The sequence below is a fragment of the Rana temporaria genome, chromosome 9 (genome assembly GCF_905171775.1).
Source record: "Rana temporaria chromosome 9, aRanTem1.1, whole genome shotgun sequence".
Taxonomy (NCBI): domain Eukaryota; kingdom Metazoa; phylum Chordata; class Amphibia; order Anura; family Ranidae; genus Rana; species Rana temporaria.
This window is the reverse complement of record NC_053497.1, coordinates 4,377,668-4,444,259: the sequence shown is the minus strand read 5'-3', so window position 1 is coordinate 4,444,259 and position 66,592 is coordinate 4,377,668. Positions and strand designations below refer to the sequence as shown.

At 47.5% G+C, this 66,592-nt stretch overlaps 1 protein-coding gene across 1 annotated transcript; it reads left to right on the top strand.

The window, feature by feature from the left end:
* The first annotated feature begins 15,973 nt into the window (after positions 1-15,973).
* On the top strand, positions 15,974-48,255 carry GPR173 (G protein-coupled receptor 173). The gene is made up of 2 exons (XM_040322706.1): positions 15,974-16,157; positions 46,444-48,255. Exon 2 carries the CDS (start codon positions 46,646-46,648, stop codon positions 47,762-47,764), a length of 1,119 nt encoding a protein of 372 aa, XP_040178640.1. The 5' UTR covers positions 15,974-16,157; positions 46,444-46,645; the 3' UTR covers positions 47,765-48,255.
* Positions 48,256-66,592: the final 18,337 nt, after the last annotated feature.

The following is a 66,592-nucleotide window of genomic DNA, read 5'->3' as shown; positions in this document are numbered from 1 at the left end:
TGGTGATCAGTGAGAAGAATGTTCCTTACATTGGTGATCAGTGAGAAGAATGTTCCTTACATTGGTGATCAGTGAGAAGAATGTCCCTTACATTGGTGATCAGTGAGAAGAATGTTCCTTACATTGGTGATCAGTGAGAAGAATGTCCCTTACATTGGTGATCAGTGAGAAGAATGTCCTTACATTGGTGATCAGTGAGAAGAATGTCCCTTACATTGGTGATCAGTGGGAAGAATGTCCCTTACATTGGTGATCAGTGGGAAGAATGTTCCTTACATTGGTGATCAGTGGGAAGAATGTCCTTTACATTGGTGATCAGTGGGAAGAATGTCCCTTACATTGGTGATCAGTGAGAAGAATGTTCCTTACATTGGTGATCAGTGGGAAGAATGTCCCTTACATTGGTGATCAGTGGGAAGAATGTCCCTTACATTGGTGATCAGTGAGAAGAATGTTCCTTACATTGGTGATCAGTGAGAAGAATGTCCCTTACATTGGTGATCAGTGAGAAGAATGTTCCTTACATTGGTGATCAGTGAGAAGAATGTCCCTTACATTGGTGATCAGTGGGAAGAATGTCCCTTACATTGGTGATCAGTGAGAAGAATGTTCCTTACATTGGTGATCAGTGAGAAGAATGTCCCTTACATTGGTGATCAGTGAGAAGAATGTTCCTTACATTGGTGATCAGTGGGAAGAATGTCCTTTACATTGGTGATCAGTGGGAAGAATGTCCCTTACATTGGTGATCAGTGAGAAGAATGTTCCTTACATTGGTGATCAGTGGGAAGAATGTCCCTTACATTGGTGATCAGTGGGAAGAATGTCCCTTACATTGGTGATCAGTGGGAAGAATGTCCTTTACATTGGTGATCAGTGGGAAGAATGTCCCTTACATTGGTGATCAGTGAGAAGAATGTTCCTTACATTGGTGATCAGTGGGAAGAATGTCCCTTACATTGGTGATCAGTGGGAAGAATGTCCCTTACATTGGTGATCAGTGAGAAGAATGTTCCTTACATTGGTGATCAGTGAGAAGAATGTCCCTTACATTGGTGATCAGTGAGAAGAATGTTCCTTACATTGGTGATCAGTGAGAAGAATGTCCCTTACATTGGTGATCAGTGGGAAGAATGCTCCTTACATTGGTGATCAGTGGGAAGAATGTTCCTTACATTGGTGATCAGTGGAAAGAATGCCCCTTACATTGGTGATCAGTGAGAAGAATGTTCCTTACATTGGTGATCAGTGAGAAGAATGTCCCTTACATTGGTGATCAGTGAGAAGAATGTTCCTTACATTGGTGATCAGTGAGAAGAATGTTCCTTACATTGGTGATCAGTGAGAAGAATGTCCCTTACATTGGTGATCAGTGAGAAGAATGTCCCTTACATTGGTGATCAGTGGGAAGAATGTTCCTTACATTGGTGATCAGTGAGAAGAATGTTCCTTACGTTGGTGATCAGTGGGAAGAATGTCCCTTACATTGGTGATCAGTGGGAAGAATGTTCCTTACATTGGTGATCAGTGAGAAGAATGTCCCTTACATTGGTGATCAGTGAGAAGAATGTCCCTTACATTGGTGATCAGTGGGAAGAATGTCCCTTACATTGGTGATCAGTGAGAAGAATGTTCCTTACATTGGTGATCAGTGGGAAGAATGTCCCTTACATTGGTGATCAGTGAGAAGAATGTCCCTTACATTGGTGATCAGTGAGAAGAATGTCCCTTACATTGGTGTTTGTCAAGTAGTGTTGGACCTGGAGCTAAACAACCATCGTCAGAGGGGGGGGGGGGGGGCAGCCACCCACAGCTCGGGGGAACCCTAGAGTTCCACAGAACCCAGGTTGAGAATGGCAGCTCAATCGTTTTCCCTTTTGCTCCTCCTCCGAAAGCTTTGTAAAAATGTATGGAGGAGCTGGGCCAGCACAGACAATAATTAGACACTCCCCCTCCCCCCAAATTAAAAGGAGAGGACTACAATGGACAAATAAGGAGGAGGCTGTGCTAGGGAATGACTCTTCCGGAGAGTTCACAGAAACATCGCCAATGAATATGGAAATCTGTTAATCCCCTCCCCCGTTCAATCACGCTAAGCTTTTCGTTCTAAAGCACAATTTCCTAAAACAACAATAAAAATGCGGCGAGAACACAAAGTGAATATAAAATGGGATTTAAGGCGGTAAAAGCTGCAATTAAAATACATTTGGGGGGGGAGATGGATTTTTAAGAAACTCCGACATCAAAGGCGCTCAGACGTCCTCCTGATAGGACGGGCGGAGTCTTAGCGGAGATGAAGGAGGATTCACTAATCCCCATGTGACGGGCGCGCTCACTCCAAATCTCACCCGGACCCGCCCTATCCGGGTCTTCCTCCCCCCCCCATCAATGTCATCACTTGGCAAAGAAAAATCCAACTTAAATTTAAATAAATAAAAATAAATTGAAAAAATAAAAAATGGAATTAACCACTACAGCTCGGGAAGGTTTTACCCCCCTTCATGACCAGATCGCTCCGTCGATCCCCGCTGAGCAGGCAGATGGCAGGTCTGTCTCTGCACACTGCCGCGGCTCTCCCCTATGGGGGATCGGATGACGACGGAACCGTAGAATCCGGATGTGAAAAGTAGGTTTTTCCTCCGTCACACTTTGGCGGATCGGAGCGGGTCGGAGGTCAGCGGTGACACGCGTGCCTAAAAAACTGACAGACGGACCTGAACGGTCCGCCCCTGTGAAAGGGGCCTAAGTGTATAATGATTGGTTTGCATGAAAGTTATCACATCACTTATAGATCAGTTTCAGACCAGTTTCACATCCCTTTTCAGACTAGTTTGAGATCAGTTTCAGACCAGGTTCACATCAGTTTCACATCAGTTTCAGATCATTGGTTTCACATCAGTTTCACATCAGTTTCAGACTTGTTTCACATCCCTTTTCAGACTAGTTTGAGATCATTTTATGACCAGTTTCCCATCAGTTTCAGACCAGCTTTACATCAGTTTCAGACCAGTTTCACATCAGTTTCAGACCAGTATAACATCAGGTTCAGACCAGTTTCACATCCCTTTTTAGACTAGTTTGACATCAGTTTCAGACCAGTTTTACATCAGTTTCAGACCATCAGTTTCCCATCAGTTTCACATCAGTTTCAGATCATTGGTTTCACATCAGTTTCAGACTTGTTTCACATCCCTTTTCAGACTAGTTCGAGATCATTTTATGACCAGTTTCCCATCAGTTTCAGACCAGTTTCACATCAGTTTCACATCCTTTTTCAGACGAGTTTCACATCAGTTTAAGACCAGTTTCACATCAGTTTTACATCAGTTTCAGACCCGCTTCACATCAGTTTCAGACCAGCTTTACATCAGTTTCAGACCAGTTTCACATCAGTTTCAGACCAGTATAACATCAGGTTCAGACCAGTTTCACATCCCTTTTCAGGCTAGTTTGAGATCAGTTTCAGACCAGTTTCACATCAGTTTCAGACCCGCTTCACATCAGTTTCAGACCAGTTTCACATCAGTTTCAGACCATCAGTTTCACATCAGTTTCACATCAGTTTCAGACCATCAGTTTCCCATCAGTTTCAGACTTGTTTCAGACCAGTTTCAGATCAGTTTCAGACCAGCTTCACATCAGTTTCAGATCAGCTTCACATCAGTTTCAGACCAGTTTCACATCAGTTTCAGACCAGTTTCACATCCCTTTTCAGACTAGTTTGAGATCAGTTTCAGACCAGTTTCACATCAATTTCAGACTTGTTTTACATCAGTTTCACATCAGTTTCACACCAGTTTTACATCAATTTCACACCAGTTTCACTTGTTGCACCAGTTTCAGATCAGTTTCACATCAGTTTGTGCCTGGGGTGCGGTGCGTGTCTGTTCATCGGTTCAGGTGCAAATCACATCCAAATTTTTGCCTGAATTCGCACCTGAACCAGACCCAAACACTAGTTTCACATCAGTTTCAGACCAGATTCAAATCAGTTTCAAACCAGTTTCACATAATCTGAACCAGACCCAAACACACGCAGGACCCTTTTTCAATCCAGACCACGGCCACCCCAGACATGTGTGAATTGGCTCCATTGAGAGTGGGTCACACTCGCATGTCACGCAAATTGAATGCGGGGAAACCCTCATCCAATTCGCATATGTGCGAACTCAGCCTGAAGGAGGTTGCACAATCAGATTGCATAGTGTATGGAGCTTTACAGAAACCAGGACATACTTCTCCTGCTTTCAATACCACATGGACTGTTATCTGATCGCTCAGCTCCTGCACACTCTGCCAAATGAATGATCTATGCAAGATGAAAGTAAGGTAGAAGAGAAAAAAATGCTGGCTGTTTATTGTTGAGAACTGCGAACACCACCTCTCGCCACTAGAGGCCACTAGAGACAGTCATATAGCCAATTTTAAGTGTCGGCGTGACGTCAGCAGTAGCTCCGCCCCAATGCGTTTCGTCTTTAGGGGAAGCTATAGAAGGATTTGTGGTTTTGGTTTATGTTATCTGATTTTTGCGATATTATTTGGGCGCGGCACGATTGTATTCTATTACACTTTTGGGTTAAACAGTTACGGGTGATTGGTGCAAATCCAGCGAGTGTTATTGGTTTTGGCGCCTTGTGAGAAATTCCAGAATTTTTTCGGGGGCTAGAGTTTAATTTTCTTCCCGAAAGACGAACGGAAAAACCCTGGAAACGTTTTCAGCACTTGTTCGGCACTTCATTAGTATGAGTTACGTCCCTCCAGATCCATCCGCTGGTCAGCCGGCCGATCGCCGATCCGTGACGCTGGACAGGATAATATAGAAGAATAGGAAGCATTGGAAGAGAAAAGAAAACATTCTGTAACAAAGTATCGGAATGTTCACCCTTCATAGATCCTAGAAACGTTTAAACCTCCAGCCATAACGATCGTCCCCGGGGCCCTCTAACCGTTCCTCAACGCGAAAATAGCGATGTACTAATCCGCCGCCGTCTCGTTATCTGGGTTCATTCCTGGCACAGCCAATCCCGGATTTACTTTCCTCTACGGCGGCTAAAGAGAACCTGTTACCAAATTAAAAGATTCCGCACCAGAAGGTTTGTTCCCCTTCATTAACTGACAATTGCGCGGTCGTGCGACGCTGTACCCAAATAGAATTGATGTCCTTTTTTTCCCCATATATAGAGCTTCCTTTTGGTGGTATTTGATCACCTCTGCGTTTTTTTTTTCGCTATAAAAAAAAAAAAAAAAAGATAATTTTGGAAAAAATATATATATATTTATATAAGAAATTCGTTTTTTTTTAGGGATAAGATTTATAGAAGAAAGTGAATTTTTTTTTATTTTTTTCAAAATTGTCGTTTTTTTTCTTATTGGGATTTTTTTTTTTTAAATAAACATTTGTAGCAGAATATATATTGGCCAAATTAATTTAGAAATGAGATTTTGTTACATTTTTTTTGGATATGTTACATTTTTTTGGGATATGTTATAGAAGAAAGTAATATTTATATATTTTTACTTTCTTCTATAAAACATATCCAAAAATGTTTTAAAAAATCTAATTTCTAAATTAATTTGGCCAATATATATTCTGCTACAAATGTTTATTTAAAAAAAAATCCCAATAAGAAAAAAAACGACAATTTAAAAAAAAAAAAGATATTTTTTTTTTTTACTTTCTTCTATAAAACCTATCCAAAAAAATAGAATTTCTTCATCAATTTATGCCAATATATAATGGTACAAATTTTTATTTAAAAAAGAAATCCCAATAAGAAAAAAAACGACAATTTTGAAAACAAAAAATTAAAATTTTTTACTTTTTGCTATAAAACATATCCAAAAAAAAACAAAAAATCGAATTTCTTAATTAATTTAAGCCAATATATATTCTGCTACAAGTTTGTATTAAAAAAAAAATCCCAATAAGAAAAACAAACGACAATATTGAAAAAAATATTATAATTATTTACTTTCTTCTATAAGACATATCCAATTTATTTTTTTTAAATCTAATTTCTTCATTGATTTGGCCAATATATATTTTGCTACAAATGTTTATTTTAAAAAAATCCCAATAAGAAAAAAAAAAAAACGACAATTTTGTACTTTTTTCTATAAGACATATCCAATTTTTTTTTTTTAAAAATCGAATTTCTTCATCAATTTAGGTCAATATATATTCTGCTACAAATGTTTATTTAAAAAAAAATCACAATAAGAAATATATATATTTTTTTACTTTCTTCTATAAAGTATATCCAAAAAAAATAAACAAATAAAAAAAAATTACTTCCTTCTATAAAACATCCAAAAAAAATGTAAAAAATCAAATTTCTTCATTAATTTAGGCCAATATATATTCTACTACAAATGTTTATTTAAAAATAAATCCCAATAAAAAAAATATATATTATTTTTATACTTTCTTCTAAAAAAAAACGACAATTTAAAAAAAATAAAAATAAAAATGTACTTCCTTCTATAAAACATATCCAAAAAAAAAATGTAAAGAATCTAATTTCTTCATCAATTTAGGCCAATATGTATTCTGCTACAAATGTTTATTTTAAAAAAAATCCCAATAAGAAATATATATATATAACAACCATCTAAAAAAAACAGTACATCTCTCCACTCCTCCATCCATCCATGTCCCCATACACCCCTCCCCTTCCCTCCATCCATCCTTCCCCCATCCATCCTTCCCCCATCCATCCTTCCCCCATCCATCCATCCTTCCACTCCTCCATCCATCCATCCATCCATCCATCCATCCTTCCACTCCTCCATCCATCCATCCATCCATCCATCCTTCCCCCATCCATCCATGTCTCCATCCATCCTTCCACTGCTCCATCCATCCATCCATCCTTCCCCCATCCATCCTTCCACTCCTCCATCCATCCATCCATCCTTCCCCCATCCATCCATGTCTCCATCCATCCTTCCACTGCTCCATCCATCCATCCATCCTTCCCCCATCCATCCTTCCACTCCTCCATCCATCCATCCATCCTTCTCCCATCCATCCATGTCTCCATCCATCCATCCATCCTTCCACTCCTCCATCCATCCATCCATCCATCCATCCATCCATCCTTCCCCATCCATCCATGTCTCCATCCATCCTTCCACTGCTCCATCCATCCATCCTTCCCCCATCCATCCATGTCTCCATCCATCCATCCATCCTTCCACTCCTCCATCCATCCATCCATCCATCCATCCATCCTTCCCCATCCATCCATGTCTCCATCCATCCTTCCACTGCTCCATCCATCCATCCTTCCCCCATCCATCCATGTCTCCATCCATCCTTCCACTCCTCCATCCATCCATCCATCCTTCCCCCATCCATCCATGTCTCCATCCGTCCTTCCCCTCCCCCATCCATCCATCCATCCATGTCTCCATCCATCCTTCCACTCCTCCATCCATCCATGTCTCCATCCATCCTTCCACTCCCCCCATCCGTCCTTCCCCTCCTCCATCCTTCCATGTCTCCATCCATCCTTCCCCTCCTCCATCCATTCATGTCTCCATCCATCCTTCCCCTCCTCCATCCATCCATCCATGTCTCCATCCATCCTTCCACTCCTCCATCCTTCCATGTCTCCATCCATCCTTCCCCTCCTCCATCCATCCTTCCCCTCCCCCATCCATCCATGTCTCCATCCGTCCTTCCCCTCCTCCATCCTTCCATGTCTCCATCCATCCTTCCCCTCCTCCATCCATCCTTCCCCTCCCCCATCCATCCATGTCTCCATCCGTCCTTCCCCTCCTCCATCCATCCATGTCTCCATCCATCCTTCCACTCCCCCATCCATCCATGTCTCCATCCATCCTTCCACTCCTCCATCCATCCATCTCTCCATCCATCCTTCCACTCCTCCATCCATCCTTCCACTCCTCCATCCATCCATGTCTCCATCCATCCTTCCACTCCTCCATCCATGTCTCCATCCATCCTTCCCCTCCTCCATCCATCCATGTCTCCATCCTTCCATCCACTCCTCCATCCATCCATGTCTCCATCCATCCTTCCCCTTCCCCCATCCATCCATGTCTCCACCCATCCTTCCACTCCTCCATCCATCCATGTCTCCATCCATCCTTCCACTCCTCCATCCATCCATGTCTCCATCCATCCTTCCCCTTCCCCCATCCATCCATGTCTCCATCCATCCTTGCACTCCTCCATCCATCCATGTCTCCATCCATCCTTCCACTCCTCCATCCATCCATGTCTCCATCCGTCCTTCCACTCCTCCATCCATCCATGTCTCCATCCATCCTTCCCCTCCCCCATCCATCCATGTCTCCATCCGTCCTTCCCCTCCCCCATCCATCCTTCCCCTCCCCATCCATCCATGTCTCCATCCATCCTTCCCCTCCTCCATCCATCCATGTCTCCATCCATCCTTCCACTCCCCCCCCATCCATGTCTCCATCCATCCTTCCACTCCCCCATCCATCCATGTCTCCATCCATCCTTCCACTCCTCCATCCATCCATGTCTCCATCCGTCCTTCCACTCCTCCATCCATCCATGTCTCCATCCATCCTTCCCCTCCCCCATCCATCCATGTCTCCATCCGTCCTTCCCCTCCCCCATCCATCCTTCCCCTCCCCATCCATCCATGTCTCCATCCATCCTTCCCCTCCTCCATCCATCCATGTCTCCATCCATCCTTCCCCTCCCCATCCATCCATGTCTCCATCCATCCTTCCACTCCCCCATCCATCCATGTCTCCATCCATCCTTCCCCTCCTCCATCCATCCTTCCCCTCCTCCATCCATTCATGTCTCCATCCATCCTTCCCCTCCTCCATCCATCCATCCATGTCTCCATCCTTCCATGTCTCCATCCATCCTTCCCCTCCTCCATCCTTCCATGTCTCCATCCATCCTTCCCCTCCTCCATCCATCCTTCCCCTCCCCCATCCATCCATGTCTCCATCCGTCCTTCCCCTCCCCCATCCATCCATCCATCCATGTCTCCATCCATCCTTCCACTCCCCCATCCATCCATGTCTCCATCCATCCTTCCCCTCCCCCATCCATCCATGTCTCCATCCGTCCTTCCCCTCCCCCATCCATCCATCCATCCATGTCTCCATCCATCCTTCCACTCCTCCATCCATCCATGTCTCCATCCATCCTTCCACTCCCCCCATCCGTCCTTCCCCTCCCCCATCCATCCATGTCTCCATCCGTCCTTCCCCTCCCCCATCCATCCATGTCTCCATCCATCCTTCCACTCCCCCCATCCGTCCTTCCCCTCCTCCATCCTTCCACTCCTCCATCCATCCATCCATGTCTCCATCCATCCTTCCCCTCCCCCATCCATCCTTCCCCTCCCCCATCCATCCATGTCTCCATCCATCCTTCCACTCCTCCATCCATCCATCCATGTCTCCATCCATCCTTCCTCTCCCCCATCCATCCATGTCTCCATCCATCCTTCCACTCCCCCATCCATCCATGTCTCCATCCATCCTTCCACTCCTCCATCCATGTCTCCATCCATCCTTCCCCTCCCCCCCATCCATCCATGTCTCCATCCATCCTTCCCCTTCCCCCATCCATCCATCCATGTCTCCATCCATCCTTCCACTCCTCCATCCATCCATGTCTCCATCCATCCTTCCCCTCCCCCATCCATCCATGTCTCCATCCATCCTTCCCCTCCCCCCATCCATCCATGTCTCCATCCATCCTTCCCCTTCCCCCATCCATCCATCCATGTCTCCATCCATCCATGTCTCCATCCATCCTTCCACTCCTCCATCCATCCATGTCTCCATCCATCCTTCCCCTCCTCCATCCATCCATGTCTCCATCCATCCATCCACTCCCCCATCCATCCATGTCTCCATCCATCCTTCCCCTCCCCCATCCATCCATGTCTCCATCCATCCTTCCCCCTTCCCCCATCCATCCATCCACTCCTCCATCCATCCATGTCTCCATCCATCCTTCCCCTCCTCCATCCATCCATGTCTCCATCCATCCTTCCCCCATCCATCCATCCACTCCTCCATCCATCCTTCCACTCCTCCATCCATCCATGTCTCCATCCATCCTTCCCCTCCTCCATCCATCCATGTCTCCATCCATCCTTCCACTCCTCCATCCATCCATGTCTCCATCCATCCTTCCCCTCCTCCATCCATCCATGTCTCCATCCATCCTTCCCCTTCCCCCATCCATCCATGTCTCCATCCATCCTTCCACTCCTCCATCCATCCTTCCACTCCTCCATCCATGTCTCCATCCATCCTTCCACTCCCCCATCCATCCATGTCTCCATCCATCCTTCCACTCCCCCATCCATCCATGTCTCCATCCATCCTTCCACTCCCCCATCCATCCATCCATGTCTCCATCCATCCTTCCCCTCCTCCATCCATGTCTCCATCCATCCTTCCCCTCCTCCATCCATCCATGTCTCCATCCATCCTTCCACTCCTCCATCCATCCATGTCTCCATCCATCCTTCCCCTCCTCCATCCATCCATCCATGTCTCCATCCGTCCTTCCCCTCCCCCATCCATCCATCCATCCATCCATGTCTCCATCCATCCTTCCCCTCCTCCATCCATCCTTCCCCCATCCATCCTTGTCTCCATCCATCCTTCCACTCCCCCATCCATTCATGTCTCCATCCATCCTTCCTCTCCCCTCCTCCATCCATGTCTCCATCCATCCTTCCCCTCCCCCCATCCATCCATGTCTCCATCCATCCTTCCACTCCCCCATCCATCCATGTCTCCATCCATCCTTCCCCTCCCCCATCCATCCATGTCTCCATCCATCCTTCCCCTCCCCCATCCATCCATGTCTCCATCCATCCTTCCACTCCTCCATCCATCCATGTCTCCATCCATCCTTCCCCTCCCCCATCCATTCATGTCTCCATCCATCCATCCACTCCCCCATCCATCCATGTCTCCATCCATCCTTCCACTCCTCCATCCATCCATGTCTCCATCCATCCTTCCACTCCTCCATCCATCCATGTCTCCATCCATCCTTCCCCTCCTCCATCCATCCATGTCTCCATCCATCCATGTCTCCATCCATCCTTCCACTCCCCCATCCATCCATGTCTCCATCCATCCTTCCACTCCCCCATCCATCCATGTCTCCATCCATCCTTCCACTCCTCCATCCATCCATGTCTCCATCCATCCATCCATGTCTCCATCCATCCTTCCACTCCTCCATCCATCCATGTCTCCATCCATCCTTCCACTCCTCCATCCATCCATGTCTCCATCCATCCTTCCCCTCCCCCATCCATCCATGTCTCCATCCATCCTTCCACTCCTCCATCCATCCATGTCTCCATCCATCCTTCCACTCCTCCATCCATCCATGTCTCCATCCATCCTTCCACTCCCCCATCCATCCATGTCTCCATCCATCCTTCCCCTTCCCCCATCCATCCATGTCTCCATCCATCTTTCCCCTCCTCCATCCATCCATGTCTCCATCCATCCACTCCCCCATCCATCCATGTCTCCATCCATCCTTCCACTCCCCATCCATCCATGTCTCCATCCATCCTTCCACTCCTCCATCCATCCATGTCTTCATCCATCCTTCCACTCCCCCATCCATCCATGTCTCCATCCATCCTTCCACTCCCCCATCCATCCATGTCTCCATCCATCCTTCCACTCCCCCATCCATCCATCCTTCCATGTCTCCATCCATCCTTCCCCTCCCCCATCCATCCATGTCTCCATCCATCCTTCCACTCCTCCATCCATCCATGTCTCCATCCATCCTTCCCCTCCCCCATCCATTCATGTCTCCATCCATCCATCCACTCCCCCATCCATCCATGTCTCCATCCATCCTTCCACTCCTCCATCCATCCATGTCTCCATCCATCCTTCCACTCCTCCATCCATCCATGTCTCCATCCATCCTTCCCCTCCTCCATCCATCCATGTCTCCATCCATCCATGTCTCCATCCATCCTTCCACTCCCCCATCCATCCATGTCTCCATCCATCCTTCCACTCCCCCATCCATCCATGTCTCCATCCATCCTTCCACTCCTCCATCCATCCATGTCTCCATCCATCCATCCATGTCTCCATCCATCCTTCCACTCCTCCATCCATCCATGTCTCCATCCATCCTTCCACTCCTCCATCCATCCATGTCTCCATCCATCCTTCCCCTCCCCCATCCATCCATGTCTCCATCCATCCTTCCACTCCTCCATCCATCCATGTCTCCATCCATCCTTCCACTCCTCCATCCATCCATGTCTCCATCCATCCTTCCACTCCCCCATCCATCCATGTCTCCATCCATCCTTCCACTCCCCCATCCATCCATGTCTCCATCCATCCTTCCACTCCCCCATCCATCCATGTCTCCATCCATCCTTCCACTCCTCCATCCATCCATGTCTCCATCCATCCTTCCACTCCCCCATCCATCCATGTCTCCATCCATCCTTCCCCTTCCCCCATCCATCCATGTCTTCATCCATCCTTCCACTCCCCCATCCATCCATGTCTCCATCCATCCTTCCACTCCCCCATCCATCCATGTCTCCATCCATCCTTCCACTCCTCCATCCATCCATGTCTCCATCCATCCTTCCACTCCCCCATCCATCCATGTCTCCATCCATCCTTCCCCTTCCCCCATCCATCCATGTCTCCATCCATCCTTCCCCTCCCCCATCCATCCCTTCTTTCTTTATGTTGTTGAGAAATCACTTTGAAAAGCACCTCCCTCGCATTTCTAGCCGTGGCCATCTTGAGGGCAGATGATTTATGTAGCATTTGCCTTCCTGGAATCCATCTGCCCTTAGCTCAGGCATGCAGGCAGGAGGATGTGCTGCTTAGCTGAGAATTAAGCCCCTCCTCCTATGAAGACTTCCATGAAACCAGGAAATATCTGAAGAAATGTAATCATCATGGACCGTGCACACGCCGGGCCTACATGGGTATCCTACATAATCCCCCCCCCCCCCCACACACACACACATACAACATACAACATACAACATACACGATGCAGATTGAAGCATACACTATACAATCTGATTGTACAATCTCCTGTAGATCAACCAACAGCCAGGTAATGTAAAGCCGACCATACACTATACAATCTGATTGTACAATCTCCTGTAGATCAACCAACAGCCAGGTAATGTAAAGCCGACCATACACTATACAATCTGATTGTACAATCTCCTGTAGATCCACCAACAACAATGTAATGGAAAGCCGACCATACACTATACAATCCGATTGTACAATCTCATTTAGCGTTGGCAAAACAATGTAATACATTATGGAGATTGTACAATCAGATTGTACAGCGAATGGTCATCGTATTGTGCAATCAGATTGTACAGTGAATGACCATCTCTAAGTAGATTGTACAATCAGATTGTATAGTGTATGGTCATCCTTTCCTCCTTCTCTGTAGAGCCCCGGTGCCCAACTGAAGGCCCCCCGTGGAGCTAGGCTGGTGCAGCCCTGGGGGCCCCCCGTGGAGCTAGGCTGGTGCAGCCCTGGGGGCCCCCCGTGGAGCTAGGCTGGTGCAGCCCTGGGGGCCCCCCGTGGAGCTAGGCTGGTGCAGCCCTGGGGCCCCCGTGGCCGGGACACATGGGAAGCTGTCACCTGATTCCCTCCCCTGCTGGCCAAATGAGATTCCCCGCCTCAGAGCTGCACATCACCAAAAGGGGCGGGGCTGCTGGTGACATCATCGTTTGAATATGGTCACATGAACAGTTACAGGACTATATTATACATATGACCATATTAGGACGGCGATGTCACCAGCAGCCCCGCCCCTTTTGGGTATGTGCAGCTCTGGGGTGGGGATATACTCCAGTCTGCCGCTGATTGGGGCCAGGAGGGGGGGGGGGGAGGGGATCATGTGGCAGCTTCTCTACCCCTAAAGGTTCTCCACTGTCTCCTCGGGCTATTCCTGTCTACGCTCATTTCTCAGCTGTATGCATGAAGGCAGCCATGGTGGTCACCCGGCGAGGTAAAAAACGCCACGTCAAAATGCAATGGTTCAGCCACAGATTTATTCCAAGCTAAGATCCTGATATCCCATATTATATCCTGATATCCCATATGCTGATATCCCGTATTATATCCTAATATCCCATATGCTGATATCCAATGATATATCCTGATATCCCATATTATATCCTGATATTCCATATTATATCCTGATATCCCATATTATATCCTGATATCCCATATGCTGATATCCCATATTATATCCTGATATCCAATGATAGGTCCTGATATCCAATGATATATTCTGATATCCCATATGATATCCTGATATCCCATATTATATACTGATATCCCATGTTATATCCTGATATCCCATGTTCTATCCTGATATCCCATATGCTGATATCCCATATTATATCCTGATATCCCATATGCTGATATCCCATATTATATCCTGATATCCAATGATATATTCTGATATCCCATATGATATCCTGATATCCCATATTATATACTGATATCCCATGTTATATCCCGATATCCAATGATATATCCTGATATCCCATATGTTGATATTCCATATTATATCCTGATATCCCATGTTATATCCTGATATCCCATAATATATCCTGATATTCCATATTATATCATGATATCCCATATGCTGATATCCCATATTATATCCTGATATCCCATGTTATATCCTGATATCCCATATGCTGATATCCCATATGATATCCTGATATCCCATGTTATATCCTGATATCCAATGATATATCCTGATATCCCATATTATATGCTGATATCCCATATTATATCCTGATATCCCATGTTATACCCTCATATCCTATGCTATATCCTGATATCCCATGCTATATCCTGATATCCCATTCTATATCCTGATATCCCATGCTATATAATTATATTCTATGCTATATCCTGATATCCCATGCTATATCCTGATATCCCATGTTATACCCTCATATCCTATGCTATATCCTGATATCCCATATTATATCCCGATATCCCATATTATATCCTGATATCCCATGCTATATAATTATATTCTATGCTATATCCTGATATCCCATGCTATATCCTGATATCCCATGCTATATCCTGATATCCCATGTTATATCCTGATATCTCATATTATATCCTGATATCCCATGATATAATCTGATATCCCATTCTATATCCTGATATCCCATATTATACCCTCATATCCCATGCTATATCCTGATATCCCATGCTATATCCTGATATCCCATGTTATACCCTCATATCCCATGCTATATCCTGATATCCCATGTTATACCCTCATATCCCATGCTATATCCTGATATCCCATGTTATACCCTCATATCCCATCCTATATTCTGATATCCCATGCTATATCCTGATATCCCATGCTATATCCTGATATCCCATGCTATATCCTGATATCCCATGCTATATCCTATAGGAAGCCTTCTTGTCTGAAGGACACCTATCCCGACATCCCAGGTTTAATATTCCATCCGGAGCGATCAGAAGGGCTCTACACCAATATTTGTTGCCCTCTGGCCCCGGGCAGAGAGGACTCAATGTATTAAAGATTAGCAGGGATGCTCTGCAGGACTCCTCCTGGTGATGCTCTGCGGGGAGGTAATGAATGACATTTCTCTCGTGCGGATGACGGATCTGTGGAATCAAAGCCTATTTCCGCTTCCAAAGCCGATACGTTCCAGGGCCGGCCGAGGCTGAGAAGGAGACAGATTAATGGAGCGTCCTCTGTACCCAGACCCAGCGCAGCTTTCCCAATGATGTCAGCCGGGAGCAAGGGAGGGATGGAGCCCTATCCCTGCGAACATCCGGAGCCGACAAGTCATCCGGCTCCTGTATCCATGGCAACTAGAGGCGGATACCTCCCCACCATCAGCATCCCCCCCCCCCCTCCCCACCACCACCACCACCCTCCCTCCCTCCCTCCCGTCTCCATCTCTATCCTTCGCTCCCTGCCTCCCCCTCCCCACCATGTAGAAGATGGCTGGTTCCCTTTCGCTGGAGTGGCCTGGAAGGAAAAATCAGACAGGCACCCCTGACAGACCGTTTCCTGGTGCCATCTCCAGCTGGGTCGCCGCTAACGCCCAGCAGCCGAGCAGGTAAGGCTGGGATCATTTCCTGCGTTCCTTGTCTCATACCTGGAGGGGGTCAAGAGGCTCTTCCCATCTGTGTGTCCGTCCGTCTCCCCCCCCCCCCCCCGTCTAATGACATCTCTCGTTCCTCGTAGACCACCTCTCCTATAGCGATGGTTACCGTATCACGATATTTATGCCTAGGCACCCCTCCTCCCCACTCTCCATCGTTTTCTCCATCTACACTCCGTATCTCCAGGCAGTCATGTCTACCATCCTTTATTCCGTCTGTCACTCCACAAATGGCAGGAGGGGTGGTGTAGCCATACAGTAATGGGGAATTCAGGTTGAACACCATCTTATTCTCCACCTCATCAAACACCTCTAATGGTAGCTTGGGGGGAGGTGGGGGGGGGGGGGCTTCTGTTCCGCTGCCCCTAGCCTTCACCCATTCTCCACCAGAAGGGCCTTGGTGGTGGTGGTCCAGACTTTCTAGCTGTGAAAGGGTTACTGCACCTTTGTGTAAGGAGGCAGATTGTGAGGCTATTGAACCCCCGAAGAGGCTCCAGGCCTCCTTTGTGTGCGATGACGGTCCTATGCCAGCCCATTGTCTAGGCAGTATTGTTGTTGCAGGTACATAAAAGCTTCCTTAGACACTGGCCTTTCTATCGAATGTCTTACTGCAGCTTCTGCTGGGCTGGTTAACCCCCCCCCCCCTGCACGGGCATAGCCCCCTGTGTGCTACAGTGACCCCCCCCCCCCCTATGGGGGCTGCTGGGTTATGGCTGTAATGCCCACTTGGCATGCCAAGGCCTTGGAGATTGCAGCCAGGCCAGGGGGGTATCTAACACGCTTCCCCCCGAGAAAGGCATCCAGATCGTATAATAAAGGGGACGTGACACTGACAGCTGGCGTGTGTGCCAAGCATGCTGCATGAGAACCAAGGGGTAGGCATCCACTGCTTTACAATAATATTCACTGCTACGGCCTTTGTCACTGACAGTGAAGGCAAGCAGCACGTACAGCCCCTGGCAGAGATAGGCATCCAACGTTATGGCCTTTGTTACCAACATTAAAGGCAAGCAGCACGTACAGCCCTTGGCAGAGATAGGCATCCACCGTTGTGGCCTTTCTCATTGTCACCAACATTGAAGGCATGCAGCATGTACAGCCCTTGGCAAAGGTAGGCATCCAACGTTATGGCCTTTGTCACCAACATTGAAAGCAAGCAGCACGTACAGCCCTTGGCAGAGGTAGACATCCAACTTTATGGCCTTTGTCGCCAACATTAAAAGGCAAGCAGCACATACAGCCCTTGGCAGAGATAGGCATTCAACATTATGACTGTTGTCACCAACACTGAGGGCAAGCAGCATGTGCAGCCCTTGGCAGAGGTAGGCACCCACTGCTACGGCCTTTGCCACCGACACGGAAGACAAGCATTACTACAGCCCTGGCAGAGGTAGGAATCCACCGTTATGGCCTTTGTCACCATCATTGAAGCACATAGAGGCCTTGGCAGAGGTAGGCATCCAGCGTTAAGGCCTTTGTCACTAATATTGAAAGCAAGCAGCATGTGCAGCCCTTGGCAGAGATAGGCATTCACCGGTATGGCCTTTGTCACCAACAATGAAGGCAAGCATTCTGTACAGACTTTGGTAGAGATAGGCATCCACTATTACAGTCTTTGGCACTAACATTGAAGGAAAGCGGTACATATTGCCCTTGACGGAGATAGGCATCCACCATTAGGGCCTTTGTCACCGACATTGAATGCAGCGGCACATAAAGCCATTGGTAGAGAGGCCTTCGTTACCGAAATTGAAGTCAATCAGCATATACAGCCCATGGCAGAGGTAGACATCCACCATTATAGACTTTGTCACCAACTTTGAAGGCAAACGGCACATACAGCCCTTGACAGGGGTAGACCACATTCCACCGCTATGGCCTTTGTCACCAACATTGAAGGTTAGCAGCATGTACAACCCTTGGCAGAAATAGGCATTCGTTATTACAGCCTTTATCACCAAATTTCAAGGCAAGCAGAACATACAGCCCTTGGCAGAGGTAGGCACCCACCGTTACGGCCTTTGTCACCAGCAACAAAGGCAATCTTCACATACAGCTCCCCCTGCATAGACATAACCTCCTGTGCTCTGGAATGACCCTTCTATGGGGGCAGCTGGCCATGACTCTCTTGCCCAATTGGAATGCCAAGGCCTCTGAGATCACAGCCAGGCCAGGAGTGGGTATCTGAGGGGCTTATCCATGAAAAGCATTGCGATCCTATTATAAAGGGCACTGACAGCTGGCGTGTGTATATGTGTGCCAGGCATGATGCAGGAGAACCAAGAGAAGGCATGCAGTACATACAGCCCTGGTATCCAAGTTGTGGCCTGGGGCAAAATGTGGCCCTTTGGTACTTATGGACCTAACAACCAGTACCAAGAGCATTGTAAAGGATCTGAGTTAGCACTTATTTCCACCAGTCTGATGTAAGAAGGCCTCAGTCTCTAGAGACCCACCATAGGCAGGTCAAATTTTAATCCGAAAACCTGCTAAATTGGCCAGAATTCGAACCACCAGACCCAACAAAAGTTGAAAGTTAAGAATCAGTGGAGCACTATTAAAGTATCTAATGCCAACTGGTATTCCAGGTTCAAGTGGCCACCTGAGGGTTGAAACAAAGAGCCAACTTCTTATATTTGATCAGAAAACACAATGCTGAAATGTTCTTGTGCTAATCTGTATCTCTACAATTCTGGGACAGCCGCACTTCCCAATTACTTTGATTCTACATTATAGGAAAAAAGTTGGGATCGGAACTGCATAAGACATGCAGGGTTTTAGCAGAGGAGAAACTCTGGGATTGGGACTGCATTAGACATACAGGGATATTTCAGAGCAGAAACTCTGGGATTGGGACTGCATTAGATATACAGGGATATTTCAGAGCAGAAACTCTGGGATTGGGACTCCATTAGATATACAGGGATATAGCAGAGGAGAAACTCCGGGATCGGGATTGCATTAGACATACAGGGCTATAGCAGAGCAGAAACTCTGGGATTGGGACTGCATTAGACATACAGGGATATCGCAGAGGAGAAACTCTGGGATTGGCACTGCATTAGACATACAGGGATATAGCAGAGGAGAAAATCTGGGATTGGGACTGTGTTAGATATACAGGGTTATAGCAGAAGGGAAACTCTGGGATCAGGACTGCATTAGACATGCAGGGTTTTAGCAGAGGAGAAACTCTGGGATCGGAACTGCATTAGGCATACAGGGGTATAGCAGAAGAGACACTCTGGAATTGGGACTGCATTAGACATACAAGGTTTTAGCAGAGGAGAAACTCTGGGATTGGGACTGCATTAGACATACAGTGATATAGCAGAAAAGAAACTCCGGGATCAGGACTGCATTAGACATACAGGGATATTGCAGAGCAGAAACTCTGGGATTGGGACTGCATAGACATACAGAGCGTATAGAAGAAGAGAAACTCTGGGATCGGGACTGCATTAGACATACAGGACGTATAGAAGAAGAGAAACTCTGGGATCGGGACTGCATTAGACATACAAGGCATATAGAAGAAGAGAAACTCTGGGATCGGGACTGCATTAGACATACAGGGCGTATGGAAGAAGAGAAACTCTGGGATCGGGACTGCATTAGACATACAGGGCATATAGAAGAAGAGAAACTCTGGGATCGGGACTGCATTAGACATACAGGGTTATAGCAGAGGAGAAACTCTGGGATTGGGACTGCATTAGACACACAGGGTTATAGCAGAGGAGAAACTCTGGGATTGGGACTGCATTAGACACACAGGGATATAGCAGAGGAGAAACTCTGGGATCAGGACTGCATTAGACATACAGGGATATTTCAGAGCAGAAACTCTGGGATTGAGACTGTATTAGAAATACAGGGATATAGCAGAAAAGAAACTCCGGGATCGGAATTGCATTAGACATACAGGGATATAGCAGAAAAGAAACTCCGGGATCGGAATTGCATTAGACATACAGGGATATAGCAGAGGAGAAACTCTATAAATTTGGACTGCATTAGACACACAATGTTATAGCAGAGGAGAAACTCTGGGATCGGGACTGCATTAGATATGCAGGGTTTTAGCAGAGGAGAAACTCTGGGATTGGGACTGCATTAGACACACAGGGATATTTCAGAGCAGAAACTTTGGGATTGGGACTGTATTAGAAATACAGGGATATAGCAGAAAAGAAACTCCGGGATCGGAATTGCATTAGACATACAGGGATATAGCAGAGGAGAAACTCTATAAATTGGGACTGCATTAGACACACAATGTTATAGCAGAGGAGCAGAGGATTGGGACTGCATTAGATATGCAGGGCGTATAGAAGAAGAGAAACTCTGGGATCGGGACTGCATTAGACATACAGGGATATTTCAGAGCAGAAACTCTGGGATTGGGACTGTATTAGAAATACAGGGATATAGCAGAAGAGAAACTCCGGGATCAGGATTGCATTAGACATACAGGGCTATAGCAGAGGAGAAACTCTGTGATTGGGACTGCATTAGACATACAGGGATATAGCAGAGGAGAAACTCTATAAATTTGGACTGCATTAGACACAAAATGTTATAGCAGAGGAGAATCTCTGGGATCGGGACTGCATTAGACATGCAGGGTTTTAGCAGAGGAGAAACTCTGGGATCGGGACTGCATTAGACATGCAGGGTTTTAGCAGAGGAGAAACTCTGGGATTGGGACTGCATTAGACATACAGGGATATCGCAGAGGAGAAACTCTGGGATCGGGACTGCATTAGGCATACAGGCCGTATAGCAGAAGAGAAACTCTGGAATTGGGACTGCATTAGACATACAAGGTTATAGCAGAGGAGAAACTCTGGGATTGGGACTGCATTAGACATACAGGGATATAGCAGAAGAGAAACTCCGGGATCAGGACTGCATTAGACATACAGGGATATTGCAGAGCAGAAACTTTGGGATTGGGACTGCATTAGACATACAGGGCGTATATAAGAAGAGAAACTCTGGGATCGGGACTGCATTAGACATACAGGGCGTAAAGAAGAAGAGAAACTCTGGGATCGGGACTGCATTAGACATACAAGGATAATTTCAGTCTGTAGCAGACAAATCTATACTGCTAAGATGTATCTTCCCACACCGAGGGTGATCTTTGACTCAACCACCTGGCCATTGCCCACTGCCCCCCCCCCCCATTCAGCCATACTGTGACTTTTTGTCTGTTCCGACAGCTATTGCCCCCTATCCTCATCTGTGGTCTGCGATGGTTCCTAGCCTAAGGTAACTACCACCATTGAAACCAATGATGTGGGACCATTCTGCCCTTGGGGGCCACTATCCCAATCACACAAAAGACAAGAGGGGCCAGACTTTCCTGGGAGGCACGATCCCTCTGATGCCAATGATATGAGAGGCTATTTTCCCCTGGGGACCACAAACTCACTTACACCAATGAACTTTGGGGTCTGTTTTTCTCTTTGGGGCCACTATTCCACTGACACCAAAAATGGGAGGAGCTACTGACATCAATGAACTGTAGGGCTGTTTTCCCCTGGGGGGCCACAATCCCACTGACATCAATGAACAGAGTGGCTGTTTTCTCCTGGGGGCCACAATCCCACGGACACCAATGAACAGAGTGGCTGTGTTCTCCTGGGGGCCACAATCCCACTGACACCAATGAACTGTAGGGCTGTTTTCCCCTGGGGGGGGGCACAATCCCACTGACATCAATGAACAGAGTGGCTGTTTTCCCCTGGGGGGCCACGATCCCACTGACATCAATGAACAGAGTGGTTGTTTTCTTCTGGGGGGCCACAATCCCACTGACACCAATGAACTGTAGGGCTGTTTTCCCCTGGGGGGGGCCACAATCCAACTGACATCAATGAACAGAGTGGCTGTTTTCCCCTGGAGGGCTACAATCCCACTGACACCAATGAACTGATGGAATGTTTTCCCCTGGGGGCCACAATCCCACTAACGCCAATAATTTAGGGTTTGTTTTTCCCTGGTAACTATAATCCCACTAACATAATATATTTTGGGAGCTATTCTCCCCTTGGATACACAGTCCCACTGACATCAATGAACTGTGGGGCTGTTTTACCCAGGGGGCCACAAGCCTACTGACACCTTTCATTTGGGAAGCTATTCTTCCCTGGGGGCCACAAGCCCCCTGACAGCATTCATTTGGGGAGCTAATCTCTCCTGGGGGGGGGTAACAACCTGCACTCACAACAACCATTGGTGAAGATATTCTCCTCTGGGGGCCACAAGCCCACTGGCACCATTCATTTGGGGAACTATTCTCTACTTGGGGGCCAAAATCCCCCTCACACTATTTATTTGGGGAGCCATGTTCTCCGGCGGTCACAAGCCCACTGGCACCATTCATTTGGGGAGCTATTCTCCCCTGGGGGCCACAAGCCCAACGATACCACCAATTTCGGGAGCTATTCTTTCCTGGGGGCCACAAGCCCACTGACAGCATTCATTTTGGGAGTTATTCTCCCAAAATGGGGGGGGGGGCACAATCCTACAACATCACCAATTATGGGGGCTATTCTCTCATGGGGGCCACAATCCCTCTGATACCATTTTTTTGGGGAGCTATTCTTTCCTGGGAGGGGGGGGCACAAGCTGACACTGACACCAATAATTGGGGACATATTCTTTTTTGGGGGCCACAAACCCACTGACACCATTAATTTGGGGAGCAATTTCTCTAGCCTGTCCATATACTACCCTATCTATATACTACCCTAGCCTGTCCATATACTACCCTATCTATATACTACCCTAGCCTGTCCATATACTACCCTATCTATATACTACCCTAGCCTGCCCCTATACTGCCCTAGACTGTATACTACCACAGTCTGCTCCCCCCTATACTGCCATAGCCTGTCTATATACTACCCTAGCCTGCCCCTATACTGCCCTAGCCTGTCTATATACTACCCCAGTCTGCTCCCCCCTATACTACCCTAGCCTGCCCCTATACTGCCCTAGCCTGTCTATATACTACCCTAGCCTGCCCCTATACTGCCCTAGCCTGTCTATATACTACCCCAGTCTGCTCCCCCCTATACTACCCTAGCCTGCCCCTATACTGCCCTAGCCTGTCTATATACTACCCTAGCCTGCCCCTATACTGCCCTAGCCTGTCTATATACTACCCCAGTCTGCTCCCCCCTATACTACCCTAGCCTGCCCCTTAACTGCCCTAGCCTGTCTATATACTACCCTAGCCTGCCCCTATACTGCCCTAGCCTGTCTATATACTACCCCAGTCTGCTCCCCCCTATACTACCCTAGCCTGCCCCTATACTGCCCTAGCCTGTCTATATACTACCCTAGCCTGCCCCTATACTGCCCTAGCCTGTCTATATACTACCCTAGCCTGCCCCTATACTGCCCTAGCCTGTCTATATACTACCCCAGTATGCTCCCCCCTATACTACTCTAGCCTGTCCGTATAATACCCTATCTATATACTACCCAAGCCTGCTCCTATACTGCCCTAGACTGTCAATACTGTATACTGTACAACTACAGTCTGCTCCCCCTATACTACCCTAGCCTGAATGAATGAATGGAGCGACTTGTAAAGCGCTACACATGCGAACTGAATCGCCTCTAGGCGCTTTTTGCAGCCAGTGTCTGCTCGGCTGGTGCGGTCATTTTACCCCGTAGGGTCTCGACACGCTTGGGACACACAGTTGTACACACATATATACTGTACTGGGCCAATTTGGACAAGATCCAATTTACCTACCAGCATGTCTTTGGAGTGTGGGAGGAAACCGGAGTACCCGGAGGAAACCCACGCAGACACAGGGAGTACATGCAAACTCCAGGCAGATGGTGTCGTGGTCGGGATTCAAACCAGCGACCCTTTTGCTGCTAGGTGAAAGTGCTTACCACTACACCACTGTGCAGCCTGTCTATATGCTACCCAAGCCTGCCCCTATATTGCCCTAGCCTGTCCATTTACTACCCTAGAATGTCTATATACAACCCTAGCCTGTCTATATTCTACCCAAGTATGCCCCTATACTACCCTAGCCTGTCCCTATACTGCCCTAGCCTGCCCCTATACTACCCTAGCCTGTCCCTATACTGCCCTAGCCTGTCCCTATACTACCCTAGCCTGTCCCTATACTGCCCTAGACTGTCTATATACTACCCCAGCCTGCCCCTATACTACCAAAGCCTGTCTATATTCTACTCCAGCCTGTCCATATACTAGCCTAGCCAGTACATATACTACTCTAGACTGTCTATATACTACCCCAGCCTGACCCTATACTGCCCTAGACTGTCTATATACTAACCAAGCCTGCCCCTATACTACCCTAGCCTGTCTATATACTACCCAAGCCTGTCCTTATACTACCCTAGCCTGTCCATATACTACCCTAGGCTGTCCCTATACTGCCCTAGACTGTCTATATACTACCACAGTCTGCTCCCCCTATACTACCCCAGCCTGTCCATATACTACCTTAGCCTGTCCATATACTACCCTAGCCTGCCCCTTGGAATCAAACTTAATGGTATGTCATAATTTTTTTTTTTTGGGGGGGGGGGGGGGGCAGCAGCATTTCATTACATTATGGACCCAGGCAGCACAATGTCTTGGCCCAGCCCTGCAACCACCACCATCAGTGGACTGACCTGTCCTAGCCTGTCTATATACTACCCTAGCCTGTCTATATACTACCCTAGCCTGTCTATATATTACCTTAGCCTGTCTATATACTACCCTAGCCTGTCTATATACTACCCTAGGATGTCTATATACTACCATAGCCTGTCTATATACTACCCTAGGCTGTCTATATACTACCCTAGCCTGTCTATATATTACCTTAGCCTGTCTATATACTACCCTAGCCTGTCTATATACTACCCTAGGATGTCTATATACTACCATAGCCTGTCTATATACTACCCTAGGCTGTCTATATACTACCCTAGGCTGTCTATATACTACCAAAGCCTGCCCCTATACTACCCTAGCCTGTCTATATACTACCAAAGCCTGCCCCTATACTACCCTAGCCTGTCTATATACTACCCTAGGCTATCTATATACTACCCTAGCCTGTCTATATACTACCCTAGGCTGTCTATATACTACCCTAGCCTGTCTATATACTACCCTAGGCTGTCTATATACTACCCTAGCCTGTCTATACACTACCCTAGCCTGTCTATATACTACCCTAGGCTGTCTATATACTACCCTAGGCTGTCTATAGCCTGTCCCTATACTGCCCTAGCCCGCCCCTTGGAATTAAACATGATGGTATGTCAGGGCCGTCTTAATAGCATCATGGGCCCCTGGGCAGGGTAATGCTCTGGGGCCCCTACAATGATGACAGTGCAGGTGAACAGACATCAAGTAGGTAGGGGGCAGACTGCCCCCCCTGTGTATCTATCACTCTCAGTTCCATCATGGGGGCCCCAATTTCGGGGCAGTGTGAGCTCAAGGACAAGCTGCTTTGGGGAAAGTGCAAGGGCCCCCCATGCAGTCGGGCCCCTGGGCAGTGCCCAGGTGTGCCCTCTCATTAAGACAGCCCTGTGGTATGTCATATCATTTGTTTTGGGGGGGGGGGGCAGCAAATTGTCATTATAGACCCAGGCAGCACAATGTTTTGGGCAACCACCACTTCCCACCCCCACCACCATCAGTGGACTGATTCCACCCCCCCCCCCCCCCCACACCCCACACCCCCTCCTCCGCCACTACTCCAACACCGGCAGTGGACTGAACCCCGAAAATATATCAAAATCATGCTTTTTTAAAAGGGGGGGGCCCTTCATGGCTTCTTGCACTGGGGCCCTGAAGGTTCTAGTTATGCTTTTGAATTGAAGTCCAATGAATGAGAGGGGCGGGCCAAGCACTCTCAGGCTGGGGACGTAAGGCCTAGAGATAATGCTTCGTGCCGCAGCTTCTCATGCACATGGTGAGAAGCTCACAGTGTGCGGTGAAATCAGAAAGAAGTCATTTCAGTCCAGCAGAGGAGCCGGTACAACTTTGCAAGACTGAAGGTAGGATTGAACTTGTCCAAAAGGCCTCCGCTTCCAGCCCCCGGGGGGAGAAAATATGTCAGGGTGTGTGTGGGCGTGTAGACTTTCTGTTTCAATATTTTTCTTGAATTTTCAGAGTAAACATAACAAGCTGGCGGTTCGCCCACACAGGGGCGGAGCTAAACAGTCACATTCTAAGAACAAGTACAAATAGGCAAGGTATAATATTATGTCGGCAAGGGATTAGCCAAAACTAAGGAGGACCAGTAGGAAAGTCAAAGCAATAATTGCTATTATTGCCAAGATGTCCTCTAAGGATGGGGGGGCAATCCCAAAGGGGGGGGGCAATCCCCAATGATAAGTCTCATCTGGTAAAATGAAAGGAAGAACAAAGAATAAGAAAGGAAGGGAGAGGAAAGCAAGAAAGGAGAGAGGAGCAAGAGGGGAAAAGGTATCACAGACTCAGGACCGGGGCGGACAACCAGGGCTGTCTTAATAAGAGGGCACACCTGGGCACTGCCCAGGGGCCCCAGCTTCATGGGGGCCCCTGCACTTTCCCCAAAGCAGCTGGTCCTTGAGCCCCATGCAGCTTGAATGCTTGGGACTCAGCAGGGAGGGGCTGGGCCAGAGCACCAGTGATGCTCTGACCCCGCCCCATGCAGCTTCAATGCTTGGGACTCCATGGAAGAGATGTAGAGAGGCCACAGTGTTGGGGGTATCAGGGATGTAGTGGGGTCACAATTCAAGGGGTATCTTATGCTATATGGTTACAGTGCTGGGGGAACATCTGCGGTGTAGAGGGGTCAGAGTACTGGGGGAATATCTGGGATGTAGAGAGGTCAGTGCTGTGGGCATATCTGGGGTGTAGACGGGTAAAAGTGTTGGGGGGATTTCTGGGGTGTAGAGGGGTCAGAGTGTTGGAGGATATCTGGGGTGTAGAGGGGTTTACCTGCACTGTCTCCATTGTAGGGGCCCCAGAGCATTACTTTGCCCAGGGGCCCATGATGCTATTAAGACGACCCTGCGGACAACACCTTTAAAGGCTTGGAACTAGTGGGAAGTAAGGATGGGAAGTGGAACCTTAACCATGACTCCCAGACTTTGTGAAAGTTTGGGCGTAAATCCTTAAGAATACTTGACCATTGACCTTCATAGCGTTTTTTCACACCCATGGAAGGCAACCTTCCATACAGACAGGCTAGGGTAGTATATGGACAGGCTAGGGTAGTATAAGGGCAGGCTGGGGTAGTATATAGACAGGCTGGGGTAGTATAGGGACAGGCTAGGGTAGTATATGGACAGGCTGGGGTAGTATAGGGACAGGCTAGGGTAGTATATGGACAGGCTAGGGTAGTATATGGACAGGCTAGGTGTATAGATCACTACACTAGGGTAGTATATGGACAGGCTGGGGTAGTATATGGACAGGCTAGGGTAGTATAGGGACAGGCTAGGGTAGTATATGGACAGGCTAGGGTAGTATATGGACAGGCTATGGTAGTATATGGGCAGCCTAGGGTAGTATAGGGACAGGCTAGGGTAGTATATGGACAGGCTAGGGTAGTAAATGGACAGGCTAGGGTAGTATATGGGCAGGCTAGGGCAGTATAGGGCAGGCTTGGGTAGTATATATACAGGCTAGGGTAGTATAGGGGCAGGCTGGGGTAGTATATAGACAGGCTAGAGCTGTATAGGGCAGGCTTAGATAGTATATAGACAGGCTAGGGTGGTATAGAGACAGGCTAGGGTAGTATATTTACAGGATAGAGCAGTATAGGGGCAGGCTGGGGTAGTATATAGATAGGCTAGGGCAGTATAGGGGCAGAATGTGGTATCATATAGACCAGTGTTTCTCAACTCCAGTCCTCAAGGCGCACCAACAGGTCATGTTTTCAGGATTTCCCTCAGATGAAATGGCTGTGGTAATTTTCTAAGGCAGTGAAACTGATTAAATCCCCTGTGCAAAATGATGGAAAGCCTGAAAACATGACCTGTTGGGGCGCCTTGAGGACTGGAGTTGAGAAACACTGATATAGACAGTCTAGGGCAGTATAGGGGCAGGCTGGGTTAGTATATGGACAAGCTAGGGTAGTATAGGAGTCTTCTAAGTGGACAAGTAGACATTAAATGGCTTTCAGGGTTGACCCTCAGGCTCTTAACTCTTTAAAAATAAATGTTTTTAGCTGATTGAAGTGGAGAGTTCAACTGGGCTTTAATCATAACTGCCCTGAGGGGTGCTTTTTATATATTTGCCCGCCTGGAGGTCTCCCTAAAGGCCAATAGGAAGGTGTATCATTAAGACGGACGAAGGTCGTGTGAGCACCACCAGAGGAGCTAGAAAGGAAAGTGCTGCTCTCAATAAAACGTTAGATAAGGTGCCCTGGTAACTCTTCCACCATTGCAGAATAGATTAGGGGGAGGAGATGGAGTACCTTATTGGGTTTCTCTGTAACCCCTCTTGTCCCTAATTTGCCCTCTACATCTTCTCACTGATCACCAATGTAAGGAACATTCTTCCCACTGATCACCAATGTAAGGGACATTCTTCTCACTGATCACCAATGTAAGGGACATTCTTCTCACTGATCACCAATGTAAGGGACATTCTTCTCACTGATCACCAATGTAAGGGACATTCTTCTCACTGATCACCAATGTAAGGATCATTCTTCTCACTGACCACCAATGTAAGGAACATTCTTCCCACTGATCACCAATGTAAGGAACATTCTTCCCACTGATCACCAATGTAAGGGACATCTTCCCACTGATCACCAATGTAAGGGACATTCTTCTCACTGATCACCAATGTAAGGGACATTCTTCTCACTGATCACCAATGTAAGGAACATTCTTCCCACTGATCACCAATGTAAGGAACATTCTTCTCACTGATCACCAATGTAAGGGACATTCTTCTCACTGATCACCAATGTAAGGAACATTCTTCCCACTGATCACCAATGTAAGGAACATTCTTCTCACTGATCACCAATGTAAGGAACATTCTTCTCACTGATCACCAATGTAAGGGACATTCTTCCCACTGATCACCAATGTAAGGGACATTCTTCCCACTGATCACCAATGTAAGGAACATTCTTCCCACTGATCACCAATGTAAGGAACATTCTTCCCACTGATCACCAATGTAAGGAACATTCTTCTCACTGATCACCAATGTAAGGGACATTCTTCTCACTGATCACCAATGTAAGGGACATTCTTCCCACTGATCACCAATGTAAGGGACATTCTTCTCACTGATCACCAATGTAAGGGACATTCTTCTCACTGATCACCAATGTAAGGGACATTCTTCCCACTGATCACCAATGTAAGGGACATTCTTCCCACTGATCACCAATGTAAGGAACATTCTTCTCACTGATCACCAATGTAAGGATCATTCTTCTCACTGACCACCAATGTAAGGAACATTCTTCCCACTGATCACCAATGTAAGGAACATTCTTCCCACTGATCACCAATGTAAGGGACATCTTCCCACTGATCACCAATGTAAGGGACATTCTTCTCACTGATCACCAATGTAAGGGACATTCTTCTCACTGATCACCAATGTAAGGAACATTCTTCCCACTGATCACCAATGTAAGGAACATTCTTCTCACTGATCACCAATGTAAGGGACATTCTTCTCACTGATCACCAATGTAAGGAACATTCTTCCCACTGATCACCAATGTAAGGAACATTCTTCTCACTGATCACCAATGTAAGGAACATTCTTCTCACTGATCACCAATGTAAGGGACATTCTTCCCACTGATCACCAATGTAAGGGACATTCTTCCCACTGATCACCAATGTAAGGAACATTCTTCCCACTGATCACCAATGTAAGGAACATTCTTCCCACTGATCACCAATGTAAGGGACATTCTTCTCACTGATCACCAATGTAAGGGACATTCTTCCCACTGATCACCAATGTAAGGAACATTCTTCTCACTGATCTCCAATGTAAGGAACATTCTTCTCACTGATCACCAATGTAAGGGACATTCTTCCAACTGATCACCAATGTAAGGAACATTCTTCTCACTGATCACCAATGTAAGGGACATTCTTCTCACTGATCACCAATGTAAGGGACATTCTTCTCACTGATCGCCAATGTAAGGGACATTCTTCCCACTGATCACCAATGTAAGGGACATTCTTCCCACTGATCACCAATGTAAGGGACATTCTTCCCACTGATCACCAATGTAAGGAACATTCTTCCCACTGATCACCAATGTAAGGAACATTCTTCTCACTGATCACCAATGTAAGGGACATTCTTCTCACTGATCACCAATGTAAGGGACATTCTTCCCACTGATCACCAATGTAAGGGACATTCTTCTCACTGATCACCAATGTAAGGGACATTCTTCTCACTGATCACCAATGTAAGGGACATTCTTCCCACTGATCACCAATGTAAGGAACATTCTTTCCACTGATCACCAATGTAAGGAACATTCTTCTCACTGATCACCAATGTAAGGGACATTCTTCTCACTGATCACCAATGTAAGGAACATTCTTCTCACTGATCACCAATGTAAGGGACATTCTTCCCACTGATCACCAATGTAAGGAACATTCTTCTCACTGATCACCAATGTAAGGAACATTCTTCTCACTGATCACCAATGTAAGGGACATTCTTCTCACTGATCACCAATGTAAGGGACATTCTTCCCACTGATCACCAATGTAAGGAACATTCTTCCCACTGATCACCAATGTAAGGAACATTCTTCTCACTGATCACCAATGTAAGGGACATTCTTCTCACTGATCACCAATGTAAGGTACATTCTTCTCACTGATCACCAATGTAAGGAACATTCTTCCCACTGATCACCAATGTAAGGAACATTCTTCTCACTGATCACCAATGTAAGGAACATTATTCCCACTGATCACCAATGTAAGGAACATTCTTCTCACTGATCACCAATGTAAGGGACATTCTTCTCACTGATCACCAATGTAAGGAACATTCTTCTCACTGATCACCAATGTAAGGAACATTCTTCCCACTGATCACCAATGTAAGGGACATTCTTCTCACTGATCACCAATGTAAGGGACATTCTTCTCACTGATCACCAATGTAAGGGACATTCTTCTCACTGATCACCAATGTAAGGAACATTCTTCTCACTGATCACCAATGTAAGGGACATTCTTCTCACTGATCACCAATGTAAGGAACATTCTTCTCACTGATCACCAATGTAAGGAACATTCTTCTCACTGATCACCAATGTAAGGGGCATTCTTTACACTGACCACTAATGTAAGGGGCATTCTTCCCATTGATCACCAATGTAAGGGACACTTTGCCCTACCTTGACACTGTAGGCACCATCCCCACCTAAAAATATGGCTTCCCATGTGGCCTTACAAACTGTTGAGTGCCTAACTCTCCCGCTAGGTCTCCAATCAGACCTTCTCTTCATCCAAACTCCTCTTGACTTCTCCCCACTCCACCCTACCCTGACACTGTAGGCACTGACTCCACTCCAGATACACCCATGGCTTCCCATGTGGCCATAAAAACTGTTGAAGCCCTAGCTCTTCAACAAAGGGCTCCAACCAGACCTCTTCTTCTCTCTTCAAACTACTCTTGACTCTACCCCTCTGCCCTACCTTGACTGTGTAGGCACCAACCTCACCCGAGCTACACCTAAGGTTTCCCATGTGGCCATACAAACTGTTAAGGACCCAACTCTCCCACAAGGGCTACTATCCGATCTCTTCTTCTCTCTTCAAACTACTCTTGACTCTTCCCCACTCCATCCTATCCTGACACTGTAGGCACCAACCCCACCCCAGTTACACCAATGGCTTCTTATGCAGCCTTACAAACTGTTATGGGGCCTAAATCTTCCTCAAGGGCTCCAATCAGACCTTTATCCAAACTACTCTTGACTCTTCCCCAGTCCACCCTACCCTAAGACTGTAGGCACCAACCCCACCCAAGCTATATCTATGGCTTCCCATGTAGCTTTAGAGTGAGTGAGTAACTTGTATAGCGCTACACGTGCAAACTAAATTGCCTCAGGGCGCTTTTTGCATCCTGTGTCTTCAGAAGAGGTGGGTCTTAAGTTTTTTATGAAGGCCCGATGGTTTTCTTCCACGCGGATGTCCGTAGGTAGAGCGTTCCATAGCCATGGTCCTTGGACTGCAAATGTTCGTTCTCCTTTAGATTTGTAGCAGGTCTTGGGGATGTGGAGGAGGTTTTGGTTAGTCAACCGGAGGGCACCACTAGGGGTGTAGTGTTTTATTTTATCACATAGGTATTGAGGAACGTTTCCTTGTGTGCATTTGTGAGTGAGGCAGAGGGTCTTGAATGTAACCCGATCCTTCACGGCCAGCCAATGGAGGGTCCCGAGGGACGGGGTGATTGATCCCCAGGGTTTTTCCCTGTTACCAGTCTGGCTGCCGTGTTCTGGACGACTTGTAGACGCAAAATTTGGTATTTGGGGAATCCAAGGTAGAGGGAGTCGGGAATTGATGATTGTTCCAACTACTACTTTACAAACTGTTGAGGTCCTAATGTAAGGGCTACATTCAGATCTCCTCCTCTCTCTAAACTACTCTTGACTTTAACCCCAACCTGCTCTACCCTAACACTCAGGGATGGACTGGCCATTGGGACTACAGGGAGTTTCCCGATGGGCTGATGGCTCAGTGGGCCGGCTTCAGTGACGGCAGACCGCCGCCCCCCCCCCCAGCTCCTCAGTTTTTCCTTTACCGCAGCGCTCACCTCCTCTCCCTCCCCGCAACGCTCACCTGGGGAGGAACAGAGAAACAGGGGGAGGACCAGAGGAGCAGGGGGGGCGACAGAGGAGCATGGGGGGAGGGGACAGACAGCTGACTCGACAGCTATGGCCTGGGAGTTTCTCACTTCTGCCTAATCTTGTCCCATAAGGGGGGGGGGCACCGAACTGATTCTTTGCCCGGGTAAAATAATGTTTAGCTTCCCCACTGGTACTGCCTATGAGGCCCCGTACACACGGCCGAGAAACTCGACGAGCAAAACACATCGTTTTGCAGGTCGAGTTTCTTGTGAAGCCGCCGAGGATCTCGGCGGGCCAACTTTTCCCATTGAGGAACGAGGAAATAGAGAACATGTTCTCTATTTGGCCCGACGAGATCCTCGTCGGTTTCCTCGGCCGAAAGTGTACACACGGCCGGGTTTCTCGGCAGAATACGGCTCCGATCGAGTTTCTGGCTGAAATTCTGCCGAGAAACTCGGTCGTGTGTACCGGGCCTAAGACTACCAGTACCAGCCGTTCTACTCTAATAAAGTAGAGTGGCTAGTGAAGAGGGAGAGGGGGCTTGGGTGGCTGGGGGGGGGGGGGGCGGGAGTTGTCCAGCCGCCATGGGAGAGACCTGTCAAAGTGGGCCTGTTTGGATGAAGTCCAGGGCCCAGTTCAGCCCTGCTAACCCTGTAGGCACCGACCCCACCCAAACTATACTCATGGCTTTCCATGTGGCCTTGCAAATTGAAATTGCAAACTATCAATTGATCCATGTGCCCCAACGGCACTGTATTTGTATGGGGTGAGGGCTCACCAAAGGATGCTCTGAAGGGCCAATTCAACAGGGTTGCCAATTCAGGCCTGCAAGAAACATCTCTAAACTTCAACACTTATCCAAACCCCCCCCAAAAAATCTAAAATACCCTAAAAAAAGTCCCACTAGGTACATCTTATGGGTAGATGATAGTACATGCACAGTTAAGTGCAGGGAAGAGATGTATTGACTTTGACTAAGCCTCAGCATCCATCCATCTACTACAGTTACCCCCCATGAAGTCATTATGGATATATGAAGTTAATCAGGATCCTCTCGGGTTCTTACTGTCAAAGAAAACTTTTTGCAAAGTATATAGTTCAGACACTTGTGTCGAATCATTGAACGTGTAATTATTGTGTACCATGCAGTGTAGCTTTGTTGTTTTGTGCTGCGGTATTTGGCGTGTAGGCGTAATATTATCAACGCACGTGAATTGGGAAGTGGCACAGCGTGGGCCCTTTAATTTCCAGTATACTGAGGCCCCATACACAGGACCGAGTTTCTCGGCAGAATTCAGCCAGAAACTCGATCGGAGCCGGATTCTGCCGAGAAACCCGGTCGTGTGTACACTTTTGGCCGAGGAAACCGACAAGGAACTTGTCGAGCCAAATAGAGAACATGTTCTCTATTTCCTCGTTAGTCAATGGGGAAACTTGGCTCGGCGAGATCCTCGGTGGCTTCACAAGGAACTCGACGAGCAAAACGATGTGTTTTGCCCGTCGAGTTTCTCGGACGTGTGTACGGGGCCTTACAGATGAGTCAATAATTAAAGATACTTTTTACCTTCAGTTTGCCCAGTTGGTTCTCGGATTTCTCTGCGTTCAGATACAACATTTCACTCTTCTTTAGCCTGCTGTCAGCTGACGTCACTCAGCCGCTCCAGACCCCGGAGAGATCCCGACTTTAATGTTGGGATTCACCCAGATGCCTGGACCGGCAGACGGCTCAACCTCTCATCGAGCCACTGAGAGTCTGGGCCTGCCTCTTCCGCCCCCTCCACAGTCCGGTGCTCCACTGAGGGCTGGGAGGACTGAGCAATGACAGTCACAGGTTCTCTGCTCACTGAAGACCAAGAGCAGCAATCAGCAGGCTTTGATCGCTCAGTTCTTGGTGTAGCTGTGTCGAGGGACAGATGCAGCATCAACCTAGGTGAGTATAAATGTTTGCTTTTGTTTTTTCTTTTACCTGCAATGTGAAAAATAATACTATACCTAGTCTAGAGAGCACGCTAGACTGATGAGGGTTTTCAGGGATCCTCTAAAACAGTGGTTCTCAACCTGGGGGTCAGGAACCCCTCGGGGGTCGAATGATGATTTGTCAGGGGTCACCGAATCCTGGGCTGTTCCTGAAGCCCACACCGCTCTCCCAGCCTTTTTGCCGCCACCCAGCAGGGCTATCCCTGGAGCCTGTGGCTGGCCAGCTGGGCTGTTCCCTGAGCCTGCAGCCGCCCACTCAGCCTCTTCGCAGGCGCCCATTCAGTTCATGGCATTGCTGGGGGGCAAAGACGGTCAGCTGACTGGTGAGGAATGTGAAGTGGGAGGGGCTGGAGGAGACCCCATCTCCCGATCTTGGCATAGGTGTCACTGCTACAAAACACCACAAAGTCGGAGACGCAGTGAGTAACACTACCTGTGATTATAGTTGCCATTAAAAGGACTCAGGTAGCGCTAAATGTCTGTGGGTTAGGGGCGTAAATTACTTGTCTTGCCTTGGGTGCTGACAACCCACGCTACGAAAATAATTTTACCGTTAGGGGTCCCCACAACTTGGGAAATTTTATTAAGGGGTCACAGCACTAGAAGGTTGAGAACCACTGCTCTAAAAGCTAATAGAGAAGAAGATAGACGGACAGATTGGGGTAAGGAGTTCCATAGGCTTGGAGAGGCTCCGGAAAAGTCCTGGAGACGAGCATGGTAGCAGGTGATGAGAGAGCTAGAGAGCAGGAGGTCATGAGAAGAACGAAGAGAACGTATAGGTTGGTATTTAGAGACTAGGTCAGGGATGTAGCTGGGGGCAGAGTTGTGGATGGCTTTGCAGGTAGTTGCTAGTATTTTTAATTTAATTTGTTTGGTGAGCAGAAGCCAGTGGAGGGATTGACAGAGAGGAGTAGCAGAGACAGATGCCTCGTACAGACGAGCAAACATGTACGATGAAACCGGTCCGCCGGACCGTTTTCACCGTACATGTCTGCCCGGGGATTTCTGTATGGTGGCTGTACTCACCATCATACAGAAATGCGCGCGTAAACAATACGCGGGGCGTGGCCGCGCCGTCGCCGCGACGATGACGCGGCGACGTGGGCGGCCCTGCCAGTTCAATGCTTCCACGCATGCGTCGAAGTCATTCGACGCATGCGAGGGATGGCGGGCGCTCGGACATGTACGGTAGGTCTGTACAGACGACCGAACATGTCCGAGCGGACAGGATTCCAGCGGGCTGTTTTAAAACAAGTTAGGAAATATTTGCCCGCTGGAAAAAGGCCCGGCGGGCAAATGTATGCTGGAATCCTGTCCGCTCGGGCCTACACACGACCGAACATATATGCTGAAACTGGTCCGCGAAGTACTCCCGCAAATGCTCAGTAACCCTAGCGCAAACCGATCAATAAACGCTTATTGCGATTTTTGATTTTTTACCAAAAATAGGTAGAAGAATACGTATCGGCCTAAACTGAGGAAAAATATGTTTTTTTATATATTTTTGGGGGATATTTATTATAGCATAAAGTAAAAAAATATCATTTTTTTCCCAAAATTGTCGCTCTATTTTTGTTTATAGCGCAAAAAATAAAATCCGCAGAGGTGATCAAATACCACCAAAAGAAAGCTCTATTTGTGGGGGGGGGAAGGACGCCAATTTTGTTTGGGAGCCACGTGGCGCGACCGCGCAATTGTCAGTTAAAGCGACGCAGCGACGAATCGAAAAAAGTGGCCCTGGTCCTTTAGCTACAAAATGGTCCGGGGGCTGAAGTGGTTAAGCGATAGTCTAAATAAAAAGAAATAAAAAAAAGATAAACCAAAACAGCGGAAGAATTCAGACTACATTTGACCTCTTTTCGAGCAAGAAGAACCTTTTTTTCCAAAAATAACAACCCCCCCCCCCCCTCCCCCGTTACACATTTAACTGCAAGAAAGGTCAGGTAATCCTATTCTACACCAACATGTCAGCTACATAAAAATGTGATATTTTAAAAGCGCCGGCGCTAAGCAGCCGTGGAAAATGTCACCGTGAAGTGTTTTACACTCCGGATTACGTATCGCTCAGGGTTTTTTTTTTTTAAAGCACCAGACGAATGTAAAATAAGATAAAATTGAGAAGAACGCGAGATCGGCCAGGCAGGAAACGATCGGCCAGGCAGGAAACGATCGCACGTCGATGGAGTTCAATGAAACAAAACCCTTAACCTCTTGTCTACCGGACACCCCCCCCCCCTTCCTGCCCAGGTCAATTTTCAGCTTTCAGCGCTGTCATACTTTAAATGACAATTGTGCGGTCATGTATTTATTTTGGGCCAGATTCACGTAGAATCGCGGCGGCGTAACTTATCCTAGATAAGCTACACCGCCGCAATTTTTCATCGCAAGTGCCTGATTCACCAAGCACTTGCGATGAAAACCTACGCCCGCGGCCTCCGGCGCAAGGCGGGCCAATTCAAATGGGCGTGTGCCATTTAAATTAGGCGGGCTCCCGCGCCGGACCTACTGCGCATGCTCCGTTTCCTAACTCCCGCCGTGCTTTGCGCGCCGTGAAGTCATTTTTTTTGAACGGCGACGCGCATAGCGTCCGTATTCCCAGGCGGCTTACGCAAACGACGTTGATTTTTAAATTTCGACGCGGGAACGACGGCCATACTTTAGACAGCAATGACTAGAGTTAAGGCACCAAAAAAAAAGTGTAACTTAGCGACGGGAAACTATACTAGCGGCGACGTAGCGAACGTGAAAAACCGTCGTGGATCGGCCGTAACTCCCCAATTTGCATACCCGACGCTGGTTTACGACGCGAACTCCCCCCAGCGGCGGCCGCGGTACTGCATCCTAAGATCCGACAGTGTAAAACAATTACACCTGTCGGATCTTAGGGATATCTATGCGTAACTGATTCTATGAATCAGTCGCATAGATAGAAACAGAGATACGACGACGTATCAGGAGAAACGCCGTCGTATCCCTTTTGTGAATCTGGCCCTTTATTTCTTGCTAAACATAAATTTTTTTTAAAAAAAATCGCAAAAGAAAAGGTTTTTCTTAGTTTCTGCGCGGTGACGTACAACACGTACGACGGCACTATAAAGGGGAAGTTCTATGCGGATGGCGCCACCCTTTGGGCTGCTTTAGCCGATTCCGTGTTAGTAAAAGACGATTCGCGCTTTTCAGTCTGTTACAGCATGATGTATGTGCTTACTCCATTACGAACGGTAGTTTTACCAGAACGAGCGCTCCAGTCTCATAACTTCTGAGCATGTGCGGGTATTTCACGTCGTTTTTGCCCACACACGATTATTTTTACAACCCAAAAAACGACATCGTTTAAAACGACGTTAAAAAATGCAGTGTGATCGAATTTTTTTGGGGCGTTTTTCAGAACCTGAAAAATTATGTGAAGCCCACACACCATCATTTTAAATGACATTTTTGAAAAACTACGGGCTGGATTCACAAAGAGTTACGCCGGCGCATCACTAGATACGCCGACGTAACTCGGAATCTAAGCCGTCGTAAGTTTAAGTGTATTCTCAAACTGAGATACACTTAAACCTAGCTAAGATACGACGGCCTGCGCCGTCGTATCTTAGGGTGCAATTTTTCCGCTGGCCGCTAGGTGGCGCTTCCGTTGATTTCGGCGTAGAATATGTAAATGACTAGATACGCCGATTCACGAACGTACGCTTGCCCGTCGCAGTAAAGATACGCCGCTTCCGTAAGAGATACGCCGCGTAAAGATAAAGCTGCCCCCTAGGTGGCGTAGCCAATGTTAAGTATGGCCGTCGTTCCCGCGTCGAAATTTGAAAATTTTACGTTGTTTGCGTAAGTCATCCGTGAATGGGGCTGGACGTAATTTATGTTCACGTCGAAACCAATGAAGTCCTTTCGGCGTAATTTGGAGCAATGCACACTGGGATATGTACACGGACGGCCCAAAAAACGTCAATCACGTCGGGTCACCAATAATTTACATAAAACACGCCCCCCTCATTCTTATTTGAATTAGGCGCGCTTACGCCGGCCCCATTTACGCTACGCCGCCGTAACTTAGGAGGCAAGTGCTTTGCGAATACAGCACTTGCCTCTCTGACTTACGGCGGCGTAGCGTAAATACGATACGCTACGCTGCCGTAAAAATGCACGGATCTACGTGAATCCAGCCCATAGTGTATTTACGTTTTGTATTTAGCCGTTTGCCTGACGTTCCTCTGTAAATTTCGGTATTTAGTGCGCTATCCCTTTTATTCTAATTACACCTTAGGATACGAAAAAAAGCTTGGACAGCCTTCCGTAGGAATTTTTATTGTCCATTTTAATCCTATGAGTGGAATTTTATGCAGAGATGACAGGTCCACTTTCATTTGTTCTGCGAGTCTGCCAAGGCATGTGCGTGCGTCTGCGGGGAATGTAAATCTCTGTCCATTCCTACCTCATCCATTTTCATGTCGTCTGATCGCATCACCAGGCGGGGAAACAAAAAGGGAAACGTTTTGTAAGACTCTGCAGACGGTGTGTGACTTCTAATGAGAGGTTATGGGCTTCACCTATATATGTGATGTTTTAGACTTTTTAGATGTTAATGCTTCTTGTGTCCAAAACTCTAAAAATAATATGACAATGGAAGAATAGAGAGGGGCATTAGCTAAAAGGAAAGATTATACAATCACAAGGGAATGTTACACAAAGGCGGACATTGTCATGAAGAAATTCACTATAACGCTGCGTACACGCGATTGGAATTTCCGACAAGAAAAGTTCGATGTGAGCTTTTGGGTCGGAAATTCCAACCGTGTGTAGGCCCCATCAGACATTTTCTGTATGAATTCCCAACAGCCAAAAATTTGAGAGCTGGGTTTTCAAATTTTCTGACGGCAAAAGTTCTTCTCGGAAATTCCGACGCGCAAAAATCCTTGAACTTAATTGAATCAGTACCTGACCTGAAAGATGGAGACACTACAAAATGCTTGTAAAAAGTCTTCCCAGAAGAGTGGAGGATGTTATAGCCACAAATAGGGGCAACACGATGTTAATGGCCATGGTTTTGGAATGGGATGTCCAACAAGCTTTGAGCCGTGACCTCAACCATACTGAACACCTTTGGGATAAATGAAAAGACCAATTTTGAGGTCTTCTTATCCAACATCATTATCTGACCTCACAAATGGGCATGGATTGCCACAGAATGTTGTGGAAATTCTTCCCAGAAGAGTGGGAAGTCTTCCCGGAAGAGTGGAGGATGTTATAGCCACAAATAGGGGCAACACCATGTTAATGGCCATGGTTTTGGAATGGGATGTCCAACAAGCTTTGAGCCGTGACCTCAACCCTACTGAACACCTTTGGGATAAATGAGAAGACCAATTTTGAGGTCTTCTTATCCAACATCATTATCTGACCTCACAAATGGGCACGGATTCTCACAGAATGTTGTGGAAATTCTTCCCAGAAGAGTGGGAAGTCTTCCCGGAAGAGTGGAGTATTTTATTGCCACAAATAGGGGCAACACGATGTTAATGGCCATGGTTTTGGAATGGGTTATCCAACAAGCTTTGAGCCGTGACCTCAACCCCTACTGAACACCTTTGGGATAAATGAGAAGGCCAATTTTGAGGTCTTCTTATCCAACGTCATTATCTGACCTCACAAATGGGCACGGATTCCCACAGAATGTTGTGGAAATTCTTCCCAGAAGAGTGGGAAGTCTTCCCGGAAGAGTGGAGGATTTTATTGCCACAAATAGGGGCAACACGATGTTAATGGCCATGGTTTTGGAATGGGTTATCCAACAAGCTCTGAGCATCATTGAACTTAATTTTTCTCGGCTCGTCATAGTGTTGTACGTCACCGCGTTCTTGACGATCAGAATTTCCGACAACATTTGTGTGACCGTGTGTATGCAACACAAGGTTGAGCCAGCATTCCGTCGGAATAAAATCCACGGTTTTCTTGTCGGAAATTCCAAAACGAGAAGGTCAAACGTTTGTGATCACCTGACCATCACACCTATATGAGCTTGTTGGTCATCCCATTACAAAACCATTAATAATACGGCCAAGAATAACCTCTATCTGCGTGGCCATTAATATGAAGCTGCCCCCTTTGTGGCTATAAAATCCTCCACTCTTCTGTGGGACTTTTCATAAGATTCTGTGGGAATTGCACTGTGCACATTTGTGAGGTTCAGATAATGATGTTTGATAAGAAGACCACACAATTGGCCTTCTTATTCATTCCAAAGGTGTTCAGTTGGGTTGAGGTCAGAGCTCGGAGCTTGTTGGATATCCCATTCCAAAACCATGTCCAATAACATTGTGTTGCTCCTATTTGTGGCTATAAAATCCTCCACTCTTCTGGGAAGACTTTTCACAAGAATTTTGTAGAGTGCCCATCTTTTAGGTCAGGTACTGATGTTGCATGAGTTCACAATTGGCCTTTATTTCATCCCAAATGTGTTTAGTAGGGTTGAGGTCGGGGCTCTGAGCTTGTTGGGTATCCTATTTTAAAACTATGGGCATTAATGTGAAGTCCCACTCCCAATCCCCCCCAGCCATCACCATGGCTATTTATTTATTGCCTAATCATTTCGTTTTGCTCCTCTTTGTGGCCATAGCAGCCTCCACTCTCCTGGAAAAACATTCCACAAGATATTGTGGGAATCTGTGCCCATTTGTGAGGTCAGATAATAATGTTGGATGAGAAGATCTCACAACAGGCCTTCTAATTCATCCCAAAGGTGTTCAGTTGGGTTGAGGTGAAGACTTTACACCACATTCTGTAGGAATCTGTGCCCATTTGTGAGATCAGGTAATGATGTTGGATGATAAGACCTCACAATTGGCCTTCCCATGTATCCCTTAGGTGTTCAGTAGGGTTGAGGTCAGGGCTCAAAGCTTGTTGGATATCCCATTCCAATACCATGTCCATTAACATTGTGTTGCCCCTATTTGTGGCTATAAAATCCTCCTCTCTTCTGGGAAGACTTTTCACAAGAATTTTGTAGTGTGCCCATCTTTCAGGTCAGATACTGATGTTGGATGAGAAGACCTGGTTCACAACTGGCATTTAATTTCATACCAAAGTTGTTCAGTACGGTTGAGATCAGGGCTCTTGTTGGGTATCCTGTTTTAAAACCATGGACAATATAAAGTCCTTCCCCCCCACACCAACCATCATCATGGTTATTCTTTTAGTGTTTCTCCTCTTTGTGGCCATAGCAGCCTCCATTCTTCTGGGAAGACTTTCAACAAGATTTGGGAGGGTGTCTGTGAATTTGTGTCCATTTGTGAGGTCAGGTACACTTTGCGGCTATAACATCCTTCACTCTTCTGGGAAGACTTCCCACAACATTCTGTGGGAATCTGTGCCCATTTGTGAGGTCAGGTAATGATGTTGAAAAAGAAAACCTCACAATTGGCCTTTCCATTCATCCCCATGGTGTTCAGTAGGGTTGAGGTCAGGGCTCAGAGCTTGTTGGATATCCCATTCCAAAACCATGGGCATTGACATTGTGCTGCCCCCATTTGTGGCTACAACATCTTCCACTCTTCTGGGAAGACTTTCCACAACATTCTGTGGTAATCAGTGCCCATTTGTGAGGTCAGGTAATGATGTTGGATAATAAGACCTCACAATTGGCCTTCCCCTTAGGTGTTCAGTAGGGTTGAGGTCATGGCTCAAAGCTTGTTGGATATCCCATTGCATAACCATGGCTATTAACATTGTGTTGCCCCTATTTGTGGCTATAACATCCTCCACTCCTCTGGGAAGACTTTCCACAAGAATTTTGTAGAATGCCCATCATTTAGGTAAGGTACTGATGTTGGATGAGTTCACAATTGGCCTTTATTTCATCCCAAAGGTGTTGAGTATGGTTGAGGTCAGGGCTCTGAGCTTGTTGGATATCCTATTTTAAAACTATGGACATTAATGTGAAGTCCCACTCCCAATCCCCCCCAGCCATCACCATGGCTATTTATTTATTGGCTAATCATTTCATTTTGCTCCTCTTTGTGGCCATATCAGCCTCCACTCTCCTGGAAAAAACATTCCACAAGATATTGTGGGAATCTGTGCCCATTTGTGAGGTCAAATAATAATGTTGGATAAGAAGACCTCACAATTGGCCTTCTAATTCATCCCAAAGGTGTTCGGTTGGGTTGAGGTCAGGGCTCAGAGTTTGTTGGATATCCCATTCCAAAACCATTTCCATTAAAATGGTGTTGCCCCTATGTGGCTAAAACATCCTCCACTATTCTGGGAGGACTTCCCATAAGATTTTGGAGGGTGTCTGTGGGAATGTGTGTCCATGTTTGAGGTCAGGTACTAATGTTTGATGAGAAGACCTGGTTCACAATTGGCATTTAATTTTTATCTTAAATGTGTTCAGTAGGGTTAAGGTCATGGATCTGAGCTTGTTGGGTATCCTATTCTAAAGCCATGGGCATTAATATAAAGTCCCACCCAGCCATCACTATGGATATTCATTGAGTGTTTCTCCTCTTTGTGGCCATAGCAGCCTCCACTCTTCTGGGAAGACCTTCCACAAGATTTTCGAGGGTGTCTGGGGGAATTTGTGCCCATATGTGAGGTCAGATTCTGATGTTGGATGAGAAGACCTGGTTCACAATTGGTATTTAATTTCATCCCAAAGGTGTTCAGTAGGGTTGAGGTCAGGGCTCTGAGCTTGTTGGGTATCCCATTCCAAAACCATGGCCATTAATATGGAGTCCACTCACCACAACTCTGTGGCTACAGCAGCTCCCCCCCTAATGCTGCATACACACGGTCGGAATTTCCGACAACAAATGTTCGATGGGAGCTTGTTGTTGGAAATTCCGACCGTGTGTAGGCTGCATCGGACATTTGCTGTCGGAATTTCCGACAACAAAAATTTGACAGCAGGTTCTCAAATTTTCCAACAACAAAATCCGTTCTCGTAAATTCTGATCGTGTGTGGACTATTCCAACGCACAAAATTCCACGCATGCTCTGAATCAATTACGAGACGGAATCGCTCGGTCTGGTAAAACCAGCGTTCGTCATGGAGATAGCACATTCATCACGCTGTAACGGACTGAAAAGCACGAGGCTAAAAAGCGCAAATCATCTCTCACCAAACTTCTACTAATGCCGCGTACACACGGTTGGAAATTCCGCCAGCAAAAGTCCGATGTGAGCTTTTGGTCGGAAATTCCAACTGTGTGTATGCTCCATCAGACTTTTGCTGTCGGAATTTCTGCCAGCAAAAGACTGAGAGCAGGTTCTCAAGTTTTCAGACGGGAAAAATTCCAATTGGAAATTCCGATTGTCTGTAGCAATTCCGACGTTCAAAATTTTGACCGCCGCCTGCTTGGAAACAATTCGATGCATGCTCGGAAGCATTGAACTTGGCTCGTCGTAGTGTTGTACGTCACCGCTTTCTTGATGGTTGAAAGTTCAGAGAACTTTTGTGTGACCGTGTGTATGCAAGCCAAGCTTGAACGGAATTCCGTCGGAAAAACCTTGTAAAATCCGATCGTGTGTATGGGGCATAACGGTATTGAACTTCCCTTTAATTGTACCGTCGTACGTGTTGCACTTGACCGCGTTCTTGGCGTTCGGAATTTCCGACAACATTTGTGCGACCGTGTGTATGCAAGACAAGTTTGAGCCAACATCCGTCGTAAAAAAAAAACCACGGTTTTTGTTGTCGGAATTTCCGATCGTCTGCACGTGGCATAACTCTGGTTATAAGGTTATGGCTGATTGGTGTTTTTCTGGTGACAACCAGGGATTCCTTCAATTTAGTGGGACTTCCTATCACTTCTTGGCTGTGGAACAGAAAGGTAAGGCAGATAGGCGCATATCGGACAAAATGACAGGGGTTATAACTAGGGTCGGGACCGATACCGAGTATTTGCGGGAGTACTTGCAAATACCCCCGATGCCTAAATAGAATACTTGCCCCCCCGCCGCCGCCGTCGTATATCGCAAAGCCGCCGCCGCTGCCGCGTTAATCACCGCTCGGGGGAACATTAGAGTCAGCTTTCATTTGAATAGCTGTTTTCCCCGCCGCACATAGACACTCCCCCATACTCGGGATTGGATGGATCTGTCCAATCGCGAGCAAGGGGGAGTGTCTCTATACACAGCGCGGCAGGGAAAACAGCTTATTCAAACGAAAGCTGACTGTAATGTTCCCTGCCCGGTGTTTAACGCGGCGGCGGCATCATTTAGGTACGGGGGACATGGCTGCATGTGGGGGGACATGGCTGGATATGTGGGGGACATGGCTGCAATATGTTTGGGGACATGGCTGCGTATATGGGGGACATGGCTGCAATATGTTTGGGGACATGGCTGCATATGTTTGGGGACATGGCTGCAATATGTTTGGGGACATGGCTGCGTATATGGGGGACATGGCTGCAATATGTTTTGGGACATGGCTGCAATATGTGTGGGGACATGGCTGCATATGTTTGGGGACATGGCTGCATATGTGGGGGACATGGCTGCATATGTGGGGGATATGGCTGCATATGTTTGGGGACATGGCTGCATATGTTTGGGGATATGACTGCAATATGTTTGGGGACATGGCTGGATATGTTTGGGGACATGGCTGGATATGTTTGGGGACATGGCTGCATATGTTTGGGGACATGGCTGCATATGTTTGGGGACATGGCTGCATATGTGGGGGACATGGCTGCATAAAAAAGTATCGGTATTCGGTATCGGCGAGTACATAAAAAAAAGTATCGGTACTCGTACTCAGTCCTAAAAAAGTGGTATCAGGGCAACCCTAGTTATAACCATCCCTGATGGCTCGTACACAAGTTCCCATGGGAAATCCCGAGGGGAAAGCCAAGAACCTGCTCGGCATGTCTTTCCCCCCAACACACAGCCGATTTTCCCGACGGGCCGTATGTATGCTCCATCGCAGTTTTTTCCCTTAGGAAAACTGCCAAAAACCGCCGGGGAAAAGTCTGCCAGTTTTCTCGGCGGGAAAAAAGAGAACTGGTTCTCTTTTTTTTTGTCTGGCGGTTTTTGGGCAGTTTTCCCACCGAAAAAACTGCGAGGAGCATACACACGGCTGGGATTCCCGGCCAAAAGCTCTCCTCTCGTTTGCACAAGGCATTACTCTATCCAAAATGAAAGAAGAGAACATTTATTTTGCTTTTAGTTGTACTTTAAATTGCAAAATTTGAAAAAAAAAATGTGTTGTTCTATTATTTTATCTGCACTCTGTAATACTCTCACCATGACTCTTTTCTTGACTAATGTATTACTTTTTTTAGATGTGTTGATGATTAAATAATAACCTCTGTTTTATTTTTTTTCCCCTTTTCTCACTCCCATATTTTCTCCTCCACCATTCCGTCACTGAATAACCATATGCCGCACAGTCATTCTCATAGTTTGGTCTTCCCACACAACCCTTGTCTGTTTGTTATCATTTTCTCCCATTCCCCTTTGATTCCATCCCCTCCCCTTTGCAAGCCCTCACCCCCGGCCCCCCCGAAAAAAAACCCCACTGTTCTGGGATATGGAGCACCACAGAAGGAGAAGGGGCCGCTGACCAAAGGCTAGTTGGAGCCAGCCTCCAACATGGCTAATGGCAGCGAGTCGGAGGAGCTGTCTGGCTCTCTAACCCAGTCAACAGCGGTCTCTACCCACCTAAAGCTGGTGCTTCTGGGTTTCATTATATGCGCCAGCTTAGCGGGCAACCTACTGGTTTCCCTGCTCGTGTTGAAAGACCGCTCCTTGCACAAGGCCCCTTACTATTTTCTGTTGGACCTCTGTCTTGCCGATGCCGTCAGATCATCCGCCTGTTTTCCATTTGTCCTGCTTTCCATCCGCAATGGCTCAGCCTGGGCATACAGCCTCTTAAGCTGTAAAGTTGTGGCATTCATGGCTGTCCTGTTTTGCTTCCATGCCTCATTTATGCTTTTCTGTATCAGTGTTACTCGCTACATGGCCATCGCCCACCATCGATTTTACTCCAAGAGGATGACGCTGTGGACGTGCATTGCAGTGATCTGCATGGTCTGGACACTCTCGGTCGCCATGGCCTTCCCGCCGGTATTCGATGTGGGAACTTACAAATTCATCCGCGAGGAGGACCAATGTATTTTTGAACACCGCTACTTCAAAGCCAATGATACCCTTGGATTTATGCTGATGTTGGCGGTGCTGATCGTTGCCACTCATATTGTCTATGCCAAACTACTCCTCTTCGAGTACCGCCACCGCAAAATGAAGCCAGTGCAGATGGTTCCGGCAATCAGCCAGAACTGGACATTCCATGGACCTGGAGCTACAGGGCAGGCTGCTGCCAACTGGATTGCTGGATTCGGAAGGGGGCCGATGCCGCCCACTTTGCTGGGTATACGTCAAAACACCCATACTGCCAACAGGCGTCTCTTGGGGATGGATGAGTTTAAAAGCGAGAAGAGGTTGGGGCGGATGTTTTACGGGATTACGCTCAGCTTCTTGGTGCTTTGGTCACCCTATATCGTGGCCTGTTACTGGAGGGTGTTTGTCAAAACCTGTAGCATCCCTCATCGCTACTTGTCCACTGCCGTGTGGATGACTTTTACTCAGGCTGGGGTAAACCCTATCATGTGTTTCCTACTTAACAAAGACCTGAAGAGCTGCCTTCAGCTCCACATCCCCTTTTGGAGGACGAAAGCCTTGCTACCTAGGGAGCCTTACTGCGTAATGTAAGAGGGAACCCATTCCACTCCCAACGTCACAAACCAACCTCAGTGATTGGGAAATATGGATTTACATGACCAAGTGGGCATGATCAAGAAGGATTTCATAAATTGGACCATCATAAGAGTAAAGAAGACGTAAAAAAAAAAACATAAAAGTTGAAAGACCATGGCTTTTTTTTTTAAAGTTTCTTTTTCTAAAGATACAATTGGTGAAAGAAGGACTCGGTTGGGAGGGTGGGGGAGGGGTGCGTGAGAATTTCTTGGATGTCTCTTTTTTTTTTATTCCAGCTAATGCATTAAGGGATGATGGGCGGAGCTTGGATGGGAGGGCGGTTGTGACAGAGGGAGCGCAAAGTTTGTCTGACGAGAGGGTGACGGGGGAGGCTTGGTGGGAATTTATGTATTTGTTTATGGACATATTTATTGACAATGGTTGAAATGCCATCACTTGTATTAATGTCTTTTGATTGATACAAATATGAGGGAGTTTGCTTTCCAGTTTGTCTGTTCTTTGAAAATTCTTGGAATGTGCACATTGTAAACTTTACCACATTGTAGGACCATCAACTGGGCGCTTCACACAACACATGGTACTAGTGCCTCGTTTCCACTGAGCGGATCGGTTCGGGTTGGTTCGGTACGGTCAGGGCTCGAGTCCTGCGGGAACGGCGTCCCTGCACTTTTTTCACAGCAGGAACGCCGTTCCCTTTGCAGGACTAGAGCAGCCTTGAGCAGCCGAGCCGCCCGAGCCGATCCCTCACTAGTGAAGGACTCGACTCGAGTTACTGTCAGGCAAGGCGAACTGAGCCGAGCAGACTCAAAGCTTCTCCTCCAGGCTCCGACCTCGTCTGCCACCTGTCCTTCAGTACGCGGCCGGTTGCGTGTGACACGCGGAGGCGGAGTCACACAGCAACGCTAGGGTGAGCCTGCGTCTCCTCTCCTCACAGAGTCACATGCCCTTTTTGTACCCTGCTATAATATATATTTATATGTATAGATTGACCAGCCAGCCAGCACCCTGAGGCCAGCCAGCCAGCACCCTGAGACCAGCCAGGCCAGCACCCTGAGACCAGCCAGGCCAGCCCCGAGACCAGCCAGGCCAGTACCGAGTACCCTGAGGCCAGCCAGCCAGCCAGCACCCTGAGACCAGCCAGGCCAGCACTGAGACCAGCCAGGCCAGCACCCTGATACCAGCCAGCCAGCACCCTGAGACCAGCCAGGCCAGCACTGAGACCAGCCAGGCCAGCACCCTGAGACCAACCAAGCCAGCACCCTGAGACCAGCCAGGCCAGTACCGAGTACCCTGAGACCAGCCAGCACCTTGAGACCAGCCAGGCCAGCACTGAGACCAGCCAGGCCAGCACCCTAAGACCAGCCAGGCCAGCACTGAGACCAGCCAGGCCAGCACCCTGAGACCAGCTAGGCCAGTACCGAGTACCCTGAGGCCAGCCAGGCCAGCACTGAGACCAGCCAGGCCAGCACCCTGAGACCAGCCAGGCTAGTACCGAGTACCCTGAGACCAGCCAGGCCAGCACTGAGACTAGCCAGGCCAGCACCCTAAGACCAGCCAGGCCAGTACCGAGTACCCTGAGGCCAGCCAGGCCAGCACTGAGACCAGCCAGGCCAGCACCCTAAGACCAGCCAGGCCAGCACTGAGACCAGCCAGGCCAGCACCCTGAGACCAGCCAGGCCAGTACCGAGTACCCTGAGACCAGCCAGGCCAGCACTGAGACTAGCCAGGCCAGCACCCTAAGACCAGCCAGGCCAGTACCGAGTACCCTGAGGCCAGCCAGGCCAGCACTGAGACCAGCCAGGCCATCACCCTAAGACCAGCCAGGCCAGCACCCTGAGACCAGGCAGGCCAGTACCGAGTACCGGAATATTCCAACCCTTCCAAACTGTACCGACCCGAACCGTTCTCCTCTCATTTAAAGTGGTTGTAAACCCTTAGGCCGCGTACACGCGACCGTTTTTCATGTCATGGGAAAAAAACAATGTTTTCCTTCGATGTGATTTTTGTCAAGCCTGCCTTGCATACGCACGATCGTGAAAAACTAAAGCTCGAGCAAAGCGCGGTGACGTACAACAAGTACGATGGCTCTATAAAGTGGAAGTTCCATTCGAATGGCGCCATCCTTTGAGCTGATTATGCAAATTTTCCGTGTCATAACTTGCTTCTGAGCATGCGCGTTTTTTCCACATTGTTAATGCCTACACACAACCGTTTTTTCACGATGAGAAAAACGGCGACGTAAAAAACGACGAGAAAACATAGAGCAGGTTCTAAATTTTTAATGCCCATTTTTCTCATCTTGAAAAATGGTTGTGTGCACGCGCCATTACAGACCACTTTGAGCTACAGGTAAGCCTAGATTAAGGCTTACCTGTAGGCAGAGGCGTATCTAGTGAAAATGGCGCCTATGGCAAGCACTGAAACTGCGTCCCTGTCAAAGCATTTGAAACCTTTCAGATAACCAGAGACATGGAGGGACGCAGTGCAACGAGGACAGAGAGGGGCACTGGGGACCACTGGGACTGGTACTGAAAATTTTGGGGGGGGGGGGGCGCAAACTGAGAAAAAAATCAATTGCAGCCACTGTGCCCATCAAAAGCAGCCACTGTGCCATCAATGGCCAGTCATCGGCCATCATGGAGGCGCCCTTTCACTCCCCTCCCTAGGCCAAGTAGCAATATTAGCAATTGCTGTGCCGGGAGCTACATTAGTGCCGGAGACGGCCGCAGGAGGACGGGTGGGGGTTTTTTCGTGCGGGGGGTAGCTTTTTGCCGCCCCCCTCCCCATGGCGCCCATCAGGTCCGCCATGGCTGCCATCAGGTCCGCCATCAGGAATTATGGGGCCCCTTACACAGCTTCAGGCATGGGCCCCCTGGAGCAGAGAACCGGGGGGGGGGGTTTGGTGCTGCGGCCTGAAATTGACAAGCGGGGGGGGGGTCCTTTAAAAAAAAAAGAAGAAATAAGAAAAATATATATAAAAAAAGGGGGGCCTTGGGGAACTCTGGGCCCTTTAATAAAAAGAAAAAAAAGAAATAAAAAATATATATAAAAAAATATATATATTTTTTTTTTAAAAAGGGGGTTGCCATCTGGGGCCCTGGGGACCTCTGGGCCCTATATATATTATATATATATACACAAATTATTATTATTTTTTATAAAAAGAAATTACAAAAAAAGGGGGGTTGCCATCCGGGACCTCTGGGCCTTTTAATTAATAAAAAAAAAGAAACCTCTGGGCCCTTTAATAAAAAATAAATAAAAACAAATATATATAAAAAAAAATAAACATTTATATATATATAAAAAAAAGGGGGGGGGAGTTTCCATCCAGGGCCCTGGGGACCTCTGGGCCCTTAAAAAAAAAAAATCTATATATAAACAAATATATATATATATATATATATATATATATATATATATATATAAAACAATTAAAAATAAAAGAAATAAAAAAATATATAAAAAAAAGATTTTTTTTTACATAAAAAAGAGGGGGTTGTCATCCGGGGCCCTGGGGACCTCCGGACCCCTAAAAAAAAATATAAAAAAATTGGCCCTTTCAGGATCACCTTGCCTTAATGCGTTTCACAAAAATGGCTTGATCCCAAGGATCACACTTGCGATAAAGCGGTTTCGGTGAAACGCGTTACTCTGTGATCCAGCTATTTCAATGGAAGGTGATCCTTGGGCGCGGGCATCCTGGATGCAGCTATACTATGGATGGTTCAATAAAGAACACTAATGCGAAAATACAACCGTGTGTAGGCTCCATCGGACGTTTGCTGTCGGAATTTCCGACAACAAATGTTTGAGAGCTGGTTCTCAATTTTTCCGACAAAAAAAGTTCTTGTTGGAAATCCTGATCGTGTGTAGCCAATTCTGACGCACAAAAATCCACGCATGCTCAGGAATCAAGCCGAAGAGCCTCACTGCCTATTGAACTTCGTTTTTCTCGACTCGCCGTACGTCTTCTACGTCACCGCGTTCTTAACGTTTCGGAATTTCTGACAACATTTGTGTGACCATGTGTATGCAACACAAGTTTGAGCCAACATTCCGTCTGAAAAAAATCCACGGGGCCGGATTCAGAAACGAGATACGACGGCGTATCTCCTGATACGCCGTCGTATCCCTGAGTTCCGCTGGTCGTATCTATGCGCCTGATTCAGAGAATCAGTTACGCATAGATATCCCTAAGATGCGACTGGCGTAAGTGTCTTACACCGTCGTATCTTAGGCTGCATATTTACGCTGGCCGCTAGGTGGCGCTTCCGTATAGTTACGCGAGGAATGTGCAAATTAGGTATTTACGCCGATTCAGAAACGTACGTCCCGCCGGCGCATTATCTTACGTCGTTTACGTTCGGCTTTTTTCAGCGTATAGTTACCCCTGCTATATGAGGCGTAGCTAATGTTAAGTATGGCCGTCGTCCCCGCGCCGAGTTTTGAAATTTTACATCGTTTGCGTAAGTCGTTCGCGAATAGGGCTGTACGTCATTTACGTTCACGTCGAATCCAATACGTCCTTGCGGCGTACTTTGGAGCAATGCACACTGGGATATTTTACGGACGGCGCATGCGCCGTTCAAAAAAAAAGTAAAAAACGCGGGATCAAGCGAAATTGAAATAAAACACGCCCCCAACATCCCCATTTGAATTAGGCGGGCTTACGCCGCCACACATACGTTACGCCGCCGTAACTAAGGGCGCAAGTTCTTTCTGAGCACAGAACTTGCACCCAAAGTTACAGCGGCGTAACGTATCGGAGATACGTTACGCCGGAAGAAAGATGCGCTCCTCTTTCTGAATCCGGCCCACGGTTTTCTTGTCGGAATGTCCAATCGAGTGTTCTTTATTCAACCATCCAGAATATAGTTGCTTCCACGATTTCCCTTCCCAAGGATCACCTTGCCTTAATACGTTTCACCAAAATGGCTTGATCACAAGGATCACACAAGCTGTTTTGGTGAAACACGTTACGCTGTGATCAAGCAGTTTCAATTAAATGCGTTAAGGCAAGGTGATCCTTGGGCATGGAGATCCTGGAAGCAGCTATACTATGGATGGTTCAACAAAGAACACTAATGCCCCGTACACACGGTCGGAATTTCCAACAACAAATGTTCGATGGGAGCTTGTTGTCGGAATTTCCGACCGTGTGTAGGCTCCATCGGACATTTTCTGTCGGAACTTCCGACAACAAAAATTTGAAAGCTGGTTCTCAAATTTTCCGACAACAAAATCTGTTTTTTGTAAATTCCGATTGTGTGTGTAGACAATTCCGACGCACAAAATTCCACGCATGCTCGGAATCAGGTACGAGATGGAAGCGCTCGGTCTGGTAAAACTAGCGTTCGTAATGGAGAGAGCACATGCGTCACGCTGTAACGGACTGAAAAGCACGAGACTGAAAAGCGCGAATCATCTCTCACCAAACTTCTACTAACACGACTGGTATTAAACTTCCCTTTAACCACTTAAGACCCGGACCCTTAGGCAGCTAAAGGACCTGGCCACTTTTTTGCGATTCGGCACTGCGTCGCTTTAACTGACAATTCCGCGGTCGTGCGACGTGGCTCCCAAACAAAATTGGCGTCCTTTTCCCCCCACAAATAGAGCTTTCTTTTGGTGGTATTTGATCACCTCTGCGGTTTTTATTTTTTGCGCTATAAACAAAAATAGAGCGACAATTTTTAAAAAAATGCTATTTTTTTTACTTTTTGTTATAATAAATATCCCCCAAAAATATATATAAAAAAACGTTTTTTTCCTCAGTTTAGGCCGATACGCATTCTTCTACCTATTTTTGGTAAAAAAAATCGCAATAATGCGCAAAATTTATAACGTTTACAAAATAGGGGATAGTTTTATTGCATTTTTTTTCTACTACTAATGGCGGCGATCAGCGATTTTTTTCGTGACTGCGACATTATGGCGGACACTTTGGACAATTTTTACACATTTTTGGGACCATTGTCATTTTCACAGCAAAAAATGCATTAAAAATGCACTGATTACTGTGAAAATTACAATTGCAGTTTGGGAGTTAACCACAAGGGGGCGCTGAAGGGGTTAAGTGTGACCTCATATGTGTAGGGGGGTGGGGCTGTAGGTGTGACGTCATTGATTGTGCTTCCCTATATCAGGGAACACGCGATCGATGACGGCGCCACAGTGAAGAACGGGGAAGCTGTGTTTACACACAGCTCTCCCCGTTCTTCAGCTCCGGGGGGACCGATCGCGGGACTCCAGCGGCGATCGGGTCCGTGGGTCCCGCGGCCGCAGTCACGGAGCTTCGGACCGGGTCGCGTGCACGCGCCGGCAGCGCGCGACCCCACGGCTGGGCTTAAAGGGGCACGTACGGGTACGTGGATGTGCCCAGCCGTGCCATTCTGCCGACGTATATCGGCGTGAAGTGGTCCTTAAGTGGTTAATAGTGCCGTCGTACGTCTTGTACGTCACCGCGTTCTTGGCGATTTCCGACAACATTTGTGCGACCGTGTGTATGCAAGACAAGTTTGAGCCAACAAAAAAATCCACGGGTTTTGTTGTCGCAATGTCCGATCGTCTGTACGCGGCATAAGTGTTCTTTATTGAACCATCCAGAATAGCTGATTCCACGATTTCCCTTTTCAAGGATCACACTTGTGATCAAGCCGTTTTGGTGAAACGCGTTACGCTGTGATCAAGCAGTTTCAATGAAATGCGTTAAGACAAGGTGATCCTTGGGCACGGACATCCTGGAAGCAGCTATACTATGGATGGTTCAACAAAGAACACTTAACCACTTAAGGACCCCTTCACGCCGATATACGTCGGCAGAATGGCAAGGCTGGGCACATCCACGTACCTGTACGTGGCTCTTTAAGCCCGGCTGTAGGGTCGCGCCGGCACGCTCCCGCGACCCGGTCCAAAGCTCCGTGACCACGGCCGTGGGACTCGCGGACTCGGTCGCCGCTGGAGTCCCGCGATCAGTCCCCGGAGCTGAAGAACGAGGAGAGCCGTATGTTAACACAGCTTCCCCGTGCTTCACTATGGCGGCGTCATCGATCGTGTGATCCCTTTTATAGGGAGACACAATCGATGACGTCACACCTACAGCCACACCCCCCTACAGTTGTAAACACAGATGAGGTCACACATAACCCCTTCAGCGCCCCCTTGTGATTAACTCCCAAACTGCAATTGTAATTTTCACAGTAATCAGTGCAATTTAAATGCATTTTTTGCTGTGAAAATTACAATGGTCCCAAAAATGTGTCAAAATTGTCCGAAGTGTCCGCCATAATGTCGCAGTCACTAAAAAAAATCGCTGATCGCCGCCATTAGTAGTAAAAAATAAAAATGCAATAAAACTATCTCCTATTTTGTAAACGCTATAAATTTTGCGCAAACCCACCGATAAACACTTATTGCGATTTTTTTTTTTACCAAAAATATGTAGAAGAATACGTATCGGACTAAACTGAGGAAAAAAATAATGTTTTATATATTTTTGGGGGATATTTATTATAGAAAAAAGTAAAAAATATTGCATTTTTTTCCAAAATTGTTGCTCTATTTTTGTTTATAGCGCAAAAAATAAAAACTGCAGAGGAGATCAAATACCACCAAAAGAAAGCTCTATTTGTGGGGAAAAAAGGACGCCAATTTTGTTTGGGAGCCACGTCGCACGACCGCGCAATTGTCAGTTAAAGCGACGCAGTGCCGAATCGCAAAAACTGGCCAGGTCCTTTAGCTGCATTTTGGTCCGGGTCTTAAGTGGTTAAAAGTGAAGTTTCCATCCCCAAAATTGTTTTTCATTATTGTGCTCATTAGACCTAAAAAAGAAAAAGAGAAGAAAAAAATGTTTTTACTCATCTGGAAATGCCTGTTGCTATGCGGTCCCACGAAATCTGCCTTTGGAATCACCTAGGATTCTGACATCATCTCCCTCTAATGCTCCTGGGAAATGTGTGTCATCATTTCCCAGGATGCAGTGCGCTGTCCAATTATCATTCCCCATCCAAAACTTCCAGGAAGTAAGTGCTTGTAGGATTCACAATGCCCACAAGCAAAATGACAACGGTGTGGACATAGTTTTATAAACTATCTTTTTTGAATATCTATGCGGATCGGCGGCGGATTGTAAAATACTAAGTGACCGGATTTATATTATAAAAACGCAGGATGAAAGGACATACATTTAATTGGATTTTCTGACAGCAATGGTCCGACGGATGTGTTTTATCGGACATTCCGACCTTCTGTACGCTCCATCGGAACAATTGTTGTCGGAATTTCCACCCAACAAATGTCGGCTGTGCATGCTCTAAAAATGTTACAACAACAAATGTGTTCCGTCTGATTATCCGATCGTGTGTACACAAATCCATCGGACTAAAATCCAAAGTACAAACACGCATGCTCCAAACCAGTGCTAACCATCAGGCAACATTAGCAGAAGTTGCCCAAAGGGTGGCGGTAAAGAGGTAAAAAAAACACATGGGCCCAGATTCAGGTAGATCCGCGCAATATTTGCGTGGGCAAAGGGCAGCGATTTTTGCTCTGCGCCCACGCAAATATTTTGATATGCCCGCGATTCACGGAGCAGTAGCTCCGTAAATTGCGCGGGCGATATGCTAAATAGCCGGGCGCAAGGCTGCCTAATGTAAATGATCCCGCCGGGGGCGGGAATCATTTAAATTAGGCGCGCTCCCACACCGAGCGAACAGCGCATGCTCCGTCGGGAAACTTTCCCGACGTGCATTGCGGCAAATGACGTCGCAAGGACGTCATTTGCTTCTAAGTGAACGTGAATGGCGTCCAGCGCCATTCACGAATCACTTACGTAAACGACGTGAAATTTAAATTTCACGGGCGGGAGGCGCAGCTATACTTTAGCATTGGCTGCCCCTGCTACAGCAGGAGCAACCTTGCGCTAAAGTCGCCGTACGGAAACTCCGTACCTTGCGTGCGCAGGGCCCGCGCAACTTTTGTGAATCGGTGGTAGTATGCAATTTGCATACTATACGCCGATCACAATGGCCGCGCCCCCTAGCGGACAACGCAAGAATGCAGCCTGAGATATGAAGGCATAAGGAGGCTTATGTCTGTCAGATCCTAGGCTGCATTCGGTGTAACGAGGTTCCTGAATCAGGGGCATTCGCTACGCGGGAGCAAAACAGCTATTGCGCCGCGCAACCTATGGTTGCGCGGGCGCAATAGCTTCTTGAATCTGGGCCATGGTTTGGTGAATGTTGTCTGAAAACGTTGTACCGTGTTTATGTAGAACAAGTCTACGCTCTTCGGACCAAAATCCACGGAAAAGTCTGATGGAAGTCCCGGGGCCGATCCTAGGGTCACAGGCGCCTGGGTGCAGAAATATTTTTTGGCGCCCCCCACATGGGCGTGGTCATTTTACTAGCCCCTCCCCTTTACAAATGTTTCGATGGCAATGACTCAACCACAGAGATGCTCCCCCACTAAGTCTTCATTACCCCGGGATCCTTACATGATCTCTTAACAATAAACAAAATACAAGGGGGGGGGGGGCTCTCTGATCGACACAGAGAGGGATTCTGTTAGAGAGTCTGTTAGAAAGACCCCCAGACATACTACAGACATGATTCAGGAGATGGTCAGAGACTGCAGACATAATACAGGAGATGGTCAGAGATTGAAGACATAGTAAAGGAGATGGTCAGAGACTGCAGACACAGTACAGGAGATGATCAGAGACTGCAGACATGATACAGGATATGGTCAGAGACTGCAGACATAGTACAGGAGATGATCAGAGACTGCAGACATAATACAGGAGATGGTCAGAGACTGCAGACATAATACAGGAGATGGTCAGAGACTGTAGACATAGTACAGGAGATGGTCAGAGACTGCAGACATAATACAGGAGATGGTCAGAGACTGAAGACATAGTAAAGGAGATGGTTAGAGACTGCAGACATAATACAGGAGATGGTCAGAGATTGAAGACATAGTAAAGGAGATGGTTAGAGACTGCAGACATAATACAGGCGATGGTCAGAGACTGTAGACATAATACAGGAGATGGTCAGAGACTGCAGACATAATACAGGAGATGGTCAGAGACTGTAGACATAGTACAGGAGATGGTCAGAGACTGCAGACATAATACAGGAGATGGTCAGAGACTGAAGACATAGTAAAGGAGATGGTTAGAGACTGCAGACATAATACAGGAGATGGTCAGAGATTGAAGACATAGTAAAGGAGATGGTTAGAGACTGCAGACATAATACAGGAGATTGTCAGAGACTGCAGACATAGTACAGGAGATGGTCAGAGACTGCAGACATGATACAGAAGATGGTCAGAGGCTGTAGACATAGTACAGGAGATGATCAGAGACTACAGACATAATACAGGAGATGGTCAGAGATTGAAGACATAGTAAAGGAGATGGTTAGAGACTGCAGACATAATACAGGCGATGGTCAGAGACTGTAGACATAATACAGGAGATGGTCAGAGACTGCAGACATAATACAGGAGATTGTCAGAGACTGCAGACATAGTACAGGAAACGGTCAGAGACTGCAGACATAGTACAGGAGACAATCAGAGACTGCAGACATAATACAGGAGATGGTCAGAGACTGAAGACATAGTAAAGGAGATGGTCAGAGACTACAGACATGATACAGGAGATGGTCAGAGACACATCAGTTCTGGACGGACACACACCAAGGCTCAGAACACTAGTTCTGGACGGACACAAACAAGGAGAGAAGGGAGGGGAGAACTCTGCCACTTCGGCGCCCCCACCTCTGCAAGCGCCTGGGTGCAATGCACCCCGTGCACCCTGCCCAGGATCGGCCCTGGGAAGTCCAATCGTGTGTACGGGGCTTTAGAAGGAAAAGAACTCTGGTGTGCAGCTCCTATCCATCCAGTTCTCCTTTTGTGTGGCATCAAAGGAAAGCACAGCCAGCTGTTCTTCCTACTCCCGATTTCCCAATGCATTGCACCCAGCCAATAGAATTGCACCTGTGCTACCCAAAACTACAAAGAAGTGACTGGCGCCTGATCCAAAATGTAAGAGTTTCCAGTAGACACCAGGTTGACCCATAAAAAAAAATATCTGATCTCTTCCCCTTAAAGCAGAGGTCCACACAAATATGGAAACTCCGCTTTTCGGAAACCTCCCCCCCCCCCTCCAGTGTCACATTTGGCACCTTTCAGGGGGGAAGGGGGTGCAGACAGGCCCGGATTTCCCACAAGGCCTCGGGGCGGCAGGGTGCCAAGGGGCGGCAGCGGCACGGAGTCCCCCGACGCCCGGAACATACAGTTAATGGCGGTAAGTTGCTTTCTACCTGGACTAAATGTAGTGTGGGGGAATCCGCTCGCTCGTTAACAATTGATTGCGGCAAGGTCGCTGAAATCACTTGTAAAATGTGTGCTGCCGTCCGTCCTCCCCTCTCCCCCCACCCACCCCACATACCTCTCTCTGCTGGCTCTGTCTTCAGGACTCCGTCCTCCCCCCAGCCGCCGAGTCTGTCTCCTGTGCCCGCCGCCGCGCAATGTACACAGTGAGCTGTGCTCCTCCCATCTCAGCTGTGACAGGAGTTCTAGCACAGTGCCAGGACTCCTGTTTTGGAGGTGACATGGTCAATAAAGAGAACCTGTCACCTCCAATTGCTATCACACAGGGAAGTGTTTTCTCCCGTGTGATAGCAATAAAGTTAAGTGAAAAGAATTGATTAAAAAAATACTAAGAAATAATAATAAATTAATAAAATAAAAAAGTAATTAAAAAGTAAAGAATAAGAAAAATAATATTAAAAATAATAAGAAAATGAAGAGAGTAAATGACAAGCTACAAATTAAAAATAAATAAAAAAAAGTGATTAAAAAGTAAAAAAAAAAAAAAAAAGATTTGAACTAACCGTGCCGCCCCTGCCATCCGGTTGCCATTCTCTGTTGATTTGGGTGGGGGGGTAGTTTAGTTGGCGGGGAGGGGGTGCATTGCGGAACCTGGCCTTGGGGCGGCAGGGAGAGCAAATCCGGCCCTGGGTGCAGATACCTGTATAATACAGGTATTTGCACCCACTTCCTGGCATAGACTCCCGCGGGGGTCACGCCCCTTCCCGTCCCCGTTGTCTTCTGGAAAACACACAGGTCCCAGAAGACAGCGGGGACCAGTAAGGACGCGCAGCGCGATTTGCGAATGCGCAGTAGGGAACCCGGGAAGTGAAGCCGCAACGCTTCACTTCCTGATTCCCTCACCGAGGATGTCGGCGGGGGGGGGCAGCCGATTGCTCGGCTTCGGCTGCCGACATCGCGGGCACCCTGGACAGGTAAGTGTCCATCTATTAAAAGTCAGCAGCCGCAGTAATTGTAGCTGCTGGCTTTTAACCACTAGCCGACCGCCCACCGCCGTTCTACGTCGGCAAGTTGGCTCGGCTGGGCGAGAGCACGTAGTATAACGTCCTCTCTCCCAGCCGCCACTAGGGGCGCGCGCGCGCCCCCGCTCGCCCCCGACTCCCGTGCGTGTGCCCGGCGGGCGCGATCGCCGCCGGGTACAGAGCGGGGACCGGGAGCTGTGTGTGTAAACACACAGCTCCCGGTCCTGTCAGCAGGGGAAATGCTGATCTTCGGTTCATACAATGTATGAACAGAGGATCAGTGTTTCCCCTAGTGAGGCCACCCCCCCCCACAGTAAGAACACACCCAGGGACATACTTAACCCCTTCCCCGCCCCCTAGTGTTAACCCCTTCACTGCCAGTGGCATTTTTATAGTAATCCAATGCATTTTTATAGCACTGATCGCTATAAAAATGACAATGGTCCCAAAAATGTGTCAAAAGTGTCCGAAGTGTCCGCCATAATGTCGCAATACCGAAAAAAAAAATCGCTGATCGCCGCCATTACTAGTAAAAAAAATATAATAAAAATGACAGAAAAATACCCCCTATTTTGTAAACGCTATAACTTTTGCGCAAACCAATCAATAAACGCTTATTGCGATTTTTTTTTACGAAAAATATGTAGAAGAAAACGTATCGGCCTAAACTGAGGAAAAAATTTGTTTTTTATATATTTTTAGGGGAAATTTATTATAGCAAAATGTAAAAAATATTCATTTTTTTCAAAATTGTCGCTCTATTTTTGTTTATAGCGCAAAAACTAAAAACCGCAGAGGTGATCAAATACCACCAAAAGAAAGCTCTATTTGTGGGAAAAAAAGGACGCCAATTTTGTTTGGGAGCCACGTCGCACGACCGCGCAATTGTCTGTTAAAGCGACGCAGTCCCGAATCGCAAAAAGTACTCTGGTCTTTGGGCAGCAATATGGTCCGGGGGTTAAGTGGTTAATATATATATTTTTTTCTTTAGGCGGACCTCCGCTTTAAGATGAACCGGTTCCAGATGTGTCTTGATCTACGACCTTCTCCCCGCACCATATACAAAAGTACGCAGGTTAGGGCCTATTCATATGTGCGGCACAAGGACTGCCGCTTCTCTGAAACATGATCCACGCTCACCATCATCTCAGGCCTAAAGCCAGCACAGGAATACGATTGGTTGTTCTTGAGCAGCGCAATCTGTTTTTGTATCTTACGTATTAATTAATGCAACTGAAGGTAACAGCGCCATACAAGTGGACGCCATGATACAGAGGCGGCTCTAGGTTTTGTGAGGCCTTAGGCAAATCTGAGACATGAGGCCCCATTCACATTCATAATGGGGAAAATAATTCTAGCGATAAAAATTAAGGCCCAGATTCACGTAAGGAGCGCGTATTTGTGAGCGGGCGTAACGTATCCTATTTACGCTACGCCTCCGCAACTTTGCAGTATTCACAAAGCAAAGTTGCGGCGGCGTAGCGTAAGCCCGCCTAATTCAAATGTGGAACATGTGGGCGTGTTTTATGTTAATTTATTGTGACCCCACGTAAATGACGCTTTTTTTACGAACGTCGCATGCGCCGTCCGTGAAAGTATCCCAGTGCGCATGCTCCAAATTAACCCGCAAAAAGCCAATGCTTTCGACGTGAACGTAAATGACGCCCAGCCCTATTCACGAACGACTTACGCAAACGACGTAATCAACGAAAAAAATCGACGCTGGCCCCGACGTCCATACTTAACATTGGCTGCGCCTCATATAGCAGGGGTAACTTTACGCCGGAAAAAGCCTAACGTAAACGGCGTATCTGTACTGCGACGGCCGGGCGTACGTTCGTGAATAGGCGTATCTAGCTGATTTACATATTTCTAGGCGTAAATCAGCGTACACGCCCCTAGCGGCCAGCGTAAATATGCAGTTAAGATACGACGGCGTAGGTGACTTACGCTGGTCGTATCTTAGCCAAATTCTGGCGTATCTGATTCTTCGAATCAGGCGCCAAGATACGACGCCTCAGACTCAGAGATACGCCGTTGTATCTCCTACGTGAATCTGGGCCTAACTGTATAAAATGAATATATTAAGAGTTTTAAATTCTATGAACTATGAATTCACCGTTTATAGAATCTTCTCTAACCAATTCTTTAGGGAAATCAGGCAGCCGCGAGGCCCCCGTGGGGGCGAGGCCTAAGGCGACCGCCTAATTTGCCTAATTAGAGAGCCGCCTCTGCCATGATAACTTGGGTAAGTTGATGAAAGTGGTCACTCTCTTTCATGGCCTTCCTGCCAATACGTCATGTTGGATCCTACTTATTTATCCGGGAGGAGCACCAATGGATTTGGGAACATCACTACTTCGAAGCCACTGATACCCTTGGATTAGGCTCATGTTGGGGGTGCTTATCATTGCCACTCACATTGTCTAAGAACATATGGTATTGTCTTTGTTCCAGTATGGTATGTGTGACGAACCCTCGTCCTCAAACAGGACTATGCCCGCCGTCAAAGCTTCCTCTGTCCAGAAGCGGCACCATCCAAGACTCTTTAACCCACCCAGTCACCAGACAACACCAGTCTTCGAGTACATCAGGGAACAGCATTTTTATTTGAGATCTCACACAAATATATACACAAGCAGGGCCCGCCTTAGGTGTTCAGGCGCCCTGTGCGAGCTAATCCTGTGGGGCCCCCCCATCTTCACCCCTCGCCCCCTGGTCACCTAAACATACACAAAGAGGAAAAAAATATTTGAAACAAATAATTTGTTTTAATTTAACTTTACATTACACAGCACCCTGCATCTCTGGACCCCTTTACATTACACAGCCCCCTGCACCCCTTTACATTACACAGCACCCTGCACCCCTTTACATTACACAGCACCCTGCACCCCTTTACATTACACAGCACCCTGCATCACTGGACCCCTTTACATTACACAGCACCCTGCACCTCTGGACCCTTTTACATTACACAGCACCCTGCATCTCTGGACCCCTTTACATTACACAGCCCCCTGCACCCCTTTACATTACACAGCACCCTGCACCCCTTTACATTACACAGCACCCTGCATCACTGGACCCCTTCACATTACACAGCACCCTGCACCTCTGGACCCCTTTACATTACACAGCACCCTGCATCTCTGGACCCCTTTACATTACACAGCCCCCTGCACCCCTTTACATTACACAGCACCCTGCACCCCTTTACATTACACAGCACCTGCAACACTGGACCCCTTTACATTACACAGCACCCTACACCACTGGACCCCTTTACATTACACAGCACCTGGCATCACTGGACCCCTTTACATTACACAGAACCCTGCAGCTCTACACAGAACCCCTGCATGTTACACAGATCCCCCTTCAGTGCATCCACCCCTTCAGTTGAAAACCCCCCGTTCAGTGCAGACCCCCCGTTCAGTGTCGCCGCCCCCCCGTTCAGTGTAGCCCCCCCCGTTCAGTGCAGCCCCCCCTTCAGTGCAGCCCCCCCTTCATTGTAGCCCCCCCTCGTTCAGTGCAGCTCCCCCCTCCAGTGTACCCCCCCATTCAGTGCAGCCCCCCTTCAGTACCTCAGATCAGCGCGGCGGCACATGCACAGGAGGTCCCCTCCCCCTGTTTACACATAAACAGAGAGGAGGGGGAGGCGGCTTCACTCGGCTATGCATGTGTGACATCCGGGATTGCACAGACAGGCAGCCCGTGGCCACACCGCAGGTGTAATACAATCACGGAGGGGGGTACCGGTCTGATACCCCCCAGTGTGTGGTACCCAGGGGTGGCTCGCCCCCCCCCCCCCCCTTAGTACGTCTCTGGATGGCTCGCACACCCCAAAGGCCGGCCCTGTACACAAGTATGTCAATACGAACTGTAACCAGAAACCTAATTAACACGAGCTAATTACCAATCCTTTAGACAGCCTTGGTGACTCCGAGGCATGACCCCTCAGGACAGATTTGCCGTCTTTTAGTTCAGAAGACACAATCAACATTATCATAAATAGAAACTAGGCTTGTGCAATTCGTATCAGGTCACCTGTGGTCAGATGACAAGTCCCCCCCCGTTCTAGGCAGGGGTGCACCACAAGGTAGTGAACCCTATAGTAGACTGCTGCGGATGAACCACAGAGTGGATATGGCGGAGAGGTTCGCTGGGGCACAGACAGGGATCCTAAAGGAAGCTTGAGCCCAAGATACCCCAGGGCGCGGAGTCAATGCCTACCCCGGCCCCTTTCAGGACACCGGATGCATGGTTTCTAATGGGGGTGGGGGTGGTTCTAACAGGCTTCAAAATAGAGAGGGTTCGGAGTGCAGAGAATGCACTCACAGTCCACCCAGGTGTGTTACAACAGCGAATGAATATTCGCTGTTGTAACACTGATCCCTCTCCCGGGCCAATCAGGAAGTGGGTTTCGACACCCGTCACCGGACTGGCTGAAAGGGCAGCTGATCCTATTGGACGCCTATGATGGGGGGGGGCGCCGATGGAGGAGAGGACGCGGAGCCGCTGCACGCTGCCCGCTGAGATGGGGTAAGTGACAAACCTACCGGCAAACAGCAGGGGGGGGGGGGTGCCGCCAGCCATTCAGGGGGCTGGTTGTTTCACATAATTGTGAAGTGGAAGAAGAATGATAAATGGTTTTCCAATTTTTTTACAAATAAATATGTGAAAAGTGTGGGGGGAGGGGGATTTGTATGGCGCCCCCCGGAGTCAATACTTTGTAGAACCCCCTTTCTCTACAAGTCTTTTTGGGGGGGTCTCTACCAGCTTTGCACATCTAGAGAGGGACATTTCTGCCCATTTTTCTTTGTAAAATATCTCAAGCTCTGTCAGATTGGATGGAGAGCGTCTGATCAGCAATTTTCAGGTCTTGCCACAGATTCTCAAAGGGATTAGGTCTGGACTGTGACTGGGCCATTCTAACACATGAATAGGCTTTGATCTAAACCATTCCATTGTAGCTCTGGCTGTACTTTAGGGTCGTTGTCCTGCTGGAAGGTGAACCCCCCCCCAGTCTTAAGTCTTTTGCAGACTCTAACAGGTTTTCTTCTAAGATTGTCCTGTATTTGTCTCCATCCATCTTCCCATCAACTCTGACCAGCTTCCCTGTCCCTGCTGAAGAAAAGCATCCCCACCACATGATGCTGCCACCACCATGTTTCACGGTGGGGATGGTGTGTTCAGGGGGATGTGCAGTGTTAGTTTTACCCACACACATAGCGTTTTGGTTTTAGGCCAAAAAGTTGAATTTTGGTGTCATGTGACCAGAGCCCCTTCTTCCACATGTTTGCTGTGTCCCCTCCCCCACATGGCTTCTCACAAACTGCAAACAGGACTTCTTATGTCTTTCTTTCTCCAATGTCTTTCTTCTTGTCACTCTTCCATAAAGGGCAGATCTGTGGAGAGACCACTAATAGTTGTCCTGTGGACAGATTCTGCCTCCTGAGCTGTGCAGCTCTGCAGCTCCTCCAGAGTTAAATAAAAAAGAGGCGCCTCTAAGTGCAATATTAAAAAACTTTTAATATCTCAAAAGGGATTAAGAACTCTAAGGCCCTGTACACACGATCAGACATGTCCGATGAAAACGGTCCGCGGACCGTTTTCATTGGACATGTCTGCTGGGAGCTTTTGGTCTGATATGTGTACACACCATCAGACCAAAATCCCAGCGGACAGAGAACGTGGTGACGTAGAAGACACCGACGTTCTCTAACATGGAAGTTCAATGCTTCCACGCATGCGTCGAATCAATTTGACGCATGCGCGGGATTTCGGGCCGCTGGTTATACGTCATAACCAGCGGACATGTCCGATGAGTCGTACTAACCATCGGACATGTCCGACGGACATCTTTCCAGCGGACAAGTTTCTTAGCATGCTAAGAAACTTTTGTCGGCTGGAAATCTGTCCACTAGGCCGTACACGCAGTTTCAGCGCACATGTCCGGTCGTGTGTACGAGGCCTTACAGGATGGATGATGAGAGGAATGCATCATATGTATAATAAAGGAGATCTGACTCCTCCAGAGCTGTGTGGGGGCGCCATACACACTTTTCAGGTCTATTACATAAAATCCCAATGAAATACATTTACGTTTTTGGTTGCAACATGAAAGAATTTGAAAAATTTCAAGGGGTATGAATACTTTTTCAAGGCACTGTATGTCAGGTTATATATGGAATGATCCTGGAGTTCCTGGAAGTCCTGATTTCTTTCTATAGGTCTTTATATCACTAGAGGGGTCACCAGCGGGAGGAAGGGGGTCCTGATTCCTCTATATAGATCTTTATATCACTAGAGGGATCACCAGCAGGAGGAAGGGGGTCCTGATTCCTCTATATAGATCTTTATATCACTAGAGGGGTCTTCATCAGGAGGGAGGAGGTCCTGATTCCTCTATATAGATCTTTATATCAATAGAGGGGTCACCAGCAGGAGG

Bases quoted from the DNA above. Each gene is read 5' to 3' on its own strand.
- GPR173 (XM_040322706.1), top strand. From the start codon at position 46,646: ATGGCTAATGGCAGCGAGTCGGAGGAGCTGTCTGGCTCTCTAACCCAG.